Raw genomic sequence first — 72,089 nt, 5'->3', positions numbered from 1 at the left:
TGAAATTTTAGAGAGACCCTAGGAATCATATGTTTGTTGAAATTGTATGGATGTGCATGCTTAGCTCTTAAATTTGGTGTTGATCTTGCCTCTCACATGATATTGAGTATAGATGATAGTATGCTCATGTTTGCTTGATTCCTTTTCCTCATATATGGTGCTTCATTACGTGTATAATTTATTACCCATGTGCTCATGATTTCTTAAGATGGATGAAGTGCTTAACTTCCTCACAAACCCTCACACTCACACGCACCTTGTTTCTTGATAATGTTTACTTGCTTGGTGGGAGTATTAGTTTTGTATGGTTGAGATGCATGAGAACATGATTTTGATGTGTTAGATGATAACCTGGATAGTTGGCAGGGTATGGATCACCCTCACACTCTTGGGTTGGTCAGGAACATGAGGAGAGACAGTAGTCCCATCGGTAGCACTATGCTAGGGTTAGATCTGTGGGTTTGTGTGGGTGTGTTCGAGTTGCTGTGGTTCAACTACATGGGTCCCTTGTGCCTGATGTCACTCATCTCTCGCTCGTCTGACTCGTGCGGTCTAGCCTACTGTCTGAATAACCTTGTTTGTTAACCCTGTTGCTTACACATGTATGGAACCTGGGACATCTTACAACCGTAAGTGGCCCACTAATAACCAATTGCAACTGGTCCACAGCCTCGTGAGCTGACATGGTGGAATGAGACACTGTATCTAAGCTGTCGGCCTACGCTGGGGTGTCGCGCCTCCCCATAGTGACTGCGAGTGATCCTTTTCTCTCGGCACTCCTCATGTGCTTGAAGTAGGGGATGAGAAACTCGATGGGATCACGAACAGTGGGGTCTCGGCCCCACTCGTTGGGGGGTCTTAGCCTCGCAACCAGTTTAGGGCATTGATACGTAGGGTGTATCGGATTTTTTAACCTGCTGAATGAATGGACTTAACTAATAACTCGGCTAACATGATCACATTGCATCGCATTAGTTAGGGTGGCGACTCAGAAGTCGAGGTCGCTCTGAGGGAGTGTGGTCATATGCGATTATTAGATGGAGTTGCTCGAGGGTACGTTGTGGTGAGGGCATGTATCATATCACCCCGCATGGATGCATTTTAATAAGTATCACTAGGTGTTGATGATTGGCTGCTTTTTATTAAGTTCATATTATAATTGATGCCTGTTATAACTTGAGATTAATAGCACCCACTGAGTTGATCACTCACTCCCACTATAGGACGATGTTTTAAAACACCAACCAGACCCGTTCATAAATGCAGGTGACTCAGGGCTTGAGGAGCCTGTTGAGGCGAGCTTCAAGGAGGAGGACGAGCTATCCTACTTTCAGTTGATGGACGGTTCTCCGCTAGCTTGAGAGGAGGGATTGGATCGCTGAGCAGGGGGCTCAGTTCTATTCTTTTTGGACTTACTATTCTTTTACAATTTTGTTGGGTAGCGTCACGTGCGACCCATTCATTCTTTTAGACATATATATATATATATATATATATATATATATTTGTATTTAGTCTCTTTCATTTCAGTAGACTTGTGTGGACGTACTTCATGTTCCAGGAGATTCCAGGCTGCGCATTTAGACTGGATTGCATATTAATGAAAACCAGCTATAAGTGACCTCGGGAACTCGGGAGTTGAGTATATACATGACCTCCAATTTTCAGGGTGCTACACTAGCTAAAGTAGCTTGTCCTACCCCAAAATCATATATGGTACGTCGAGTAACTCATTCCAGTTTGCGAGATATGCCTCTTTTAAGGTTCTGATGGTCTTGATGACTTCTGCCTTCAATCGGGCATTCTCTGATCCATCTTGGACATGAAAGCGTTTACAACCCGCTCTACATCAGTGAGTGTGTGAGTAAGGAAAATCTTGATGCTTGTAGGGTTGGTATTTCTTCAACCAAACTGTTGGCTACTACCAAACCTCCACCAAATTCACCCATGCCAAGAATCGGAGGTAAGAATTATATATTACTCTTCAATTAAGCAACCTAGTGTAGATTTCTAGTCATTAATGATGTTTTTCTTGATTTTGATTTAGGGATTGGTGATTTTACCCAAATTCTCAATCCTAGGGTTTCAAAGATTGGAAATCTCTTTTTAATGTGTGGACTATTATGCCTAGGTTTCCATTTATCAACCATTGAGGGTTTCAGTTAATGATGTCTTATGTTAAATGGGTTGTAATAGCTAGCATGTTTATATTTCATGTTTGATTGTATTATGTGTCATTGGTTGTTTATGGATGCCAACATGTTTGATAAAATGTCTATGTGATTAAAAGTATTATTCTAATGATGCTCACATGTTTGATTAAATGCTCGATTGAATATGTTGATTTTTTGATGTTCACATGTTTGATTAAATGCTCTAGTGAATGTATTACTCTATTGAGGCTCACACGTTTGATAAAATGCCTAAGTGATTATGTTATTGAATCTATGTTATGACTGCATGACGAATTTGTAATGACCCAGAATTTTGGTACACGTACATGTATGTACAATTGCCTTCATTAGAGTATACACACATAGACCCATGCATACATCCACGCACCCATGCACACATGCATCTTCGGCTCATGTAAATTGTGACCGTTGATGTGTGATCGTTTTGCTTAGTGTGAACTATTAATTAATGTCATTAATTATTACATGATTTTGGTAGAATATATATAAGTTTATTTATAATGCACTCTCTCAACTCATATTAACTAATCCAAATCTAGCCAACATCAACTATTGACTGTGCACTGAGATTAATCTGATCTTAACCGCTAGATTGTTGTTAAAAAATAAAATAAAAATCAAGAACAACCCATTTTTTGTGGGAACCAACCCCACCATCCGCTTGTGTGTGGCTCACCTGAGTTTCGGATCAGCCTCATTTTTTGCCTTATATCTTCTCTTGGCCAGGCCGAGATGATGGACGGAGTAGATTTAAATTATTGTTAGTGGGACCCACCATATCTAAAAAAATAAAAATAAAATAAAAAAAATAAAAGTTATATCTTCCGCACGACTAAACCACTTTCTCCACTTTCCTTCATTTTTGTACGGTAATGGCCGCCGAACCTCACACTAAATGAAACCGTTCCATAATTCCCACTCCTCCATTCCATTACGCATCCATTTATTACAAAAAAAAAAAAGAAGGAAAAAGAATCGAATCAATCAATCAAATTTAAAAAAAATAAATAAATAAAATTAGAGTGAGGGAAAGAGAGAGTTTTATAAATCAAGAGAGAGATTAAAGTGGGGCCGGATCATTAGACTTTAAGGTAGGTGATCTTAACCTTAAGTTTATCATTTTCAGTTATTATTATGCTTATTTAATCTAAATTTTCGTAGAAATATTATTGTTAGTTGAATTTCTTTTTTATGTAGGGAATCTACTCATTTAGGAATTTTTATTTTATTCTTTTTTAAATATTTAATACTGAAATAATTTATAGATAAATAAAATAGAATAAATTTACAGAATAAAATAAATAGTTTATTTAAGATTATTTTATTAATTCTTAAATGTTTTGTTAAGAAAAAAAATTATTAAATTAAATTACAAATAAATTATAATATCCTACAATATTTTACAGTACAAACAGAATATATAATTAATTATTAAAAGTATTGATGATTCATTATGCAGAATTGTGAAAATAAGTGATGTAAGATTGATAAGTAAATATAAGCAAATATGATTATGAAAATAAAATTAAAATATATAATCATAATAACAAATTATAAATTATATAATTATAATATGTAATTAGTATTAATATGATATATAATAAGATATATAATAAAATAAAATAAAATAAAATAAAATAAAAAAGTTTATAAGATCATTAAGGTATAGTAAAATATAAATATTATGTTTCATAATAATATAGTAGTAATACAATATAATTTTAGGTTACAAAAAAAATAATGACAAAATATATAACATAATAAAAGTAAACTTGTGTAAGATAACATTATATTGCATAATTAATATATAAGTATTTAATATTATTTATATGATTATGTTATAAGTAACAAAATAGAAAAATTTTATTTGATAATATATAAAAGTTGTAATAAATATAATTTATTACTTAAAAAAATTTATATAAATGATGATATTAACAATTTAACATAAAAGTAATATAATAATTATATTAAATGTATCAAACAAAAGTAAATTTATTAATTTAGATAGTCAATTATAAAACAAGGTTAATCATACTGACATAATGTTGTAACAAATAATTTATATAATAATAATAGTATCTAAAGTTCAAATTAATATCTTCATTAACCTTATTCAATTTAGATTTAAAAATAAATAATAATAAAATTCTGAATTTAGATTTAAATAGTTAGATAAAAATAATAAATTTTAAATTATCAAATAATAATTTAATTACATTATTAATGTTATATTATATAAATCAATGTTATAATTTTTGTTCTGTAAAGATTAAAATCCAAATTTTAATTCTAAAATTTGAAGAGTTAATTAAATTAAATTTAAATGAACTTAAGTTTAAGAAAAATTTCAAAATTTTGGAATTGAAACTAAATTGATTTGATTTCTATATTTTGGAATTCTAGTGATTAATGTATATTTAAAACTTTATTAAATTAAAATTTTAATAAAGTATAATATTAGATTTTTAATATAAAAAAAAAAAATCTTTTCTTTGTAGTTCAAAATTTTTGTTTAAATTAAAATTTAAATAATTTATCGATTAAACTTAAATATACATTCTCAATGAATTATCAAAGAGAAATTAAAATTTATTATAAAATAATCAAGTTATTTCAATATATATGTGTGTGCGTGTGCGCGTGTATTTGTTAAGTTTATGTGATAAATAAAATAGAAATTTTACTTTGAGAATTTAGTGAATAAAAATAATAAATATTTTTATGCTAATATTTAACATTATTTAAGTAAAAAATTTAATTTAATTAAAGTTAGAATTTAAATAAAATTTCTTGTACATTATTTCATTGTAATTCCTAAACTAAATAATAGTAAAAATAATATTTTATTTAAGTATTTGAATTATTAAAGTTTTAACAAAATGATATCTAGAATTATTAATTCGAAATAAAAATTTATATTATTGATATTTTCGATTGTAAAACAGTGATTTATATTATATACCATATCATCCCAACAACACGAACAGTAGAAAAACTTGATTGAAAACAGCCATGGTTAAATAAACTAACCTGAAATCCAAACCATTCATTAAATAGACCACTTAGGTGTTATTTTCTTTTGGTAGATGGTGTCCTGAAACTCAACTTCTCACGCATCCAGCGAGTGTAGACAACAAGTTATGCTATGTGTTGCGTCAGTGGGAGAAACTCGTTGAGAACGTAAGCGTGGGTCAGGTCTAGCATGCGACGCTAAGTAGGTCGTGGGCGTATGGTTTAGTCTAGAAATCGACGGTCCAAATATCAGGTGGGTGATTCTCCTCCATTTATGAACTTTCTGATTTTATGTATTTTAGAAAATTTATTTATTTGACATAATGACTTTAAATTAATATTGTCAAATTCCTTTATACCTAATATCTACTCTTCTAAATTTTAGCATTTACTGAATCTGATTAACTGGTAGAGTTAGATTTTAATCTAACTTTTAATTCTAAAATTTAGTGTTAAGATTTAGACCTTAAATCTGTGTTAAAGTAATTGATTTAAAATAATATTAATTAATTTGATTCTAAATTTTGGTTTTCTTTTAAAAAAAAGGGCAAAGAAGATAGCTTGATGTTTCAGTAAATTCGGGAATTGAATTTTTACGGCATCGAATTTCTGCACATTTGTATAGAATTTGCATTGTTGTATCGGGATTTCAATAATTAAATTATTTCGCTACTGATTTTGGAATAATTCATGATATGCATTCATCTATACTGATTACGGAATTGTGGAAAAAGAAAGAAAAATGAGAAAATGATTGTGGTATTAGCAAGTAGGGCAATCGTGTCCCTTGGGTGAAAGACCCTAAAGCCAGCAAGTAGGGCAATAGTGTCCCTTTGGTGAGAGACCCTAAAGTTAGCAAGTAAGGCAATCGTGTCCTTTGGGTGAAAGACCCTAGAACCTGTTGGATCCTTCGGAGTCTCCTTTGTGTACAGCGTATGAGTACAATTGTGTGCGCGGACATACGTCAGAGGTACAACTGGAGCAGTAGTCTGACCAGCTAATGTATAAATGGGTTCCTCACCACGAGGTACCAGTGTGTGGGCATTAATGCAACGTAACCATACACTTAAGTACGGTGTTGTAAGATGTGATGATTATTTAATTTTATTATTGAATTCATGATAGTGTAGCATTCAGTACGTCTTTATGATTCCAACATCGCATTCATGTCATATTTAATATTCAATATTTTGATTCATGTTTTGAATTTTAAGAAAGTAATTTTATTATTTATTTGTTTAATATAAATCTAGAAATTTCAGATTTGGTTGGATAAGATCCCACGAGCGGTTGTGCTCATACCCAAAATAACAGTGTTTCAAGGCATCCGAGTTTAGTCAAGGGCAAAGTGGAGTGAAGATCCGATCATCAATTTACTTATCTTTTATTTGTACCAATCGAAAAAAAAAATGTATAATAAGAATTTAGAAGTGAGTTTAGGCTGTAATAGTTAAAGGTTGTATTTGATGAACGTTGTTATTGTAATGAGATTGATTAAGTGTAGTTGTGAATATTTAATATTAAATCATGACCTGGGATTCGGACCTGGGTCTGGCCAACTCGGGTACCAAATTTCAGGGCGTGACAGAATTGCTAAGTTTGTAGTATTATTTAGGATTGCTTATGATGTGAGGTCAGTTGGATAACCGCTCGAATTAAAAGGGTGGCTCAAGTTAGGGTGGCCACCCTAGGCTTGTTTGATTGACCCAGGTTGAATACAGACGAATGACAGTAGATGGATTACACGGGTTGCTTGCATCCAATGCCGGTTGTGTCAAGGTTCTCCCACGTCAATCAAATTAGTCCACTAGTTGTCTGATCATATATATTCATAATGTATGACATGACTAAATTGAATTTAGGATACCCCATTCCCAATGGATGGTCCATTTATAACCGTTAGTGTGATACGATCCCCTTAAGACTCACGAACTGGGCATGGTGGTATTGGACACTGTGTCCGAGCTGTCAGCCTACGCTGGGGTGACAAGTCTCCCCGTAATGACCAGTGAACACTAATGGAGGTGATAGATCATTGTACGAACGACCCTCGCCATATTACCCGGCCGATGGTTCCATATCAGAGTACCGTTCAAACGACTCGGACATGAATGGAATTGAGTGACGAGTCATTTCCTTTATGTGTTTTGATTTTATGTGACAAGTCTGCACCTCCGAACTGAGTGATCATACCTGGTATTGAGTGACGACTCATACCAAGTTAATCCTCATACATTTATGTATCATGCTGTTCATTTGAAATTATTGATTCGTGATATAAATGAGTGATACCTAAATTTAGATTAAGGGACACTGGTAAGGAACCACTACGTGCCGCAACGAGCCACGTGATTCAGATAAAGACTAGTGATATGATGTCAGTATCCTAGCTTCGCCAATATACTAGATGAATGAAACTTAATAATTACTCGGTTAATATATGCATTAATCACATTATATTAGATAGGATGCGGCGATTTGGCGTTGGAGTCGTGTTATGACGGAGTGTTGGCATTTACGAAATACGTGTTATAGTCGCTTATGAGGGAGTATTGGATTATGAGGTGCATGCATCACTACATAATCTGATTCGTGCATTTAACAAGAGTATTTAGAAAATGTTTGATTTATTGTTTTATCATTACCTGAGCTAATTGGGTTGATAACATGTGTAACTTAGAACTAATAGAACTACTGAGTTAGCTACTCACTCCCACATGGGATTGTGTTTTAAAACACCAACCAGGCATTGTTATTGATGTAAGTCCTATCGAGGCCTCCTGCAGGTATACTTGGATTGGCTTACGCTTTTCGCCATGATGCCTTAGGAGCATTGGGAAAAGATAGAAGACTTCGCTTTTATTTTTTTTGTGCATGTATATGTTAGAGTCCATGATCAAGCATGCTTTATGTATAAATTTTGTTGTATGTTTGTTGTGACTTGTATAATCCCTATTTTGGACGATCACCACCATTGGAATTGTATTTTTTACTGTTAGCCCTGCATTTTTAGATTTTTCGTTATCTCTACCTTGCTCTGTATCTGCTAAGTTAACTTGCGTTACTCTGATTATTTTTATGTGAATCTGAATGAAGACTCATGCGCATTTTATTAAGTTAACACCTAGAAACTCGGGATAAGAGTATATGTACTCTGGTGTCGATTTTCGAGGCGTTACACCCTTTTTTTAAATCATGAATAAACTATTCCAAATATACAGCATGATACCCGAATGTATGAGGATCAACTCGGTATAAGTTGTCACCTAATAACGGGTATGATTACTCAGTTCTGAGGTGAGGGCTTATCAAATAAAACCAAAATACATAACGGAAAGGGCTCGTCACCCAATTCCATTCACGCTCAGGTCATTCAAATAGAAATCTAGCACAGAACCATCGGCCGGGTAATTTGACGGGGGCTATTCGTACAATGATATATCACCTCCATTAGTATTCACTTGTCACTACGAGGAGACTCGTTACCTTAGTGTAGGCTTATGGCTCTGACACGGTGTCCCATACCACCATACTCGGCTCATGAGTTTAGTGGGATCATATCGTACTAACGGTTATGAATGGACTCATCTATTGGGAACGGGGTATCCTAGATTCGATTCGGTCGTGTCATACATTGTGAGCATACATGATCAGATGACTAGTGAACTAATTTGATTAACCTAGGAGAACCTCGACGTAACTGGCAGTGGGTGCAAGCAACCTGTGTAGTCCGACTACTGTCGATCGTCCGTGTTTAGCCCGGGTCGATTAAACAAGCCTAGGGCGGTCACCCTAACTCAGGCCACCATTTTAGTTGGGGCAGTTAGCCAACTGACCCCATATCATAAGTAATCCTAAATAACACTACGGATTTAGCAATTCGATATGCCGTCATAACATAGATTCAACAACACAATCACTTAGGCATTTTATCAAACATGTGAGACTTAATAGAGTAATACATTCATTAGAGCATTTAATCAAACATGTGAATATCAACGAATCAACACATTCAATCGAGCATTCAATCAAATATGTGAGCATTATTGGAATAATACTTTTAATCATATAGGTATTTTATTAAACATGTAGGCATCCATAAACAATTAATGACATATAATACAATCAAACATGAAATATGAACATGCTACCTATTACAACCCATTCAACATAAGACGTCATTAATTGAGACCATCAAGGGTTGATAAATAGAAACCTAGGCATAATGGTTCGCACTTTTGCAATGATTCGCCAGACTCAAAGCGCTCTTACGATTATGGATTTGGGGAAAATTATAAATTCCTATACAAACACCAAGAACGATGTGAGATTCATGCAATTCATCCTAGAAAAACTTAGGTTGGGAAGTAGAATTTGTTTCTTACCTCTAAATCACGAGTGAAGTGGATTCGGTAAAGGAAAATGATCAAGGTTAGCGCTTTGATTGAAAGAAACAGATGAAGGGAAACACCAAAACCTCCCCACTCATACTCTTAATCTTCTTCTCTTCTTCTTTCTCTTTCTCTCTCTCTTTTGGTAAAAGCGAATTCGTATGGGGAGAGGGGGTGTGAAATGAAATGGCATTTATAGTGTTAAATGTTGCACAAATGGCCCCAATGACCCTTTATTCATTATACTAATCCTAAAGGGGATTGTTTCCAATTAATGAGACCTGTTGGGAGTTGTATGGTTCAATATAAGCCATGGGATAAGTGTCCCAATGGGAGATCTATATTTGGACACAACCATCTGATGATCGGACGTGCCGATTAACTAGGAAGGCCCTAACTTAAATCGACAATCACTGATGACCAATCGGAGCCGTGACTATACGGATATGTGTGAAAAAATATATTTAGTCATTACCTCGACTTTGTCTATGAATTAACGGTCCGAAAGTTACAACTCCGCGAAAGAGTGGAATGTATATTTCACTTAAGTTTTAGGCTTCAGCATAAGGCATTCGCGTATTTCAAGCTCTCGGCATCTGGCCCAAGTTGAACTGTTCTGGACACTTTCTTGATTTGTCACCCGTGATGGACGTCAAGCCCACTACGACGAATGTCTTTCTATAGCCTCAAGTTTAGTGACCCACTAATGAGCGATTTAAGGCTTATTCCGATAATAAGAGCATTTTTGGAATGAATTGGGTAGGGAAATTTCTTATGCGCAATGATTGGGGTCTGGATTAGGTAAGTCCATAGTGTGTCATATTCATAATTAGCAAAAATAATGATAATCACTCTAAGCCGTTAGTTTGTAGGCTAAAGGTGTAGTTGTGTTGATTTTATTTGCTAATTAAGATTCGACCCCTAGTTTTCTTGGCTTTAGGTAGGTCTTTATTTAGTTACGCTTGTCTCGATTAGTCAGTAATAGGTCGGCTAGATTTGAGCCCTAGATGAATAAATCACGAGGCTAAGCTCGATATTTAAGTGATCGGGAGAATTTGTTGGCTTTCTATGGTCAATTAATCAAATTTGTGTAGTTCTTTATTGGTACCGCACACGTATAGGCTCACCTCAAGCGTCAAGGGTCAGTAAGTGACAACATAAGCTAGTTATATCGAAAATTTTCAAGAACTTTTTAAAAATTCAGAATAGTGAAAATATGGACGTTTCATTGGGTCCAACCATCCTAAATAGAAATAGGCCATTAAAATTGTCTAAAGTTACAACGAGTTAAAACTTACCCTTAGATGAGGTGTACTAGTGTCTAAAAGTTTTGCTTGGCTTGCAACGATGGTGTGTAAGTGTTTTATTTAAATAATTGATCATTCTTCATGCCTGTATGCGTGCACTCACACATACCACACATAATATAATTATTATACACTAGTTAGGTAGATACTTAATACTAGTCGATACCTCAATAGATACTTGACTCTACTATATTTTAAAATAAGAATAAAAGAATCCACCCCAACGGCTTGATATTAAGCAAGTCAAGAAAACTAAATTCAAAGCTATTTAAATTGTGTAATCTCTACGGATATGGGTACCTGTTAACGACACTATTATGAATTTTCATTTCTTAGTTCCATGACCAAATGTCTTTAAAAAAAGAAAAAGAAAAAAGAAAAAAAAAAAACAATTTAACTTGAGGGCTCAATAAAATCCTTGAAAAACATAATTAAGAAATGGATTTTTATTTCCAAGTGATTCTATGATTTTGATAAAGTATTTTATAAAAAGGAAAGATGAAAGGAAGCTTTCGTGAAAAGGAAATGGAAATGAAAATTCATTTTTATTATTTAAAAACAGGAAATGAAAATTCATTTCTGAAGTGAGTTAGTTGAGAATCGATCTTGTCCAAACCTTAGTTTTATAATACATGAAAACCACCTCAAAACGAGAAAAACTTCAGTACGTGGGCGGACTTAATGGTTAATATGCATGCACTTGGAGCCTCTGCACATCGATTACATCTATTTTTGTTTCAACCATCCAAATCGTGGGCCCCACTTTAGATGGATGATAAACAAAACTTACACTGAATTAATTTCATTACTGTCTGACTGATGAATGTCTAATGAACGGTTAGCATGCAATGGGGGATAACCCAAATCGTTCACTGATCAAAAGTCCGTTGATGGTCCAATTTGGGATATGACCTATCAAGGATGGCTCCAATGATTTGAAAATTTTAATATGAGTTAGGTTAAGCCACGTATGCAACTTATATATGCAAGCGTATGGCTGACATACTCCTCCAGAGTATCAAACAAATACTCAGCTGAAAGGGCTTTTTGGGGCGCGGATTGGGTTCTATACCCCCACCTTTCATGAGATCAACATCCCCGGTAACAGCTTAGTGTGTGTTACCCTTACCGTGGGGCCCACCTTGATCATGTATTATATATCTACACTGTCCATCCGTTTTTTACAGCCCATTTTAATACTTGGTTTCAAAAATTAATCAAATCCAAATCTCAGGTGGACCACACCACAGGAAACAATGGTGATTAAATGTCCCACCATTAAAAACTCCTAGGCCCAGCATAAGGGTTTTGTAATGTTTATTTTCCATCCAACCCGTTGATAATGTCAATCAGACCTGGATAAAGGGAAAATACAAATCTCAGCTCGATCCACAACTTTCGTAGCCTATAAAAAGTTTTTAATGATTATTTATAACTATTTCCAATGGTGTGGTCCAACCGAGATTTGGATATACTTAAAGTTTGGGATTGCATCCAGAAAGAGATGCAAAATAGATGAACGGTGGATATACAACAAATTCATCAACGTGGACCCCACGCAGTGTTACCCAGGTATCACCTAATCCACTCCGGCATAGGGTGGGCTGTGAGGGCCCACCACAATGTTTTCTTTTTATTGATACTGTCCATTTATTTTCTTTTTTCACCCTAGAAAGCATAGGCGATAATGACTTCGAAGAAAACAAACTATAAGTTTGATCCAAAACTTATTTTTTTAATCCTTATTTTGTGGTCACCTGAGCCTTAGATCTGCTAAATTTTTTGGACTTATATTCTAAATTGATATGGAAAAATGGATGGACGGCGTGGATAATACCCGTACATCACGGTGGCCCCTCAGAGCCTTTGCCTGGGAAACGGATTGGCTACTGACCCTGCCACTGGCGAATGGCTAGTGGTCGGTGCTTTGTGGGACCCACCATGATGTATGTGTTTCATCCATGCCGTCCACCCATTCGTCCAGATCATTTTATGGTATGAGCCCAAAAATTAGGTTGATCCAAGTCTCAAGTGGACCGCACGGTGTTGATTGAACGCTCACCATTAAAAACTTCACGGGTGCTACAAAAGTTTTGCATCAAGATGATATATATTTTTCCCTTGATCCAAGTATTTATGACATAATCAACAGGTTAGATGTCAAATAACCATTACAGTGGGCCCTAGGATGTTTTTAATGGTGCACATTCAATCACTATTGTTTTACCATGGTGTGGTCCACCTGAGATTTATATATACGTCATTTTTTGGATCAAGCATGAAAATTATTTTTCAAAATGGATGAACGGCATGGATAGAACACATACATTATGGTGGGGTCCACATAGCACCGACCACTAGCCACCTGGCTGATGGCAGCGCCACTTCCCAAACCGCGTCCACAGCACAGAGGGATCAATTGCCGACTCGTCTGAGTCGACTCAGACCCGATCCAAGTCGGTACAACGAGTAGTGTAAAATGGTGGGTGGGGTCCAAACTCCAACAGGTGGGTCTCACCTGCTAGACCAGACATATGTAAAGTGGGACCCATTTGCCACGTATGGAATTCCAAATAATAATTGGGTGCCAGCGCATCATCCATCACACTTTGCCAGAGTATTAATGCTTTTCTCTTCTGGTGATGTATCAGGACCCAAGGATTCCTGAGTCTGACACATCTTGTGCCTTTCTCTAGGCAAATCTGCTCTGTTGCTCCCTGTAACCATCTCTCCTAGTAAACTGAACCGTCTATTTCCGAGAAACAAATTGGATGGTTAGTATGAAACGGATTGCGTACTGAGTAAACTCTGTGGGGCCCAATGTGATTTATGTACGTTATCCACTCCGTCCATCCATTTTATTAGATAATTTTAGAGTTTGAGACCCAAAAACAAAGCACATCCAAAGCTAAAGTGGACCACACCACAAGTCACATTGCGAAATGAATGTCTATCGATTGAAAAATTGTTGGGCACCACAGAAGTTTTGGATCAAGTTTATATTTGTGGTTTCCCTTCATCCACGTCTGTGTGATTTTATGAAGAGTTTGGATGAGAAATAGATATCACTGTGGGCCCTTGGAAGGTTTCAACGGTGGAAATCATTATTCCCACTGTTTCCTTTGGTGTGGTCCACTTGAAGATTATATAAGCTTCAATTTAAGAATGAACCACTGAAATGAGCTCAAAAAACGGATGTACGGCATGGATTAACCATATACATTCATTCACAGTAGGCCCAACAGATTTTACTCAGCAAGATAAAGGTATACTGAGTTAGTCAGCACTCAGCACGCAATCCGATTTTAGTCAGCATTGTCCAATTATGGGAGGTTTTATTTTGATGCAGGTCCAGAGATCAATGGTCCAGATCACTGAATGAGGAACCCTGCCCGTGTAATGGAAGCCGTATTATACTTTGCACGGATGCAATGATTCCTCCATCAATGAAGGGAGTGGATTAGTGCGGACTTTACTGTGTGGCCCACTATATCCATCCATTCGTTTTTTTAGATCATTTTAGGGCATGAGCCCAAAAATGAATTAGATAGCAATCTCAGGTGGACCATATTACACGAAACAGTGGTGATTGAACACTCTACCATTAAAAACTTACTAGGGCCCAACGTAATGTTTATTTGACATCCAACCTGTTTATAAGGTCACACAATCCTGGATGAAAGGAAAAAACAAATATCATCTTGATCCAAAAATTCAGTGGTCCACAAATGTTTTTAATGGTTAATGACATCTTTTTCCTATGGTATGGTTCATTTGAGATTTGGATCTACTTCATTTTTGGGGTCATAAAATAAAATGATCTGGCCAAACGGATGTGCGGCATGGATATAAAATACATATATCAAGATGGGCCCCATGGTAAGAGTCGCACTGTCTTGGGTGAGGCCCGGCCGCACCTAATCCGTTCCCATAAATGAATGGCCAAAAGAGAAATTATACGATAGCTGCAATTGGAATTTTTGCACAGCGTACATGAGTTCTTATTTCCGGAAGGTGGTCACGTGATTCCGTAATCCAGACCATTGGCCAGTTATCTTCCACCCTAGATGGTTAAGATATATATGTCGTCAATCAATGAGATTTTGACAATATGGCCCATAAAATGTCCTCTTCACATAACGGACGGTCAGGATTTATCGATTAATCTGTCGAAGTATCCCAATACAACTAGGAACACTATAACTCAAAGTGCTCGAGTGCACTGTATCATTTCTCTATAATTTCTCGCGCTAAAATGCAGAGATATTACCCGAGTAATCACGATACGATATGATGGAGGGAGAATTTCCAAGAACAGAGGTTTCTTGCGACCGTTCATTTGTCGGATGAGTTACATACATAATAGGAGCAACGGTGGCATTCTGGAGGTCGCGGATTGCCTGCAGCGCGCTATTACAGGAAGATTCTTGCAGCCCTACGCTCTGTGGGGTCCACAATCAAGTATGTGTTATATCTAAGCCGTCCATCTGTTTTTTTTGCTAGTTTTAATAAAAATAACTAAATATGAGGTAGTTGAAAATTACAAGTGGTCCACACCACAGGAAATAGTGGGGATATTGATATCCTATTGTTGAAGCCTTTCTAGGGCCCACTGTGATGTTGATTTTCCATCCAAACCGTTCATAAGGTGAATCCTAGATGGATGAAAGGAAAACATAAATATCAGCTTATCCGAAATTTCTGCTGCCTGCAGAAAAGTTTTTAATGGTGAGCATTCAATATCCACTTTTTTTTCTATGTTGTGGTCCAGTTGAGCTTTGGTTCTACTTCATGTTTTTTCTAGTATTCTAAATTGGGATGAAGAAAAGGATCAACGGAATAGATATAATACAGATAATAATGTGGACCCCACAGAGCTCTGAGCTGCAAGAATCCCTAAAGTAGTCTGCACGCAATCCGCGTGTACCGTGAGAATAATGAATTTAGAATTGTATATTACTCTAGCAGTGTTATAGTTAATAAATAGGCACTCCTAGATTGTTAATATAGCATATTATGACTTCATCCAAACCATCTAAATTAGGTAATCCATTCTAGATAGGCTAAATTACAAAAAATCCATAGATTTAACTATTCTATCTTCCAATTAGTGAGATTTTGTATGTTGAATTCAAATAATTTGTTTAGTGTACAAGAATCAACCATAGGAGATCCAGCCATTGTGTGTTTTGTTTTTTGTTTTTCATGAACCATCTAAACTGGACCCACTTTTATATCTGTTTAATTTAATTTAATAATATTCAAAGGTTGCAAGTTCTCAGTGCATGTGTATCGATTACACAACGCTGTCAGAGTATTAAAAGTCTCCTCGTATTTAGAAATAAAGAACTAGGCACAAAAGCTATTGCAAGACGGCCTAGTTTCACGGGACCGGAATCACCTACAACACCTGTTTTACGCAGCGCTTGAAAAGCCCAAGTTTGTGGGGGTTCTACAACGTTGTATATATAAAATCCACTCCGTCCATCAGGTTCCATCCTTGATTCTAAAATAACAGAAAATATTAAGAAATATATGCCAATCTGGTGGGCCACACCATAGGGAGCAATAACAATAGTATGTCAATCATAGATTTGAGTGTGGATAACTATTATGTTTGTCTTTCATCAAACCCGTTAATCATGTGTAAGTCATGAGGATGAAGTTAAAATTAAAAAATTTCATCTGACCCAAGTAACAGACAGGCTATAAAGTCTGAACTTAAAGGTTTTAAGTGTAGTTTTACATTGTTTTCATTAGTGTGACCCATAAAGAGTTTTTTATCAAAATACATTTGGATTTACGGTTAACATAATGATTTAAAGATGATGGACGGAGTTGATTTACATATGATATATGGTGAACTGCAAAGAGAATTGGGTGCTTTACAAGATGCGTGAAACAGGTGGTATAGACGATTCCGGAATTTTTTTCACGGGTGTGAAAGCGTGTGAAATGGGGAGTTCCATCTCCTCAGCTTCGGTTTTCCCAGCGACCCACTTCCCGCTCTCTCTCTCTCTCTCTCTCTCTCTCTCTCTCTCTCTCTCTTATAAATACACACACACATCATGTGATGAGTATTCAGTTTGAAGGGAGATTGTTTTCCTCATACTCAGTTTGAAGGGAGATTGTTTTCCTCTCTCTCTCTCTCTCTCTCTCTGTCATGAAGGGAATGTTTGCTTTGGTTGTGGTTGTTTTGGGACTCCTAAGCTGTTTTAGAGTGAGTGAGGGGATTAGTAGGAGAGACTTCCCAAATGGGTTTGTTTTTGGAACAGCTTCTTCAGCCTACCAGGTGGGCCTCTCTCTCTCTCTCTCTCTCTCTCTCTCTCTCTCTCTCTCTCTCTATGTCTGTCTGTCTGTTTCTCATGATCATATGGAGTGGTTGGCTAGAGATATTTGAGAAATTCTTTGAATTTAACGGTTTGTTGTGTTCTGAAGAGAATCTTTATCATTTCTTGTTGATCGAGACCGTTGGTTTGATGAGTACTCCATCTCATTTCGTCCAATGCTTATTACACACTGTTTTCAAAGGCCTACAAACAGATGGTTAAGGATCAAAAGGTTACAACCTTTCAATCTTTAAGTGGCCCATCAGATCAATGGTCTGGATCACTAAACAAAAAACCTGGCACGTGCCTGATCCGTGTCTAAGAGATTTCAGTGTTCGATATTGCATACTCTTTTCTTTTCATTATTTGTTGGATCGAAATGCTAAGGAGGCTCACCCCTTAAGCTCGCCCATGCTGTCAGACCTCTGCCCCACTACGTGATGATCCATACCGTTCATTTAGTGGTTCAGGCAATTGATGGGCGACATGAAGAAAGCCATCACTGATCAGTGATTTCATCGTTCATTCCAGATATGGATCTCTATCAATACACCACGTAGGCCATGAATAGTAGGACTCAGATGAACGGTCCTGATCATCACTTGGTGGGCCAGAAAGGGCGAGTCTCCGTGGCACTTATTAGTTTAGAAAACCATTTAAACGGTGGATTGGGACCATCGAACTAGCTGGCCACATTGTGGATGGCTCATTTTTCGGGGTCCCACCGATCACAGCCCATCTTAGCCGTCCGAGCAACATCCTTCAAATGGGTGTTAAAGTATTGAAAATGGCTGTGGCCCACATTCACAGGAGAAGTGGGAAAAAGGTTGTGACCACTAGATGGATGGATCTGTTCCACAGGCCCATGACACGTGTACGGTAGAGTGTAGCTTACCATATATTGTAACTTTAAGAAATCTCTATCTTTTTCTTGACATGAATGGCACCAAAGTTATACCCATCTGTCATTCTATTATGAGTGCTTTCCACTTCTTCTTTTTTATTATATATAATTATATATCTGATTAGGCCTGATCCTATTAACAACACACGTGCCAATCTATCACACGTGTCTAAGATCTGAGCTTTCCATCAATTGTTAGATCTTTTTCGGTCCAGTTTAGATTGAGGTTGAGCAAATTTGGGTCGGTTAGGTCAGGTTGAAAATAATCACATGTAATGAGATTGGGTTTGATCAAGTGGGCCACTGTGTATGAATGGAGTGGACGGCCAGAAACATAAATTTGATATCCATTAAAAAGTATATCCTCTCTAAACACTAATTCCCTAAAAATAAAATAAGGTTCAAGTGGACCACCGTGTAGGAATGGAATGGACAGCCAGAAACAGAATTTTGTTATCTATTTAAAGTATATCCTTTCTAAACACTTCATATTATGTAGCTTAAATCAATCACATGTAACATTTATAGAAGTAGCTCACCAAACAAAAAATCCTAATTACGGAGACATACCACATGAGCATGAGAGCAGATATCCAGGCCGTCCATCCGTTTTTTCAGGTCATTTATGACATTATCCGAAAAATGAAATAGATGTAATCAACAGGTGGACCATATCATAGAAAACAGTGTTGATCGACCATTAATGGACCATAAAAGTTTTGGATCAAGCTAATATTTGTTTTTTGCCTTCATCTAAGCTTACACGACCTTGTCAACCGATTGGATGGTAAATAAACACTAAGTTGAGCCCTAAGAAAATTATAATGATAGGACAGTTAATCACTACTATTTCTTATAATATAGTCCCTGATAATTGGATCTGCTTCATTTTTTGGATAATGCCCTAAATTGATTTGAAAAAACAGGTGGATAACATATATAGATAAGTAATACATATATCAAGTTGGGCCCCACAGTAATCCCCGGTAAGAGCTACACCGTCTTAAGTGAGGCCGGGGTCCCACCTACTTTGCTCTCAATGAGCACTCAAACTCACGACCTCATTGTTGAGTGACACTCTATCTAGTTGGAACCCATATATGTCAAAGTTATTGACATGTTTACATGTGAAAACTTGTTCACTTGCATCTAAATGTTATTCAACTATTTGTGTGGGGTCCATCTTGTTGTGTGTGCATTATCCAACTAGCGTATCAAGGGATCCAATGATGATGATTGGATGCTTAAAATAAATTAAAATCATTAGGTGGGTTATACTATGGAAAATAATAAAAATATGTTACCATCTCATGGGTTTAATAACTTTGTTTGACATGTTCCTTCTGTCTGAAGCTTTTGCTATATCGGTTAGATTCTTAATAATTACTATTATACTCAACACCATGCCATTTGTGTACCCATACAGGAACAACAAGATTATAGGGATGAATGTTACTATCACAGTTGTTTAAAGAGCCTAGCTTGGCGTGTTTGGAATACCATAAAAAAAAATAGCTTTTTTAACTTGTCTAACTAAATAAGTTGTTCTTTTAAATTAAGTTATTTTGGTAATCACCATTGTTTGAAGTAACTAATTTCTTAGAAGTCCTAATTTATCCAATAGCTTAAAAAAATAATAATAATAATAAATAAAATTACAAAATCTTTTGGAGAGAAGCATTACTATAAACGGTCACCATTTAAAACTTTTATTGGCCGCGGTAGGTTGGGAAAGCAATTGATGCAACGGCATCTATGACACCCGAGAGAAGTATGGATGGAGGTGGCTTGTTTTCTGTCTAATTAAAATAGGCTCTTTTATATTCATTGCTTGCATACTGAAAACTCATCCATACCACTTGATCTGCTGACCGATTGCTAAAACAAACAACGGCAGATGGTTGAAATTATCATTGCTCAGATGATGCTTGTGCATGCATGTCTATCTTAACAGTCCAAAATTATGACCACCATGTGGAATGTAGAGGGAATAACTTAATCACGCTCGTTGAATTATCCTCGCACGCTCGTTGAATTATCCTCGCCATACGGTTACTCGTAACTATATGCATGGTCTTGACGGTTTTTAGCTGTCGTTTTTTCATTGTTTTTTTGGTGTCATATGATACAAATAGGTCTAGTGGAATAGAGGAGGTATAGTTCCACCATGTCGTTACCACATACATAGCATACATAGACTAGATCTGAACCGTTAATGCAGTACATTCTATAGTAAAGTGGCCCTAGACGAAAATGGATGATGGATGGTCTGGATCTAAAGAAGCCAAGTTTACAGATGGCCACATGAGGTCTATCAATGAGAATTTCAAGTACAAGCAATGTTAAAAACTCTACTTTTTTTTATTGATGAGTATGGTATCTGCCAAACATATACCTACGTATTGAACAAGTAAACGTACAGTTGGATCTTCTTTAATTTAAATAGTTGGAATTCCATGGTGGGCAACCCTCATGGATGGCTGTATTATGTACAATAACCATAGTGGGTCCACAAGCACAATCAAAACCATCCACAAGGTGGGGCCCATCTTGAGGATGCACTGGCCTAAATATCGGGCCCAGGTAGTTTTAAAGTGAAAAAAAAAAAGGTTGTTAGAAAGTGAAAAAGAATTTTAAAAACGAATGGATAGATCTGAAGACCTGGTTGGACATTTTCACATTCAACTGTCCACCAATTGATTGGTTTTATAATCAAATCGTTGTGATGTATTGTTTATACTCCACCCAAGTTGTGGCCCACATTAGGGTGGTTTTATTTGAGTAACTTAAAGCCTATTTGGGAGCGTGGATTTGGAACCCCCTGGATTTGCAATCCTCCTAGTGTGTTTGGCACCATGGATTGTGAATCAACTTTAATTAAAAGTACCTATCCATGGTATATTTACAGGGGTTTGAATTTAATTACTAAATCAACTTTAATATCTCTATTTAGTGAGATATGTAATTTTTGACACAATGGTTCTGATAAGCCCGCTGAAATATATGCTTTGCTCAAAAAGGATGAAATTCCAAGTCTTGGATGGGCCACAAGCACAAGATCATGTCTAAGTGACTAGCCAACGATTTTTAATCGTTGATTTACATGGACAATGTTTGGATAATGCTGGACAATGTTTGGATGGTGCTGATTTACATGAACAATGTTTGGACGGTGCTGATCATCATTAGTGGGCCATGTGCCCAATAGAATGATAGTATACAGTGACACACATGTTACACCTACAACTATTGAAATGATTTTAGGTGTAATCCAAGCTCTCACCCTCATCGTGGATTACAAACCCCCTTCAAGAGAGGATTGGATACCCCCTGGGTTACTTATGCTGCCAAACAACACGGGATTTGAAACCCCCTCCAATCCACGGAACCAAACGAGCCCTTATAGTTCAGGTATACAATTTTTTTTTATAGTAACTGCCTATCCCTATCAAGCATCGCGCTCTACCAGAGTATCACATTTATCTTTGAATGGACAAATACACATGCACCTCATGTTTTGTGTACGTGGTTTGGCTAGTTAGGCTGCCACCAGCCAGGTGGCTAGTGGTCGGTGCTATGTGGACCCCACCATGATGTATGTGTTTTATCTACCCTGTCCATCCATTTTGAAATATAATGTTAGGGCTTGATACGAGAAATGAGGTAGATTTAAATCTCAGGTGTACGTGGTTTGGCTAGTTAGGCTGCCACTAGCTAGGTGGCTAGTGGTCGGTGCTATGTGGACCCCCACCATGATGTATGTGTTTTATCCACGCCATCCATCCATTTTGAATTATAATGTTAGGGCTTGATACGAGAAATGAGGTAGATATAAATCTAAGATAGACCACCCCATGGGAAAACAGTAGTGATTGAACGTCCAACATTAAAAACCTCTTAGGGCCCACTGTAATGTTATTTGACATCTAACCTGTTGATTAGGTCATACAGACTTGGATGAAGGGATATATATATATATATATCAGGTTGATCCAAAACTTTTGTGCCCCGATGAAGTTTTTAATGGTAGGCGTTCAATCAACACTGTGCGGTCCACTTGAGATTTGGATCAACCTCATTTTTGGGCTGATAGCATAAAATGATCTGGAAGAATGGGTGGACGGCATGGATGAAACACATACATCATGGTGGGGCCCGCAGAGCACTGACCACTAGCCATTGGCTATGGCAGGGGGAGTAGCCAATCCCTTTCCATGTTTTGTACACGCGAATTGCACGTGGACATGCCAACATGAAGTTCCTGTACGCTGAGGTCATGTGGGGCCCACCATGGTGTCCTTGAGAAATCCATTCCGTCCATCAGTTTCGGAAGCCCAACTCAACATGCCCCACGAAAGGAAATAATGAGAATGGAAACCTACACCGTTGAAACATGGAGCCCACCATGACGTTTATAAGCCATCCAAACCATTCATAAGGTTATTCCCATTGGGATGAACTGAAAACACAAATATCAGCATGATTTGAAATTTTGTGGCCCCACAAAAGTTTCAACGGTGAGCGTTTAATCCCCAGTGTGTCCTATCGAGGCCCACTTGAGTTTTTGGATGTTTCTAATTATTGAGTTGCTGTTGTGAGCTTCTGAACCTGATAGATGAGTGGTTTCCTGGCAGACCTCACGGTGGGCCCTACATAGCTTCAGCCTACACGAACATCCTCTTGCCAAGACGTCCTCGTGTTTTACAAACAATCTTTGTCGTTTGCTTCTGTCGGTTTCTGCAGGAAATGATCGGACGCCCATTATGTATTACTTACCCCTGTTCATAGCTCGGAACTGTTGGGCCTCTGAGGACCCCCACCGTGATTGACCGGTTTATCAACACCGTCCATCCATTTTTTTCCATATAATTTTAATATATGAGCCAAAAAATAATGCAGATCCAAAGGTCAAATGGATCACACCATAGGAAGCAGCCGTGATAATAATAACCACTTTTGAAACCTTTCTACGGCTCATCGTGATGCTTAGTTCCCATCCAACCTGTTCATAAGGTCACATGGATACGTGGCCCAGATCATTCGTAAGGTAGATGATCTTCATGGTGGATCCACCTTTTGAACGGTTCAGATGTTGACAATAGACCATATGCTGGATGGACGGTTCATATTTCTTGTGACTGAGTGTTTGTATTTCTTTTCCCTGTGTTGTACAGTACGAAGGAGCGGTAAAAGAGGATGGAAGGGGAAGCACAGTTTGGGACGGTTTTGCCCATTCATTTGGTAAGTTATTACTTCGAGGCCCTTTTGCTAGTACCGTTTATTTCTCGCTACAGGAATTGTACCCTGAATCGGTGGATAGAATCTTCTAAAAGGGGTGTTTCTTGAGGCATGGTCCATCCACAGTATTATGCGACAGATCAACGGCCTGGATTACTCAAACGTGGGCCTCTCCTGTCGTAACTGAAAAGCCGAGTATAGCGTACAAGGCCTGTGGTCGAGGATCATTTTTCTAAACTCTAGTCAAAATGGAAACGGATTGGCTACTCCCCCTTCCACCAGCCAATGGCTGGTGTTCGGTGGTCTGTGGGCCCCAGAATGATTTATGTGTTTCATCCATGCTGTCCATCTATTTTTATATATCATTTTATGATATTATTAAAAAAATTAGATATATCCCATTCTCAAGTCGATCACATTACAGGAAACAGTGTTAAATGAACGTTGACCATTAAAAACTTTTTGGGGGCCATAAAAGCATTGGATCAAGCTGATATTTGTTTTTTCCATTAATCTGTGTCTTTATGACCTAATCAACAGATTGGATGTCATATAAACAGTACAGTGGGCCTTAGGAGGATTTAAATGATGGATATCCAATCACTTGTTTTTCCAGTGGTGTGGTCCACTAAAGATTTATATCCATATTATTTTTATGATGAAACACTAAAATGATCTTTAAAAATTGATGAACGGAATGGATGAAACACATACTTCATTGTGGGGTCCACAGACCACCGAACATCAGCCACAGGACTGGTGTCAGGGGGAGTAGCCAATCCGCTCCCAGTCAAAATTGCTTGTGCCATGGGTTTCACCTACACGTGTGTGAGACCCAAGCTGTGCATTAGGTGGACCCCACCGGGTACAGGGCAGATCAACCCATCAAGGTCATCTGAAAGGTGGGGCCCACCTGCAGGGATCAGACGTCACACAAATATTGCTGGTTGACAGGAGTAGCTGCAGGTGGAACATGTGGTCCTTCCAAGCAGGGGCCATCATTCCAGCGGTCCACATTGGTGATTTGATGTGGCCCACCATAAATGGACCAGACCCTCAAAATCGCTCCAGATGGACAATCCGAGCCCTTTGATCACTGCTATGCAAATAGATGGTTCGAAAAGAAAAATTAATCAATGGTCCACATTGAATATAATGGAGAACAACATTTGGATTAATGTGCATGATACATCCACAGATGTGGCCCACCAAATCAACGGTATGGATAAATTGAACCATCGATCCCACTGAGGAGGATTGAAGTAGTAGTCATTTAGGCTCAGATCGTATGTAGCGTTGGTTAAACACCATGGGCCACGGTGGCATGTTATCAAACGTCTGATTGAAATTTCTTGTGCAGGAAAGGTGATTGATTTTAGTAATGCTGATGTGGCCGTTGATCAGTACCACCGTTACACGGTAACCCTTCATTTTCCTTTACTCAAAAGGATGCATTGGGTCTTGAGTGGGCCCATTGGTTTGATCGGTCGATCCCTACTAAGCTGGGTCGGATATCCTGCAGATCAAACGGTCCTAAGCCCTCAAGACCCGACTTCGAAAATGATCACATGCGTACTAACGCATTGTAATTACCATATGTTGAATCCAAACCGTTCATCGGGTGAGAATCCCTATAAATTCCGAGAATCACTCCTATCAAAACTCAAGCGGGACACCCCACAGGGAGTGATGTATAATCATGTCTACAGCCTACATCTTCAGTTTATGTGGCTCACTTAAATTTTGGAATATTTTGAATTTCAGGTGGTCCTTTAGTCCTGGTGGGACCCACCTGATGAATGGTTTGGATGACATATTTTAAACAACACGGTGGACCCAACGTTCCATCTGGAAGAGTGTATGGTGGGCATCTCCTCGCGAACGTCCCCCATTATTCCCTTTGGTGTGGCCCACATAAGTTATTGATCAGGCTGTCCTAACATTGGTGGGTCTAAATGACGGTTGGGATCGCACTTGCACATTACGGTGGGGCCCACACAGCTCCAACGTATGGTAATCAGCATGCATTACGACGCATGTGATCATTCCCTCGTACAATACTTTGAACAGTATACAATAGTTTTAAATTCTGACAAATGGGCCTCTTCTTTGGCAATCCCCACCATTGAAATATCATAAGAATTTTTAGTTGAACGGAGGACTTTTATTGTGTTATTTCTCTTTTTAACCGTCTATCTGCAGGCCACTAGTTGAAAGGTCAAGATTATTCTATCTAGGAGATTTTCGACGGATAGCCCATCCACAGTAGAAAACAACAGTCCAATGGTCTGGATTGCCAAACCGTGGGCCCCATACTGTTGAAATATGTGGGCCAGGTATCATAGAGATGAACTGAAGTATTATAATTTGGGTGTATTGTAACAGGAAGATATACAGCTTATGAAAGACATGGGAATGGATGCTTATCGATTTTCCATTGCTTGGTCTCGAATTTTTCCGAGTAAGAACTCAAATTACCTATATGCCCTTCTGATAAGTTAAAATTTACATACTTGCCATTCTTTTATTTTTATTTTTATTAATTTTTAATTTTAGATTTTAATATAATATTTTCTTTATTGTTATTTTAGATGGCACTGGACAGATTAACCAGGCAGGAGTGGACCACTATAACAATCTCATTAATGCCTTAATTGCCAAAGGTTAACAAAAATCTCATCAGGGGCAAAATGGTCAATTTTTATAATATTTTTATTTCTTTACTATTTATTTATTTTTTTGTTTTTCCAGGAATTGAGCCGTATGTGACCCTTTATCATTGGGACCTTCCTCAAGCCCTTGCGGACAAATACAATGGATGGGTCAACCACCAAATCATGTAATGCTTTCTACCTATTTTTCATATTATGCTTGTACAAGTGGGGCCCATGATTAATTGATCCCAACCGTTGATATGGACTGGCAAACATACCTTATATTGAAGGATTCTAGCTATATAATACTTAAATGTGAATCATTGCTCTATCAGGAGAGGGAACGCGTCCATTTGAATATGGACTGTTTTTTTTTCTTCCGTTAGCTTGTTATTACACCCCACTGTCAGTTCACACATCCCTGTTAGCCACCTCCATTAAGGAATCAATATCAAGACTTCAATGTTGAAACGAGGCATCTTTCACTCAGTCTACCACTTGAGCAATGGATCAGAGTGTTTTGAATATGGCCTGTTTCACTACTGTTATCCTTAGCCATTTACTTGTGGACCACTGATCAGATTATAGGAGAATCTAGTTAGAACTGTCTCTTAGCCAGTGGCCAATCTAAGTGCGGCCCATTAGGTGAACTAAAAGTTTCATATGAGTTCCTAATATTCATTTCTAATTATGGGCCATTCAAATTGTGGGTCACATTGTAAATGGAACATAACCTAACCCTACTCCATTAGGTTCCTAAGATTATTTTAGCTTAAACTGGCTATGGTGCTGCCAGTAATCTGTTGTCAGTGAAATGACAAAAATGCCCTTTGCCTTTTGTAGAAAGGACTTTGCGAACTACGCCGAGACGTGCTTTCAGAAATTTGGCGACCGCGTGAAACACTGGATAACCTTCAATGAGCCACACACATTCGCCATCCAAGGATATGATGTCGGGCTTCAAGCTCCGGGTCGCTGCTCTATTCTCCTTCGCCTTTTCTGTAGTGCTGGAAATTCTGCGACGGAACCTTACTTGGTCGGCCACAATGTTCTCCTTTCTCATGGCACCGTCGTGGAAATTTACCGAACAAAATACAAGGTATGGTAGTTTCCAATACTTATCTTTCATGCATGGCTCATTTGGATGTGCCTTAAATTGCAATTACATGCAATTTAGCCAAATTATAACACATATAACCTGAGCAGCTTTTGAACGTTTTCTTTTCAACAGTAAGTTTCATAGGATAGAAAATTTTTTACAACCAAATTATATGGAAAGACATTTGAAATGAAATTAAGGATGGTTTGGGAACTAAAAGAGTTGATGTTACTCGTGCATATTATGGAGAATTCATCCTCAAAATACCTACGACGGCTTCAATTTTACCCGCATGTTGCGCATACTTTTTTCTTCCGAAGACCTTACAGCAAAGGCTATATAAACCCCATTGTGATGACTATGTAAAATTCATACTATACATTAGCTGTGCTGCCTCATGTTTGGCCATAAAAAAATAAAAATAAAAATTACAGGTCTAAAACTTAAGTCGGCTACAAAATAGGAAATTGTGGAAAGGGTTGTCCACCATGGAGACCTTAAGCACCTTTCTCTCTCTCTTCCAGTCTTTTTCTCCCTTTACTTTCAATTTTTCTATTATATTTCCTTTTTTTTTTCTCTCCCATTTCTCAGAAGTATTATTTCATGTAAATTGCATTTGAAAAGTTACTTTGTTTGGATGTCACAAAACCATTAACCCAAAATACCATTTAAGGACTTTAACATCAGATTTGCATGTTTCTACTCCAATTTGAAAGACAGATTTGAATGTTTCTATTCCAATTTAAAAGCGTGGACAAGATTTTCATGTTGTTGGATCATCAAATCAAAATAATCCTTTTGAGTCATGAATAATCAAACATGGCCCACTTGAGGAATAGTTTAATATATATATATATATATATATATATATATATATATATATATGTGTGTGTGTGTGTGTGTGTGTGTGTGTGTGTGTGTGTGTATTTTCTAATTCTAACTTAATTTAATTGGAACTCAACCCAAATTCCCCGGTACTCAACCCCATACAATCGGACTCAAATACTTGAACCCAACTCAATTTTAAACTGGTTTTGTCATTTTCCTGCCAAACCTGTCTAGAGTTGGACATCGAGTCGAACCGAGCCGAGCTGGATCAGCTGCCACCCCAGCTCAAGTTTGGCTCGGCTCGATGACCGAGCCCATTTGGCCAGCTCAACTCAGCTCGGTCAGCAGCTCAAGTCAGATCGAGCTGAGTTCGACCTCGAACTTACAAGCTGAATTCGAGTTCGAGTTAAAATTTTGAGATGAGTTCAACCACGAGGTCGAAAGTATTCGTGTGTACATGCACATGTTTCGTAACCATGCACGTATGTATCATAACTAGTCCGAGTCTTCGAGTGATGGTTGTGGTGTCCCACCAGATCGGGTCCTACCGAGTAGGAGTTGACTCGGACGTGTTGCACCGGGTTCATCTGAGTATTAAAACCATGGTATTTATGGATGTGCATGTCTTATACTTATGTGTGCCTGACCTCAATGAATTGCTATTTGCAGCCAAAACAGAAAGGGACGCTTGGGATTTCGTTGGATGTAATGTGGTTCGAGCCAATGACTAACACACCTGCGGACATAGATGCAGCACAGAGAGCTCAAGATTTCCAATTTGGATGGTAAACCTATTTTACAAATTGCAATCTTATTATTATTATTTTATGGAGTTTTGCTAACTCCATACGAGCGTGCAGCCACATGTGCTAATATGGGACACGTGTGAAAGATCCAAGCTTTCCACTTGGTTCGAAACACTTATTAAAATCTTCTACCTCAAAAGTCAGGCAGTTTTACTAAGGTGGGCCACAATGCAAAAAGTAAACTGAGGGTGGCAACTAGTATTTCAATCATTTATTTATATGTTATGGTGTGGCCCAGGTAGCATTTGAAATGGCCAGATTTTCAAGCTAGAAGATCTAAAGAATGTAGACCACCTGATGAAGAGCTTAGATCTCACACATGCTTCCTTATTGGCGTGTGTGACTGAATGGGCATTAGGTCTGTCAACATGCTGGCCTGGACCTAGCAAAGTCCAAATTTTTTATGGGGCCCCACCTGATTGGCCCAGCCTGACCTGTTCAAAAATCTGAGCTAAAGCCAATGTGGGGTCCAGCTCATTGACAGGCCTTGTGCTTGCAATCTTGATTTTATTTTATTTTTTTTGGTCAGTCAAGAGGAATTAGTGGTCCATGATTATCATATGTCTTTACGATTGCGCACAAGTGGGGCCCATGAATCATAATCCAGACCGTTCTTTGATGATGATGATCCCCCCCTTGAATGTTTGCTTCTCTGAAGATCCTAACCACTCATATATACAAAAAAAAGATACAAATGGGATCGAGGAAGGGGCCAAAGAGTGGATGAATAGATCTTCCAATCTGGATAAGTAGGGCCCTCAACTGGTAGGGCTGTCAATGGGCTGGGTCTGGACCTAACCAATGCACAATTTTGAATGGGCCCATCCAAAACTTTTGAAAATCTGGACCTAAGACAACCCTAGGCCGGTCCATTGATAGTTCTATCATACGGACAGGATTTTCCCATTGGCAGAAACGGGACATCCATGGAAGATTATCTAGATGGACACCAAGAGTGGGCCCCACACATGATGGACACCACCATGAACTGCAATTTCCGATCATCCCGTCGACTATAAACATGTCCACTTGCACTGTTTCTACTGATTTTTATTTTTATTTTTCATGATCAGAGCTAATGCTGTTTCACCTTTCATGCCAATAAACAAAACACAGGTTTATGGATCCCTTGTTCTTCGGAGATTATCCCACCTCGATGAGAAATAGGGTCGGAAATCGACTGCCGAGATTCTCCGCAGCTGAGGCCGCTCTGATTAAGGGTTCATTAGATTTCGTCGGCGTAAATCACTATACAACGTACTATGCAAAGCAAAATTCAACTGACATAATTGGTGTTCTACTCAACGATACGCTTGCAGATTCCGGCGCCGTTACCCTTCGTAAGATACCATCAATCTCACCATTGGTTTATCTCCGTTGTTTAATGAAATGCATGATCTTGGAGTTACGGCCATGGGGCCACTACGGCTATCAATGGGCTGGGATGGCCCATTGGTGTTTCAGTTCTGGTCCATTTTGGGTTAGACTTAGGTTGTGGGCTGGTCCCAGTGGGCCTGTTTCAAATGGCCCATCACAGACCAGGGCTAGTATTAATGAGACTGGGTTTTAATTTGTGGGCCAGGATTGGATGGGCCTCAGCCCGCCCATCGGCAGCACTAGGGGCCACTAGGGCTGAAAGTCAGGTTAGGTCGGGTTGTTGCTCAACCCTAGCCCGACCCAAAGTTCCTATACCTCAACCCTCAACTCAGCCCAACCTTGCGTTGGAAATTCTCAACCCAAGCCCAACCTAAGCCAGCTTGGTCGGGTTAGTCAGGTGGATACATGCTAATATTTTCATTATTACATTGGTCTATTATATTCTCAATACAGGTCTTATTTTTTGTACCTATGATTTTATTAATTATATATATATAGTCATTTACCCTAAAGAACTTCATTTAAAAAAAAAAAAAAAAAACAAACAAGCTAGGGTATAGGACACCTACTCCTTTAAACGTTGTGTTGTGTAGCACCCAATCTATTTGGGAGAGAGAAATCCTATGTATCTTGTTAGCTCAAGTCATGGGAAATGATGTAGACCAATGAAACCCGAGGGCACTGAAATTTCTTGTGCCTTCAACACAAACAATGCACTCAATTATAGTTTATAAGTAACTTATACATCTATCAGTTTGGGTTGGGTTGGGTCAGGCAACCTAAGACCTCAACTCGGGCCCAACTCAAGTTTTTTCGGTTGGTGTTTGTATAGTCTAGGCCTGAGACCAAACCTGATGCATCCTGCCCGAGCCCAACCCAATGTCGGGTCGTTTAGGTTGAACTTGACCGACGGACTTTCAGAGCTAGGGGCCACCAGGATTTATTTTGAACACACCCATTTTTCATTTTGAGAATTAAGGTAGTACAAATGCATACTATCTCTATTCCTGAATGAAAATTGGTTTGTATGCAAATCAATACAATGGGTGTAGATGTCAGAACAGTGTCTTTTGGCTCTTAAAAATGGTTTTTCATTCTCAACCAAGTACTAACATTTTTTTTTTCTTACTGTTTGCAGCCTTCAAAGGAACAAATGCTATCGGAGACAGGGTACTACACATACATCTATTTGCATCATGACATGCTGAGTTTTTTATACTCAGGAAGCGTATGATGCTTGATACGCAGGAGCTTAGAAATTGTGCATGTAGCATACATTAACTCAAATTAAACTGACTAAATTATGGAATCAACGGTTATTATGTCACGGTCAAAAAAATAAAAAATTTTGAGCAATTCTAACCTTTGATTTATGGACACTTGCTTGTTGAAATAGGACCATGGATGTTTTTCATTCTATCTGTCCAATAAATGCCCACCAATCCGATGGTCGTATTGCACCAAAGTTTTTATTCATGACATTTCTAAGCTGGGAAACATAATTTGGACAGTTTAATTTGACTTACTTTAATGTCACATGTGCCATTTCTAAGTAATTTTTAAGTGCCTGCGTATCATCCACCACACTCTACCAGAGTATCAAAGTTTTTCCCTTATACCACACATGACATGCCATCATCTGGTGGGCCCCATAATGGGATTGGCTACCCTTAACATCTCCCTTATCAATTGATCCTATCCATCCCATGGATGACCCGAGAATAGACCATTAAAATCAATTATCTACATTTACATTGCGTTTGGCTCAGGCCATGAGAAAAATAATTTTGGATTATCGGGATTTCTCTCGTGGTATACCTTCCAAAAATCATGAAGAGTTCCTTTTAAATGTAGCCATTTCAAGAATTACAAAAATTCAATTGAGAGTAGAAATTCCAAAATCATAAATTATTTTTCTCTACTCCTGAAATAGCCATGGACTGAATCATTCCATGGTCGACGATTTGTATATCTCCTATTTATGATGTGGTCACTCATATGAATGACTTGGATTGTACAGCATAATCTCCTCAAGAATGCATTTTCTACGATTATATTTTCTTCAATGTAATTTAATGGGATTATGTTTGAATTTCAGGCATCTTCGATATGGTTGTACATTGTGCCTCGAGGGATTAGAAGCTTAATGAATTACATCAAGAACAAATATGGAAATCCACCCGTCTTCATCACAGAAAATGGTAATCTATGGTTTTTTCTGTGCAAAAATATGCTCAATCTTACATTTCTTTTGGCCTCAATAAAATAATTCACCATTTTGAGATTTCTACACTTGGTAGGATTTCCAAAAATTGCGAATCGAATATGGAGGAGCCGCCGCTCCCTTCCAAAACAACACAACGAATGGGTCTGATTTCGACCATTCATGGGGTCAGGCAATTAGTTAACCATGGACATAATATCTCATTACCTAGGGTTTTGGCCTTGCTCAAAAAGAAGAAGAAAAAACTCATCTAGGGTTTTATGGAGACTAGTAAAAGACCTAGACCTAGAAGGAGAAATGTATAACCCTCTGCCTATTGAAGAATGAGCCAGCAACTCAAAGGTGGGTTAATTAATGGAACCTGCCAGAGCCATGGCTACTATATTTATGGACCTGAACTTAGGTGATCCATCCACGATCAGAATGAAGCGTGGGTGAAACTAATTGGGGAGCTTTGTTTTGTGATTTTTGGATATCCTATCAAGCATGGAAATTCCAAAATCATAAACATTTTTCTCTGCTCTTGATATGGTCATTATCATGAGCTAAACTTAGACTTAACAAATATACAATTTTACTTTTTAAATTGCATAAGCTAGTATCACAAGCTTAAGGTGGGAAATTTGTTTGATTTTGCAGGCATGGATGATTCAAACAACCCATTTATCTCAATCAAGGATGCTTTAAAGGATGAGAAGAGGATCAAATACCATAATGACTATCTTTCAAACTTGTCCGCTTCTATAAGGTGATCTTCTAAAATTTTGTTTTGATTGTAGTTTGAAAATTGACGAACTACATCCCAACACAAGGTTGCATTGGGATGAGTTGACTCATAAAGTTGTTAAGGTCCCTTAATATACATTGATATACCATCATCTAACGCCTATAGCTTTTAGAACAAATTATTATTTGACATAATATTAGAGCAGAATATCATGTATTTGAATTCTGATAGTAGCAAATATGCCTCTATAATATATTCTCTCACAAGAAGCCATTTACAGTGTAAGATGCGGAGACTTGGTCGCATAGTGTAAGATGCGGAGACCTGGTCGGATAGTCCCGTTTCGAGTCTTAAAGCCATGGTTGGTAGTCGCTTGTAAGGAATTTTGGGAGAAGAAGCTGACACCCCTTCATTTTCATGAATGCAGGACTGACGGTTGTGATGTGAAAGGGTATTTTGTGTGGTCCCTTTTAGATAATTGGGAGTGGGCCGCTGGATACACTTCTAGATTTGGACTCTATTTCGTGGACTACAAAGACAAGCTTAAGAGATACCCAAAGGATTCTGTTCAATGGTTTAAAACTCTCCTCAATTCTACTGCTTGAACTTGTAAGACATTGATGTAAGCACGAAAAACCATGCCTGTTTCATTCCTTTTATCAAAGGTCATTATTGTTCATCCATGTGTACATCAAGTACACGTGCACACATGTTACCAATAAAAGGGTCCCTTGTATTAATTCTGATTAAAGAAATCATGGGTGCTTGAGATTCATGCAGCCTTTGGCCTTGAGCTCAAAATGTAGCCTGATATAAGACTTAGGTGGGTGATGTAGAGTGGGTTACGAACACTTTCATGGCCAAGATGGACTAAAGAAGGCCCGATCGGAGGTGGAAGTGATCAGGACCGTCAAAACCTTGAAACAATCATATCTCGTAAACTAGACTGAGTTTTTTTACATATCATATATGATTTTGGAGTGGGGGGATTTGCGAGATTCCATCATATCGGACGGTTGAAAGTCTATTTTCATTTCGTTTTTTTGCTATTTATAGTAAATTTTAGTTTGATCATGACTTTTGATCCTTTGAGTTTTAGTAGTCGTGCCCAACATGAAAAGGGCTTAGAAAAATTAGGAGAATAACATGGTTAGGACAAATTGGACTTATATTTTTGACAGAAAACTATGAAGTCTAGTAGAAATTATGATCGTCTGTAAATAATAAGTTTACCATTTATAGTAAGTCACATTTTTTAGTGAGTCGGAGTTTTGAGTATGAAATTTCTTCCTAGGTTCCAAATTTCTTAAAATTTACTTTTATTTTAAAGTTTTTTCTCATGAATTCAAGGAATCTCTAAGGAGTTAAGAGAGGCTCCGTAGATTCAGAGTAATCATCCCACGAGGAAGACGGTGATCGACCTCATCACGTCCATCCCTGCGTAAATGGGCTACATCAAAAAGAAGGGATGGGGATGACCACCATTTAAACCTTCCATATTGTGTGAACCAAAAGGAGGTCTGTATGCCATCCAATTCATTAGGATGAGTTGGTCCACCAAGTGTTGTAAACATGAAAAATAAAACATGAAATTCATTTCTTTCACCTTCAATTATTAAAGCACAGCTAAAGCCATGTACACACATCTTCAGCACTCACACATGAACACATGCATACATGTTTCTTTAAAACTGCTTGCCCTCATAGGTCTGCCCGAATTGCCAGTTAGACGGTGCAACACCGTCGGACTCCACCATCCGGCGGTCGCTAGTGGTCACCTGGAAAGACAATCCTTGCCCTTGCAACGGAGTCATGATCTGCCAATTTTGGCCCCAGTTTCGCGACATTTGTAACCAATCCGTGTTTGATCCCTTAATCCGAACGTTTGTAATGTCACCGACGCCTGCTACATTGTACACTAGTACAAGTATCCACCATGGGTTGCCCTTGATCTCGAACTTCATGCCGCCCATCTTGATGCATGGGACACGGCGGAATTGGACTGGTACGATACCAGCCTGATACTTTGCGATCTTCACGAACATGGGCATGGACAGGTCGAAGTGCTTCTGTGGGGGGTTGCACCAGTTATCTGTAGGCTTGGTGTAATTTGGTGGGCAGAAGTTTGTAGCGGTCACGGTGACCGTACCAGGTAAGCACCATTGCGGATCATTGACGCACATGACTTGGAAGCATGCACCACATGTTGCGCCGCCATTGAAGAGGGCCGTGCTGAGGGCTGTCGTCTCAAGGCCATATCCTTGCTTAAACAAATCTCCGTAGCCACATGCGCCCTCTATGTAGCATAAGTTAGTATTTTCTTAGTCGATAAATAACACTAGTTCACAAATGAAAAATGTATTTTGTTTAATATAATACTAGAGCAGAGTATTATACGTTTGAATGATAAAAATAACAAAAATAGTAGTTTGAGCTTTTATAAAAAGTGATATTTACACATGAAGATGCCATCTAATGATTAGATGGGTTCAAACGTATGGTTTTGTCATGTGTGTGCGGCATATTATGATTTGTGATTTCCATTCAACTTGTAAGTTGGATGTGCCCATGTTAGGCTTAGATCTCAAAATCTAGTCCAAACTCATGTGAACAAACTAGGGGGGAGACGCATATAATACAATTTTATCGATGGAACGTAGTATCCACCATCATGTGTATATGTCATCCAACCCATTGATCAGGTGCCACTAGAATGAAGGGTATCAAACAACCATTTACTCCAAAGGCTTAAGCTATTAGAGTGTGGTGTATCAATGTATATCAAGGGACTTTATCACTTTAACACCCCCCGCACGTGAGGGGTTTGGGGTAGGAACTCCTCATGGGAACATACTGAGAAGGGTGGAGGGACACTTACACCATAAATAGGTTGGGCTTGATTTCCCGGTCCCTGGGCTGGACCTAATTTTTCCTAACCCCCTGTGGGAGAATAAAATATTAGCGAGGCATATTTGCTGCTCTCGAGATTTGAACATATGACCTTCTGCTCTGATACCGTGTCAAACAACCATTTATTGTAAAAACTTAAGCTGTTAGAGTGTTGTGTATTAATGTATATCAAGGGACTTTATCACTTCAACAAAGGGACATACCAAAACTCGGGCCACACAAAAATTTGGCCACACCACACCACTTGAATATATAGATTTTAGGTGTGAATGTATATTGCTCCCTACAACGCGTCCCATATGATGTTTGATCAGGATTATTCTTGGGATGTACGGTGAACATGAGAGAGTGTACCAGATGCCCCACGCAACTGGGATAAATGGTAAAATTACCATACGTTAGGACGGCTGTGATCACTCCCCTACTATTTGATGACCAAACTAGAGAATCAGGCCTATCCACACATCATGAGGACGACCTGTTCATATACTGTATAGTCCCATTTTAACAAACCAAAGAGTAGAATTTTCATAAGATCAACCCTATCAATTTGCTTGATGTTAACCGTTAAAAAAGAAATCATGATGATTAAATGCTCAAATGGCCACATCATAGGAAATGGTTGGGATGGGACACACATCATTTCCACCGTAGTGTTTATATGCCACGATCAATAGTATTCCAAACTGGGAACGAGTAAGAGCTTTGAGTGGCCACCGTTATGTATGGGTATTATCTACACCGTCAATCCATTTTTATCATATCATTTTAGAATACAAGCCCAAAAATTAGGCAGATCCAAGACTCAAGTGGACCACACCACAGGAAGCAGCAGTGATAATGATTCTCACCGTTGAAACTTTTCTAGGGCCAACCGTAATGTTTATTTTCCATCCAACCTATTCATAAAATTACACAGACCTGGATGAAGATAAAACACAAATATCAGCTCCATCCAAAACTTTTGTGGCCCCCAAGAAGTTTTCAACGGTAAGAGTTTAATCCCCATTGTGTAGTCACTTGAGCCTTGGATCTGACTCAATTTTTGGCTTACAACGTAAAATGATGAAAAAAAAAGGATGGACGGTGTGGATAAGACCTACATATACGTCACGGTGGCCACTCAAAGCTCCTGCCTGTTCCCAGCTGGAGATGCGGGGGTAGATCCAAAATCTAAGCCTGATTATAACACAGGTGGGCCACACTAACCAAAGAGAACAAATAGAGGACAGTGAGTAATGGGGAGCCCACCAAAGAGACTTTCAAGATGGAATGTGGGTCAACCATGCATGTTGTATATATGTCATCCAACCGTTCATCGGGTGCACCCCACTAAGATGAAGGGACACAACGCAAGCTCAGACCATTCAAAAAACTAAGGGCCAAAAAGTTGAATATATACAGGTTTTAGCCATGATCATACATTACTCCAAATTGAAAATAATGTGCCACCAGATGAACAGTTTAGATTCCACACACACTTCATGAGTGGGCCCCATACAGCTCAAATGCAACGTATGTGATCATTTGCTGGTGAAAAAAAAAAGGACACTAGAACTCACGCATGGTATCTTTGCCACTCATGTCGCCATAGAATGTTGCATGTGCTTCGAGCCACAGGCCAGAACTGTCGTCGCCAGTGGTCACACCAAAGGCTACAAGGAAGAGAACCATGGTCATGACCATAACCACATTCAAATAACAACCCATCTCAGCTCCCTCACTAGCCATTTTATGTCGAAACAAGCTCAAGTAAAATGGTTTTTATAGACCAAAGAAAAGATTCGATTGTGATTTTCATTTAATGGGTAACAATAAATTATCTGCACGTTAATGTACTAATTATTTTTCATTAAATGTCTAAGTTTTTATTAGTGGAATCCAACCTATGTTTTCTCCTACTAATAGCTAATCGGTTATCGGAGGAAATCTGATTCGGTAGTGACACCTCTAGTGCCCGAGGTCGGTTATGGTTGGTGTTATGGGCTCCACATAATGATGCGTGTATTTCATCCATGCTGTTCATCCATTTTTACATATCATTTTAGTGCATTATAGAAAAAAAGAATGAGGAAGATCTAAATTTCATGTGGACCACGTAACATGAAACAGTGGTGAGTGAACACTAACCATTAAAACTTCTCGGGGGCCACAAAAGCTTTGGATGAAGCTGATATTTGTTTTTTCCTTCATCCAGGTCCATGTGACCTAATCAACAGGTTGGATGGGATATAAACAATACAGTGGCCCCTAGGAACTTTTTAGTGATGGGTGTTCAACCACCCACTGTTTTCCTGTGGTCTGGTCCACCTTAGATTTGGGTCTGCCTATAAACAATACAGTGGCCCCTAGGAACTTTTTAGTGATGGGTGTTCAACCATCCACTGTTTTCCTGTGGTCTGGTCCACCTTAAATTTGGGTCTGCCTTATTTTTTGGGATGATGACTTAAAATGAGTTGAAAAAGTGAATGGACGGTGTGGATAAAACAAATACATTATGGAGGATCCTACGGAGCTTTTACTGCACCAGTACTGAGGGGGTCTCTCACGAATCTGACTCCTCGGAGGAACGGGGTTTCAGGAACGCGGATTGCATACCGCACGGGCTGCATGCCTAAGCTATCTTAGACCCAAAAGGATGTATATGTTATATCCACTCCGTTCATATTTTTCTTCATCTAAATTTACGGTATTGGCCCAAATATGAGTCAGATACATGCCTCATGTGGGCCACACCAGAGAAAATAGCGGGGATTGAACGCCCACCATTAGAAACTTCTTGGGAACCACAATTTTTGGATAGATGAAATTTTCTTCTTTCTCCCAGGTCGATCGGATTCACCTTATGAACGGTTTGGATTGGAGATAGACATCACAGTCGACCCAAGGAAGGTTTCAACGGTGGACATCATTTTTTTCCAACGCGGTGAAATGTAGTCCATTTGCGATTTGGATCTGCCTCGTTGGTTAGCTCCTGAGCTAGAGAAACAGATTAACGGCATAGATATAACACATACATCACGGTGGCCCCACAGATCTTAGTGCTGCAGGAATCTTTGTGCAGCTCTGGCGCTTCAGACAATCCGCGTCGGGCGCGACTTGGCTATGCCCCCAGATGCGGGCGCGGTTTGGGTGGATCCCCGGATCAAACGAGGTCGGTGGACCCTACTGTGGGCCCCACTTTGATGTATGTGACTTACATCCACACCGTCCATCCATTTTGAAAGCTCATTTTAGCGTATGATCCAAAAAATAAAGCAGATCCAAATCTTAGGTGCATTATACCACAGGAAACAGTCATGATTGAATCCTCATCATCAAAAAATTCTTGGGGGCCACAAGAATGTTTATTTTCCATCTAACCTTATCATACAAAGACATTGATGAAGAGACAACACAAATACCACACCCTGATCCATAGCTCAAGTGGTAGACTGAGTGAAAGATATTCCTAGTGGGGGTGGCTAACAATGATGTGTGAACTGACAGTGGGGTGTACTAACAAGCTAATAATAAATAAATAAATAAAAGACTACACAGTTGGAATGTATGAAGAGAGTGGCCCACTTATGATCACCACCTTTGTATTAAAAAATAACTTTTCATAGTTCACACATTTTCATATTTTAGGGGTGTTTCTCTACATTCAAAGGATGACTTTTCACGTTCTAAAGAGTGACTTTTTCGTTTCATCTCTTGAAATTATTTAATGACATTGAATATTCTAATTAATTGGAGAAGATAGAGAGTCATGTAATTACTTGGTTCCTTTAATGGGTTGGAACCAAATCATCTATAAATTCAAGGCTCTTGGTCTCTCTTTCCAACTCAACATTTGCAGTTGATCTCCTATCTCCATTCACGCATCAAAGAGAGTTGAGGAGAGAGAAGATCAGAGTTAGTTGATTTTAGTCGTTGTGCCAAGTTGAGAAGACCTAAACCGTTGAAAGTGATGGCTCATCAACATCAAGTTTTTTCATCATCTAATTCAATGGTGCAAGGTATACTCTCTAATTTGTACAACCCTTTGGTTTTCATTTTGTCAAATGCATCAAGTCAAGAACCTATGGATTTTATGTTATTGTTAAACCATATGTAGATGTTAACATGTGGTATCAGAGCTTAGGTTCAGACTGGTGTCTTTGACAAACAATCTTTATTAGCTATCCATGTGATGATCTGATTGTCATCTAACATAAGATTGCCTTCTTGTATATCAAGTGCATATTTTCTTGAACCATAATGATAGATATCCAATTTTCAAGATTAATGCAATTGTGTGGTTTATTAGTAGAATCATGCCATATGGGATTCACCAACCGACAATGCAAGATATTCGAATGACTTAAATATGATGGTTCACCAGTTAAAAAGAATCGATGGGCTCACATTCAATGACTTAATCTTGCACTTTTGATATGCATATGCATATATATGATAGTCATCATATTATCACATGAAATCATGTTTTTGACCTTATTCATATTATGATTGTCATCTTATTAGGCCCATCATGTATGTTTTTGGCTCACGAGCTAACATGTAGTAATTTGCTCAAATCATTGTTATTTGGCTAAAACAGATTTAGTGGGCCTTTAATGGCACAATAATCAAACAATCGCTTAGGTTTCTCTTAGGCCACTTTTGTAGATGCTATTGACTCTAATTAGAAATCCATAACTTGGAATAGTTTGGTAGTCACTAAAGTGATCCAACTAGAAAGATTTATGGATATCCAATTGAAATTATTTCGAGAATAATAGCATCGCAATTGCGGTTTTGCTATTTGGATAACATGGATCGGTAGCCCAAAAGTACGATCATCTTTAAGTAATTGCAAAACCGGTATAGGATAATGAAATAAATCATTCTGATTGGATTTGAGTTGAAATATCCAAAGGTATAAACCCATCTCCATTGTAGCATGATTGATTAGTTAGCCCTAAGGGTGACGTTGCTCATCCTTGAGTGTACCAATATCAAGTTGTAGTCTCGACCCAAAGGAAGGATTATAATGATGTAATGAGTCGCTCTTTAGAGTAAGTCTACAAATGCTTTTTAGAATTACTCTGAATTACTGAATTAGCGTGAATCTCAAAGCATTTTAAATAATAAGTGAGCATGTTAATCTTTTCAAATAGGTCTCACCTCAACTTCAATTCCTTATAATATTCTTATGCTTATTGGACCTAATTACTCGGATTGGCATGAGCAATTTTTTTTTGCATTAGGCTCTATGGATTTGGACTTAGCCTTGCGCATTGATGAGCCAACTCAACCCACAACTGAAAGTTCTCTTGAAGTTAAAATTTTATATGAAAAGTGGGAGCGATCAAATCGATTGAATCTTATGTACATAAAAATGTTGATCGCTACACATATCTATGGATCCATACTATCGTCCATGAAGGCACAAGAATATCTTACATCTGTGAAAAAACGTTTTGTGTCAACGTACAAATCGTTGGCTGGAACACTCATGATAAAGCTAACAACTATGAAGTACGATAGGCTGAGTGGTGTGCAACATCACATTCTTGAAATGGCGCACATAGCAGCGCAACTTGAAGTCTTAGATATGAAAGTTGACGAGCCTTTCCTCGTACAGTTTATTCTAAGCTCGCTTCCTCAGCAGTTTGGACCGTTTAAGATTCATTATAATACTAATAAAGATAAATGGAATCTTAATGACTGCAAAGCATGTGTGTGCAAGAGGAATCGTGACTTAGATAAGAGGGAGGACATATCATCCACTTTGTATCACAAGAGAATAAAGTAAAAAGAGGAAAATTTAAAAAGGGAAAGAGGGGTCCACCAAAGAAGAAGAATAACCCCACACTTGATGCAGCCAAGGATAACAACGACCCTGACAAAGTGAGATGTTTCTTCTGTAAAAAGAAGGGACACCTCCAGAAAGATTGTCAAAAGCGAAAGAATTGGTTCGAATCAAGAAGTAATAATTTAACCTCCGTATGTTTTCATACCAATCTTGTCGATGTTCCTTTAAATAGTTGATGGATTGACTCAGGTGCATCTGTCCATGTTTCAAATTCAATGCAGGGATTTCTTTCAAGCCAGAATCCAAGTGATGGAGAGAAGAATATTTATATGGGAAACCGGTTGGAGTCTGAAGTACGAGCAATCGGCACCTGCAGACTCATTTTGAAAACTGACTTTCAATTGGACCTAAAAAATATTTTATTCGTACCATCTATATAAAGAAATCTTATCTCTTTATCTAGATTGGACAAACAAGGCTTTAACTTTCATTTTGCAAACAATCATCTTCATTTATATAAGGATAATATTTTAGTTGGTACTGGATTTTTGAATGGTGGTCTTTATCAATTAAACTTAGATTCTATATTTAAGCAATCTCTCCTTACTCTACATGTGAATATTGGATCGAAACGTGGCCCGGTTAATGATACTTCCTTGTTGTTGTGGCACCGACGTTTGGGTCACACATCTAAAGACAAAATTATGACGTTAGTGAGGGAAGGGGTGCTGACCACTCTTGACTTCATGGACTTCGGCATCTATATAGATTGTATAAAAGGAAAACAACCTAAAATTAATAAGAAAGGTGCCACACGCAGTAAAGAACTCCTTAAATTGATACATATTGATATTTGTGGACAATTTCCACCTTTTATTACTGGAGATAAATATTTTATCACCTTTATCGATGACTATTCACGATACAGTTGTCTATTTACAAAAAGAAAAGTCAGAGGCCATAAACACTTTCACGAAATTTTGAGCCGAAGTGACAAATCAACTAAACAGAAATAATAAAGTTGTGAGGTCAAATAGAGGTGGTGAGTATTATGGTAGACATACTGACTTGGGTCAAAGAGAAGGCCCATTTACCAGTTTCCTCAAATCGAAAGTATAGTTCCTCAATATACGACACCGGGTATGCCTCAACAAAATGGTGTTGCTGAGAGGCGTAATCGGACACTCATGGATATGGTGCATAGTATGATTAGTAATTTCTCTTTGCCTGAATCCATGTGGAGTGAAGCTCTAAAAACAGCAGTGTATATCTTAAATCGAGTTCCTAGTAAGGTTGTCCCTAAGACTCCTTTCGAGTTATGGATAGGAAGGAAACTTAGTTTGAGATACCTACACGTTTGGGGTTGTCTTGCAGAGGCTAAATTGTACAATCCACAAGAAAATAAACTTGATCTCAAAACCGTGAGTTATTTTTTCATCGGATATTATAAGAGATTAAAAGGCTACAGGTTTTACTGTCATAACCATAGCACTAGGATCGTTGAAACTCGAACTGTTAGATTCTTGGAAGATGGAGATGATAGTGGGAGTGATAAACCACGCAATATGGTATTAGAAGAAAAACGGGTATCAATTTCATTACCCGTACCTTATAACGATATTGTTATTCCCCAGGACATTGTTTATAATAATGAGGAACAACAACTCGAGAATGGACCACTCCATGAAGAAAATGTCGAAGAACCGGTAAATGAAATGTCTCAACCGGAAGTACAGAGAAGATCTCATAGAGTAAGGAGATCAACAATTTCGGATGATTATATTGTTTACATCTAGGAATCTGAATTTGATATAGGAGTCGCAAATGATTCACTAACATTTTCACAAGTCATAAATGATAAGGATTCTGATAAGTGGCTAGACACAATGAAAGATGAGTTGAAATCTATGAACGACAACAAAGTTTGGAATCTCGTTCAATTACCCATAGGTTTTAAGGCAATTGGTTGTAAATGGATATATAAAATCAAGCACGATTCAAAGGATAAGGTTGAATGATATAAAGCCAGATTAGTTACCAAGGGATTCACTCAAAGAGAAGGTATTGATTATCACAAAACTTCTCTCCAGTATCTAAAGAGGATTCACTCAGAATCATTTTGGCACTAGTGGCTCATTATGATCTCGAGTTACATCAGATGGATGTGGAAACGACATTTTTAAAAGGGAACCTAGATGAGGAAGTCTACATGAATCAACCAGAAGGCTTTATTGAACAAGGTAATAAACAACTAGTATGTAAATTAAAGAAATCCATATATGGACTTAAACAAGTTGTATCTCAAGTTTAACCACATAATAGTTACCTTTAGTTTTGAAGAAAACACTGTAGATCAGTGCATATATTTGAAGGTCAGTGGGAGTAAGTTTATCTTTTTGGTCCTATATTAAGTTTATCTTTTTGGTCCTATATGTAGATGATATTTTGCTTGCTAGCAATGATCTACGCATGTTGTGTGAAACTAAAAATTTTCTCTCCGAGAATTTCGAAATGAAAGATATGGGTGCGGCTACTTTCGTAATCGACATTGAGATATATCGAGATAGATCACGTCGACTGCTTGGACTATCTCAGAGAGCCTACATTGATAGAATTCTCGAAAGATATAGTATGAAGAATTGTATAGCTGGTGATGCACCTATTGTTAAAGGAGACAAATTCAATCAGGACCAATGCCCAAAGAACGATGTAAAATGAGCATAGATGAAAGATATACCCTATGCTTTTAGTGTAGGGAGCCTTATGTGTGCGCAAACATGCACTCGGTTCGATATCAGCTTTGTTGTTGGAATGTTAGGCAGATATCAAAGTGACCCTGGAATGGATCACTGGAAAGCTACAAAGAAAGTCATGCACTACTTATAGGGAACCAAGGATTATATGCTCACATATAAAGGATCCGATCAGTTAGAAGTGATTGGATATTCTGACTCCGATTATGCTGGATGCATTGATAGCAGAAAGTCCACATTTGGTTATGTCTTTCTGCTTGCTAACGGGGCTATTTCGTAGAAAAGTGTTAAGCAGACTTGTGTTTCTACTTCTATGATGGAAGTGGAGTTTGTGGCGTGCTTTAAGACCACTACCCAAGCAATTTGGTTGCGGAACTTCATCTTAGGGCTTCGGGTTGTCGATACCATTTCGAAGCCACTGAGAATTTATTGTGATAATACTGCAGCAGTTTGTTACTCCAAAAATGATAAGCATTCTAGTCGAGCAAAGCATATTGGAGTTAAATATATTTTGTCAAAGAAAATGTTCAAAATCATTTAGTGTCTATCGAACATGTAAGGACAAACCAGGTGATTGCAGATCCAATGACCAAACGATTACCGCCAAATACCTATAAGGGTCATGTAGCTGAAATGGGGCTAGTTAGGATATGATGTACCTTGGTCATTAACTTGATGTAATAGACACTATCTATATGAAGTCACATTTTTATGCATTCTTATTTATCCTTACGTATATACATTTATGGTGGATGTAAGTAAGATATAATCGTTGGACCATTATGTTTAACCGGCCTTATGCTTAGCTTGTTAATCTTCTCATTTAGCACTGGATTAGATGTAAATTTTTAGTGGTGTAATACATGTAAGGAAGTATGTCGCTAAATGATGTATGACCGTCATGACTCATATTAGTAGTTTCATTTAATCAAGGTATTATGTCTTTTCTAGTGTGGCACCATTGGAAGTATCTTTTCAAATGTCTAAATTCAAGAGAAGTCAATTTTTATAAAATCAATAATATATATATATATATATATATATATATATATATATATATATATATATGTATGTATATTTAAAAAAATTCAAATTTAGGGAAAAGTCCTCATGATGTGGTCATATAGGCAAAGTGAGAGAATGTTGGAATGTATAAAGAGAATGGCCCACTTATGACCACAACCTTTGTATTAAAAAATAAATTTTCATATTCCACACCTTATCATATTTTAGGGGTGTCTCTCCACATTCCAAGAATGACTTTTCACATTCTAAGGAGTGACTTTTCCCATTCCATCTCTTAGAATTATGTAATGGCATTGAATATTCTGATTAATTGGAGAAGATAAAGAGTCATGTAATTACTTGGTTCCTTTGATGGGTTGGGACTAAATCATCTAGAAATTCAAGGCTCCTAGTCCCTCTCTCTAACTCAACATTTGCAGTTGATTTCCCATCTCCATTCACGCATCAAAGAGAGTTGAGGAGAGAGAAGATTAGAGTTAGTTGATCTTAGCCGTTGTGCCAAGTTAAGAAGACCTAAACCGTTGAAAGCGATGGCTCATCAACATCAAGTTTCTTCATCGTCTAATTCAATGGTGCAAGGTACACTCTCTAATTTATACAACTCTTTAGTTTTCATTTTGTCAAATGCATCAAGTCAAGATCCTATGGATTTTATGTTATTGTTAAACCATATGTAGATGTTAACATGTATTGGTCCAATGTTAACATACACAAATATCTACATTATGGTCCACCTAAGATTTGAATTTGCTTCATTTTTTAAATCATTCCTAAAATGAGTTTAAAAAATGGATGGACGGTGTGCATATAAGGCAAAAATATTAAAGTGGGCCCCACGGCCATCAGGATTCCATCCACCTTGGTGGATTTGGGGATCCACTGAAGCCGCGCCTCAAGAACCAGGAATGTGAGTGGGACATTGACCGTAGGTCCCACATCTATGTATACATTGTCTATCCACACTGTCCATATATATATTTTTTCAGTTTATTTTAAACTATTATAAAAAATGGAGATACAAATCTCAGGTGGATCACACCATATGTAACAGTGGTTATTGAACATTAAAAACCTTTCTTGGGCCACAAAATTTTTAGGTCAAGCTGTATTTGTTTTTTTCCTTTCATCCAGATCTGTGGCCTTATCAACAGGTTGTATGGCCAACAAACGTTACGGTAGACCCTAGCAAGTTCTTTTATGGTGGCCATTCGAAGGCCATGTTTTCTATAGTGCGGTCCACCTGAAATTTGTCTCTTATTTATTTGGTATCAGTGGACATTAGATCCTAAGGTGCGGAGTTGATTCCTGCTTATGCGGATGCCTTTTTCAAAGGGCTTCGTACTGGATTGAAAGATTAATTATGTTTGAGAGGAGTAGCCACTAGCTAGATTTCTCATCCCTACAGTTGGCTATATCTTATAGAAATGCTAGGAGAGAGTATCTGATTCTCAATCCTAAGCTGATCTTTGAGCATGTGATCTTTCGAATAAAGGACCATGGTTATAGAGAGGAAAGGAGTCACGCACCCACCTTTGTAACGTCTCAGAAAAATTTGTACAAAGACCCGAGTACCACCTCATGCAGAAATCACTCAGGACCAAATCCTCTAGAAATTAGACGAAATTAACTAAGTGTTAAACTAGATTAGCTGTGAAATTAGCTTGAACCACTTTAAATATGAATTGCAAGACCCAAAACTTGTAGAATCATTAATGCTACATTACCCTGAAATCTAGGATCAATCTCTAAACCCGGTTGCTCTCGGGAGCACACTGAAACTCCGTATCGGACTTAGACCAAAGTCCGATTACTGCGAAACCATATGGTTAGGACCATCTTACTGGACTTGACAACCATCTCAGAAATCAAATCCAGATAGTATCTAGAAGCGCACAACTTGAGCCCGGAGCGAAGTGTGTGAGAAACGCGAATACCTTTAGGAACTGAACTCAGATTTAAGTGAATTGGGTCATTCGCTTGTAGGCCAAATTTAAGCTTTCAAACCGTCAGAATATGACCCAAATACACCCTCGGATCAGGAAAATTTCCCAGCACAGGTCCATGTACTCGTGGCCCTGATCGAGCGACGATGACAGTTGAACTGAAACTGGTCCGCCACGGTCGATCCACAAATCCGATCGGACTGAAAACTTAGCCTGGCACAGATCCAATGTTAGGGAACTTACCCCTAACCATAGGCAGAAAAGGGGCCTCCAGATGTGCTCCGTTGGATCGAAACAGCCACTATTTGGCTATAACCCAAGTATACCATGGCCATGGGGCCATTCCCATCAGTTCTGGGCCTATATAAGCCCCTTAAACCCTCTATCTCTCATTCCATACGAATTTGAAAAACCCTAAGAGAGAGGAGAAAAGAGAAGGAAAGAGAGAGAAAGTGAGAGAGAGAGTTGGCATTTGTTTCTGGGATTCAATCCCGCCACTCCACGTGCTTAACCACCACTTCTATATCGCTATTCCGGTGATTCTGATTCCGTTCTTAGGTAAGAAAACCTAACCCTAATCTATTTTAGGGTTTCAAATAGTGTAAGTGATGAAATAGCTAACCTATTTCATGCTATAGGTGGCCATCGTGCCGTAGACAATGACTTGGCATACAAACTGAGTTCGATACTTGTTTATCGGTGAAAGGTGCGGATTATAAATGTTTAGGCTATGGGTTTCAAGGCCTTCAATGTCAGTTAATGATTTATGACTGACTTGATTGCTATCACATATGCTTAGATTCGATGTTTTCCTGTATATTACGTATGTATATAAACTATGTTGATTTTAATACATTCCAAATATTTGATATAATGTTTGAATGAATATGGAATTATTGTAAGACCCGTGTCCTAGTCCGTACCGTTCTGTTGGCCTCTGCGGTCCTTCCGGTCAAATTTCGGCAACCTAAACTGCGTCTCGCACACCGATGTCGGCTCGATCCAAAACGTGTATCATAGCAACCGCGTCGTTGCCGCGGTTCCAACGCCGTGACTCCCACACCGAACCGATGCCCAGGTCAGGAGATGTGGGCCAGCGTTCTTTCCGAAGAAAACATCGCACATTGTGAATATCGAGGAAATCTCTACGATATGTCCCATCAATCAATCAATCAATCAATGTCAAGCACAACCATACCTTAAGTAAAACACCCATCCCTCCTTTTCCATAAGTCAACTCTCTCTCTATGGCCCACCTACATATATATACATATAATATATATCTCATATTATATATATACAATACATATTATATTATATATATTATATATATTATATAAAATATAATATATAGAAAGAAGGATGTATTTGGTCCATCCAAACAGTGGATGGTGTGGATCATCACCTGCAATAGGGTGGGCCACATCGTCTGATGTAGATGGACGGGGTAGATATAACACATATTAGTGGGATCCACACCATCACAAAGAAAGAGAGAGAGAGAAATATACGGTGAGATAGAGGGACCCCGCCACTATAAGGCCCTCTTGATTAAATCACATACATCAAAATGAGTCGCCTCGACAATCGAGATCGATCGATAATTAGAATCGACAAATCGGTCACGTCAATCGGATTCGGCAATCAGCCATAATCGGGATCGATCGATAATCAGAATCGGTAAATCGGTCACGACAATCGGGATTGATCGATAATCAAAGTCGGTAAATCGATCACGTCAATCAAAATCGGCAATCGACTACGATAATTGGAATTGATCGATAATCAGAATCGGTAAATTGGTCACGTCAATCGGAATCAGCATTCGGCCATGACAATCGGGTCGATCGATAATCAGAGTCGACAAATCGGTCACGTCAATTGGAATCGGAAATCGGCAACGACAATTGGAATCAATCGATAATCAGAATCGGCAAATCGGTCACGTCAATCAGAATCGGCAATTGGCCACGACAATCGGGATTGATTAATAATTAGAATCGACAAATCGGTCATGACAATTAGATCGATCGATAATCAGAATATGTAAATCGATCACGACAATCGAAATCGATCGATAATCAAAGTCGGCAAATCGGTCACGTTAATCGGAATAGGCAATCGGCACGACAATCAGGATCGATCGATAATCAGAATCAGCAAATCGGTCATGACAATTGGATCGATTGATAATTAGAATCGACAAATCGGTCATGACAATCGGGATCGATCGATAATCAAAGTCGGCAAATCAGTCACGACAATCGGATCGATCGATAATTAGAATCGGCAAATCGGTCACGACAATCGGAATCGGTAACGACAATCGGAATCAGCCTTAATAATCGGCCTTGACGATCGGCCGAACAAGGCCTAAGGGAAGGTCACAATATGGACATCTAACCATCACCGCCTATCAATGTGGACATTTAACCAACATTGCTCCCAAGGAGTGGCCCACATAGAGCCAAACATCATAGTGGGCTCATGGCCTCACACAAAGGCCTAATATACATCGCAATAGGCCTCACTCAAGGGCCACAAACACATTATAACGGGTCACATACGTGGGCCTATATACATCTTATGGGTCGCATACATCAAGTCGGTCACATCACATGGGTCGCACCAATGGGCTTTATATATATAATAGGTGGGCCCCACATACGTAGCAAATGGGCCTCATATACATCAAATGGGCTACATAACTGGGCCTTAAATACATCAAAAGGGCCACGCGTCATGGGCCTAATTCATATCACAATGGGCCCTGCCCATAGGCCACGAATATATCACAATGGGCCACTCATACGGGCCTAATATACATCACCATCGGCCACGACTCATGGACCCCAAATACATCACAATGGGCTATGACCCATGGGCCTCGTTACACATCATAATGGGCCTCGGCACATGCGCCATAAATTCATCTCATCGAGCGTTGCCCATGGCCCTTGAATACAACACAATGGGCCTCGCCCATGGGTCTCATGTACATCACAATGGGCCTATATACATAAGATGGGCCACGTCCTATGGGCCCCGAAATTGTCGCAATGGGCCACTACCCATGGGCATTAAATATATCGCAACGGGCCTCAACCCATGGGCCCCAAATACGTCATATTGGGCCTTAACGAGTGGGCTACAAATACATCATATTGGGCCTCATACAAGGGCCTCATATACATCACATTGGGCCCTTCCAAATGGGCCCGAAATACGTCACATCGGACCTCATCAAATGAGCCACAACAACTACACCATTCATCCATCTATAAAGAGCATTATCCAAATAAATCAATCATATCAAAAGATCATCTGGACCATACCACAAGCAATAGTGGTGATAATGATTTCCACCGTTAAAATCCTACAGGGCCCACCATCACGTTTATTTTCCATCCCATCCGTTCTTACGGTCACAAAGACTTGAGGAAAAATAAATATCATATTGATCAAAACTTCTATGCTCTCAAAAGAATTTCAATGGTGGACGATCAATCCTTCACTAGTTTTTACTGCGTGGTCCACCTGATAAACGGTTGGGTATAACATATACATCATGAAATGGCCCACTGTCCCGCCATCTGGACGGTGGGATCATCACATATATCATGGTGCGCCCCACACCAGCCATCCATATGGACGTTGTGGATATGAAACATGTACCGTCCCACACGTGTAGCACATGTGGGGTGGCCCACACGGCTGCAGATGGTTAGACAGTGTGTATAAAACACATTCACTAAGTGGTGGGGTCCATATCTCCAAACGGATGGATGATTTGGATATAACCCAACCTCGTGATCAATCCATCGTCCCAGTCCAATGGACAATGGGGATGTAGGGTACGTACATCAAGGTGGGTACCATCCCACACCGTAGCATGTGTGGGGTGGGCCCCACACCTCAAACAAATGGTTGGACGGTATAGATGAAACACATACATCGGGTAGGCTCCACAGGACTCGCTGACGTGCAGCTGCGTGGGACTCACCTTCCAAGATCTGGACAGTGTGGATCACCAAAAGATGGACGGTTTGGATGAAATACATCCATCAGTGGTGGCCCCATCTGCCACCATCCAGATGGACTGATGGATAGAACACATACATCAGGCCTTATGGCATGATCACCAAATGAATGAACGGTTAGGATGTATCACATACATCATTGTTGGGGCCACGTCCCAACTGGACGGTGGGGAATGTAAACGTCGTGGTGGGGTGGGTCCCACCTACTTGGTGACGTCAATCCATCAGCTATATAGCCGGTGTATGGACGGCCAGCAATCCACTTCAACGTGGATGATTACCATGTGGGGGCCACAACAATGTATATTATATTATATTATATTATATTATATATATATATAGAGAGAGAGAGAGAGAGAGAGATGAACAAATCGCTTATGATAAAGGTGGGTCCCACGTGAGAGGGTGGCCCACCGTAACAGGTATCAATCATGACAATAATAATATAATATTAAATGATGTAATATCATATATGCATTTGTGTATGTATGAGAGGGAATGAGGTGCCAGCGTCCAGGCTCTCTTGACGCTGGATGGATGGCTGCAGACGGGAGTGGTTGCACCGTTGTGGGCTATCTCCACACGTGCAGCACGTGTGGAGTAGTCCCCACCCCCTGTTATCATATGATGGAGACGTACATCAAGGTGGGGTCCACACATGTGGCCCACATTGGATCCAGATCAAACTGATACTTGTGTTTTCTTTCGTTTGGGGCCCATTCAAACAGACTGCCATGTGGGCCACCCGATGGACGGCATAGATAAAATACATACTTCATGGTGGGCCACACACACACACCATCTATATAAGAGAGAGAGAGAGAAAAAAGAAGAAGGAGAGAAACGGTGAGATAGAGGGACACCGCCACTATGGGCCCCTCTCTACATTGTATACATCAAGATGGGTCCCACATATGTGGGCCCTCAAATCACAAAATCAACAAATAAAAACACTCACCTTTGATCTTCTCTTCTTTCTTCCGCCTATAGCCTTTAGAGCTCCATGGAAATTATTTCAACGGTCTATATGATCTTTGGATGGTGGAGATGGGAGATAGAAAGTAGAGGTGGGCATCGGTCCTGATCGGAGCGGATTGGGTTCAACCCGATCAGATCCGAAATGGCCATGAATGGACCCGGACTCGATCAGATCCGGAATCAAATCCGGGTCACTTGACCCGAACAGATCCGATACATAATTCGTCTGACCCGAACAGAGTCCAACTCGGTCAGAGAAACCGAGTCTGATCGAGTTGGGTACGATTCGGATTCGTATGAATTTAATTTAATTTTTCATATAATGTGGCCCACTTCAACCTTTAATATATGTTATTTTTTTTTCTCAATGCCTTAATTGATATGTCAAAATGGATAAACGGTTTAGATAAAACATATACATCAAGGTGGGCCCCACATAGCTACACAAAAACTATCCGTTTTTGTGTTTATGTTTTTACCGAACGTATAAAATAACGTGCACTGCACGAAAGCACCCAGCTTCTTTTTTATATATGTACAGTGAGTGGGACTTGCTGTAATGAACTTAGCAAGTTATGTGGGTCTTATCATGGGGTATGTGTTATATCTAAACCGTTCATCTATTTGGTAAGCTCGTTATAAGGCTTACAATGAAAAATAAGACATATATAACTATCAAGTGGACCACACGAAATATTTAATGGTGAAAATCATTTGAGGCTGTTACTTGTGGTGTGGTCCACATGATCTTTGGATATTAATAATTTTTTAAATAATATACTAAGATGATCTCTAAAAACATATGAACGGTGTAGATATAATAAATACATCACTGTGAGGCCCATATACCTTTAATCTCCTTTGAACCGTTCGTACAACTCGGAGCACGAGGAGCGCCGGTCTCGTCCTTGCACAGAAACGGACTGGCTTACTCCCGCCTGTTGACGTGCCGTGCAAGTAACCCATTTTCATATCTGAGTGAACTCTGTTGGGGCCCACCATGAATGCATGTGGTGTATCCATGCCGTCCATTTGTTTTTTCAGATTATTTTAGCTGTTGAACCTAAAATTGATGAATATTCAAAGCTCAAGTGGACCACACCATAAGAAAAAGTAAAAATATTATTTTTTACTCCGGATCTGGCCGGATCGGAACGGTCCGGATCTATTCGGATCGGGTTTTCGGATCGGAACGGTCCGGATTAACCACTATCCGATCTCGATCCGAAAACTAGTCGGATCTAAATGATCTTACCCGATCCAGGCCGTCGGTTCTGTTCGGAACGGGTCTGATCGGGTCTAATCGGGTCGGATTCACCGGATCGGTTAAAAAATGCCCACCTCTAATAGAAAGTGGGCGACACAAAGCTCTCTCCCATGGAGCTTACTTGGATGTGGGTTGCTCCCATGGGAGTTACTTGGAATGAGAGAGAAATGAGAGAGAGAGGAGTGGTGAGGTGGAGTGATGGGATGAGAGTGAGTGATGGAGTTATGGGAAGTGATGAATGGGTGTACTTGTGTAACGGAGAGAGTTGACTTTAGGTAAGGTTGTATAAGAGAGGGATGGGTTGGGTTGCTTGCACTTGATTGATGGATTGATGTGACATTTTGTAGAGATTCTCTCAAAATTGCAACGCGCGGTGTTTCCCTCGAACTGAACGCGGGCCCACATCTCCTGGCCCAAATATCGGATTGGTGTGCGAGTCGCGGCGTTGGAACTGCGACAACGGCGCAGTCGCACTGGTACAAGTCTGGGGTTGAGCCGACTCTACAATACGGGATATGACGCAGGATCACGCGCAATTGCCGATTATAGATCGCAAGTTGGTGAAATTCGACTGGGAGGACCGCGGAAGCCTAAGGAATAGTACGAGCTTGGATATGGGCCTCACACAATGCGCCACAAGTTCTGATTTTCCCGGACGTGTGATGGTGCGAAATGTATTGGAATGAGATGCTCTGTGGGCCCCATAGTTATGTTTTCGGAGAGATATACCTTGTTCATTGGATTCTTGGTGCGATTTTAGTCAGAAAGGAGTGGTTTTGGTCAAGTTTTAGTGCGACACACTATATCAAATCGCCCCACCATTCATCCTGCGTTTGACGGTAATATGCATGTGTACGTGTGCATGAGGCCAAAAGGTCACCATGGGTATGATCGAAATTCTCTCATGGGAGCAATAGACGGTTCAGATCGGGCATTTGGATCATGATGGTGGCCCACTGATATCGTTCGTGTGGACCACGTGCGTTGCCTGTTTGAATTCGAGCTGGATTTGAAGAAGGGTTGGGTCAGTGACCTTTGATCGGATTTTCGGATCCGGTGCGGCGCGTGTGGATCGGACTGTGCTCATGCACATCCCCAGGTGGGGCCCATTGTGATGTTTACGCAAAATCTTCTCCTTCCATCCATTTTATCACCTCATTTAAGGTGTTGAGACCAAGATTGAAGCATATCCAGATATCAGGTGGGCCCTAGATCGATGATTCATGGCCTGATCTGACCATTGGGCCACTTCCACAGGGATCCAAGGGCTGAAATTTGACATGTAAAGTTAATTTAGGGTCCTCAGGCCAGATATAAAGTTTCGAGCTGAACGGATGGTGGGAACCCTATGATCTTGCATTAAGGATGACTTTCAGGCCTCTTGGATTTCAATTGCTTGATTTTCTCGAATCTTTGGCATGTAATTTCTTCGATCTCAGTCCCCTGGGATCCGTCCCTTACTTTAGTGGTTTTGAGCATTAAATCCATGCCAAAGTAAATGATCAGTCAATATAAAATTCTGATGGGTAGGATCTGACTAAATTAGTAAGCCACAGAGCATACGTTTATACTAACCGGGTGCAAGATGTAATGTAATGCTTAAATGGTGTGGTAGATTATCAAGAAGGTTGAGAAGTGAGTAAATGTTACATGATGCTATTTTTGAGAATTAGGTGATACAGATTGAAAGGGGAATGGGAATACTTCTATCACCATTCTCGCATCCTGTTAAGGGTTGAATATTGCATATTAGACCTCAGTTATTACCTGATTTTATGAACATGATACTGTTTAACGGTCTATTTTAATCGTGTTTGTGTTGCAAGGTATATTTAGGGGCCGGGACTAAAAAGGGTACTAAAAGCATGTATTTAACGCTTATAAATCACCAAGGCAAGGGACGGACCCCATGGGATCGAGATCGAAGAATTTACACGCTAGAGATCCGAGAAAATCAAGCCACTCATATTAAACGGGCCCAGAAATCATCCAGAATGCAAGATCATAGAGTTCCACCATTCATGGCTTGAAGCTTGATATATGGCCTGAGGACCATAAATTAACCGTACACGTCAAATTTCAGCCATTGGATCTTTGTGGAATTGGCCCAACGAACAGATAAGCCCCTTAAATCCTGATTTGGGGCCCGCCAGATATCTGGATATGCTTCAATTTTGGTCTCAACCCCTTAAAGTATATGGAAAACAGGTTGGATGGAGCAGATTTCTCGAATACATCACAATAGACCCCATACCGTGGTGCGTGTGCACCGTGTATAAGAGATCCCGCCGTGCACTAAAAAATTCAAGTCGGTCAGCGTTGCGCTGACTGACAAATTCCAGAAAAATCAAAGATGCAACAACGTCTTGACGTCCGTTCGCTGGTTCGTGATTATGGGTGTCACCCATCATCCCTTTTCATGATCTGGACTGTCCAATGTGTCCAGAGGGGGGGTGTTACCCTCGCCTAGGTGGCCGTTTGGCCCCATGCATGTGTACACACGTGGATCACTAAAAAATGCAGGATGGATGACGAGTTGGTTTGATACAGTGGACGGCACCAAAACCCAAGAAAAACCACTCCTTCCCAACTGGTTTTTCACCAGGAATCTAATGAATAGGTCGGATTTCCCTGAAAACACCACTATGGGGCCCACCGACCTTCGTAGCATAAGAAAACCCAAGAAACAGTGTCTGCACGTCCGGTCCTCCATGGGCCGTTGTGTGATCTTGATCACGGTCAGATGAGTGATCCAGACCGTTTAAACTCTTCCTCAGGGGCGCAAAACCCTCACCATAGAGTCAGATTCCAATCTTGGGACGATTTGTTGTCTCAAATCATTTTCAAACACGACTTTTCCATGTTTCACATGCACGTTGCTACGAAAGCTGTCTTCTTACGCATGCACAACACCGACCTCTCTTCCAGCAGTCACCACCTCACATAGGCTATAAAAGAAAAGGAGAAACAGAGGTGAGATCCATCTTACACACGTGGAGCACGAGATAAAGAGAAGGAGCATGGGCTTCTTCATAGAGTTTTCCTTCTTCCCTTTTAGTTTTTCTTCTTCTTTTAATGTTTTTTTAGAGATATTAGCCTCATCATGTCTATGTCAGGCTAAGCCTCTTAGCTAGGGCTAAGAGGTGAAGCTTGTAGTGAGATGGGAGACTTTCCTTTATGCCTTTGATTTAAATTTGATTTATGAACTCTATCTAATTCTAGTTTGTTTATATGGAATGCCTTTAGTTTTTAATGGTTTGTTGTGACTCAAATTACAATGGATCTGTAATATCTTCTGGTATTTTTCCATGCATGTTTGAAGGTTATAATCATAGGAACCTTGTTGTTCATCATCGTCTTAAGGGCATGGATTGATAATGGAATCCTTCCCTATGTTCATGACTCTCTCAGATTGGATGTGGATTGGTTAAATTCTGTTGTTTACTTTGTCTCATGGGCATGGTCTTGTGATGGAATCAAGTCTAATTCCCATACCTCTCATCTCTTGAAAACTAGATCAAAAGAAGTTCATAGTTGATTTTAATATTATATCTTCCATCTGGATGAAGATAGGACTCTGAGTCCAAATGTGTTCTTGAATAAAGCATAGATCTCCCTGTTCTCTACAAGTGGGTCCTCTGAAACCCTAGTTTCCCACCTTTAAATTCTACAAGTTTTAGTTTAAGATTTCACAATCATTCCCTTAAATCTTTCCTGATTTAGATTACATTTTTGCCTAGTTCTAGTTCAAGTTACTTTCAGATTACGTACAAGGTATAGTCCCTGTGGATTTGACCTCAGTCTTAGCGAGATTATTACACACATCCGGTAGGCCTTCCTTCCACTATTGGTTGTACTCGGGAGGCCTGATGTGGCCACCAAGTGGAGATCATCCCATCTCTTATTCTGACTTTGACTTGTTCCCTGGCATGGATGACTTGGGTAAAGTTGGCATACAGATACAAGATAAGGTATCTAGAGATACTCAGGTTTTACGAGTGGATAATCATGGAGATTTTCTCATCATTGTCAATGGGTGTCTTCATTCTGGTGGCCATGGCCCGCCACCATTCAATGTAAGTTAACAATGATTCATCATTCCACTGCCTTAAGGCAACAAATTTGCTCTTATAGGCGCTAAGTTAAGACTGTACACAAAATGATCAATGAATGTAGGGAAAAGTTGTTCCCATGTTTTGATTCGACGGTAGTCTAGTGACGTGTACCAATCTAACACATTGCCTTTCAGGGAATTCTAAAATAAACGGATCAACTCTCCATTATTGCTTGCCAAGGCATTGAGCTTGCCACATAATGTTCTTAAGTTGGCCATAGGGTATCCTGTATTATCATATCTTTTAAATTTTGGTATCTCAAAGTCTTGAGGTATTATTACATTATGAAAGGGTTGAGATCCCTAAATTTAGCATATGAGAGATCCACCCCATATTGCTTCTGTAGCTTCCTCTTCATCTCTTGTATTTGCTCTCAGATTTGTTCAATTTTGGATGGACCAAATGGAAGGGATTTTGCTCGTTGCCCAGTTTAAATTGCCCCTATCTCAGAATAAGCCTCATTGGTGCCCCTAGGACTCAGACTTAGAGGAGATTGGACTCGGTGATTACTCACGTTATAGAAAGTTTGTTGAACCAGAACTGAAAAAGGAGACTATAAAGAAGCTTTGGTTGTAGGATGATGTTGAAATTGGTTGGAAATCTCATTATGGATAAGATGTTAGAATTGACTGGGAGTCCAGGGTGTGGGATGATGGAACTGACTCACGTTCGTAAGAGGATATTGGAATAAATGCCCTGAGGTAGGTGGTTGTGCTAGATGAATGTCTCCATTAAGAGGGTATCGGAAGTCCTGCGTGAACCATGACGCTCGCAGTTGGACCGAACTGGAGACTGGAAGAAGTGAAAAATTTGATGGTTGTTGTCGTTGTATTGGTCCATCTAGGAGGTTTTGTGCGCTTTTGTCTTGCAAAAATTGGACAAGTATTTTTTAAATGATCTTTGTATTTCGAGCTAGCTCCTAGATGTGGGAAACTATCACTGGTTCTGCCCGATGTAGCTGTAGAGGCGAGCCTTCGGGCATTCCAAGGGCAGCTGACAAGATTTTGACTTGAACTTGTAAGATGGCTTCCATTTCACTAGTTAGCTTATAAAGAGTTTCATCAGCAGTTGTGTACGGATGTCCGGTTGGCCCAAGGTGCATATGGAAGTAGTACAATGTCTTCTAATTTTGAGCTTCTCAAGGAACACCTGGATTTATAAAGGGCGTCCCATTGCCAATGATGATGGCACGTGAGATCCCTCAGTGGCTGATGATGATATCTTTCATGAGCATTGTTCTATGAGATGTAGGATGCTACCTTTACCCACTTTGTGAAGTAGTTGACTGTCATGAGTACATACTCATGACAGTTAGATGTTGTTGGGCTGACTTTTCCTTTGATGTCAATATCCCACATAGAGAATGGCTAGGGCATTGTCAATTTGTAGAGTTTTGAAGTACACACACGGATCTGATGTGTGTGCTCCTGACACTTGAAGTACTTTCTGACATGCCAGTGGCAATCTGTCTCCATCGTTGATGATAATAACCGATCTGTAGGATCTCTTTCATTGTTGTATTCATTCATGTGCAAGCCATATACTCTAACATGGAATGTGGGCATGGTCTTGACAATTTCTACTTAACATGCTTGATTTTAGGCTTTGTGGACAAGTTTTTGATCGAGTTTGAACAAGTCTTCATAGGATGCAAGATTAGGCAGTCATGGCTTCATGAATTCGATCATTCTATGCTTAATTTTCAAGGTCAAGGGTTCTCAATGCACACTTCCCTAAGGGTTTCGAGAGATCATGAGTTTACAATTTTAAAAGTCTTTGAGATGACAATGGCTTTTGTTTTCGATCTTCCTAAGGAGATCCTATAGTTTGAGAGTCGATTCATCATCTTTCACATTGATGGCTTCGTCCAAACCCTTGAGTTCAAAGTCTAATTCTAGATCGAAATCATACGATTTGACTTAGTATTCAAGTGCTTTGACTGAAAGACTTGGCACTTTATTGCTTGAAATTTTTTAAAAGTAATTCTGAACTTTCTTCTCTTTTAAAAAAATTCTGGTCTTTAAAATTTGAAAATATAAGGATTTTTAATAATCTTGAAATACATGGATTTTTTTTTTTTTAAATTGAGATATTTGGATTTAAATTTTTTTGAAATATCTTATATTTTGAGTTTTATAGATTCTCTGATTAAGGAGTTATTGGGATCCCGAGTAAGATAGCATTGAGGGGTTACTTTATTCAGCTCAAGGAGCTAAGCATTATCTACTTCGGCTTTTATTGTGCCGTCATAGGGGCTATGAAGTTGTTACTACCCTACACTCCCTTCCCTTAGGAGGCAGGGTCAGAAGGATCAATAGGTGGGCCCTTGTCGTTATGTCCAAGTATTATGATAAATCTGGATCTGGACTCTAAGCCTATGTTGGATACGGTTTCTCCTGGTTCATCCCCGGTGCATTGCAACTCCTCAGGTTCATCCAGGTTGGGTTGGGCTAGGATTGTGGTCCGATCAATCAAGGGCCCTTCTTAGCCCTTGTCCAAGTCCTTTGCAGACCACTCATTCAGGCTCAATCTGCTCGTTAGATCCTTAAAGGTGAAATTCGGCATGTCATTGGGATAGATAACCACTGCACTGATAAATCGGGTTAGTGTGCAAATGATGGGATTGCCCTCCTCTTGATGACCTCATCTTCTCCTGACGCCTTTGTGCTTTGGTTTCTTACATGGAGGAGGTTGATATCATAGTCCTCCTATGCCTTCTTTCTCTCAGGCCTTAACGACTCGGGTTTATTCTTGTTATTTGAGCCAATAGTAAAAAACTTGACTCTTGACAAGAATGAAGACATAGTTTGATCTGATGGACAGGATAGAGAGATGCAATTTGTAATCTCGAACTTAAGACTATAGTGTGGGATGTCGTCATTAGAACATTGTACTGTAAGTGCACCCAATGTTGCACTCTTGTTTGTCAATCACGTGACTAGTTGTGTCTTATAGTCGGATGAGTTCTTGGCAAATGAAGACTAGCGATGCAAATGGATCAGAAGCATTGAGCCACATTGAAGACAAAGAATTGCTTCTATGATCTTAACCTTGTAAATAGATGATCCCAACCCAAATAAGAAAACCTACTTAAGCCATTTATTCAAAGCCAATTCCAAGTTCATAGTTTTTATCTTTTAGTCTTGGCTTTAACAAGTCTTAAGTTGGTGAATGATTTATTGGACAAAACAGGAAAAACTATCCACTGTCGATAGGACGAAGGTGCCATTGAATAGCACATTCGATACCACCGAAGTGTTACCGAAGGGGCTTAAAACAGTCTAGAAAGCATACAACGTTAATTTAGTGTCACCGACTAGATATTTCGGTGACACTGACTACTACCGATGAACAAATTTTGGTGCTACCAAAAGGGACTATTTTCAGTCAACAACTTGGGGAATTAATTCAATACTACTGAAAGATATTTCGGTACCACCGAAGCAAGTTCGGTGATACCGAAATTGGCTTCGGTAGCACCGCAAACTAGTCATTTTCTATCCGTTGGAACTTTTTATATATAAAAGCGACTTGTAAAATTAGTGAAAGTAGGTACCATAGAGTCTTTAATGTATTCCAAGCTTATCCTAGCCCATTTAGACTCTATCAATATGAGTTTCATGTTCTCTTCATTGTGATCTTTCACTCCTATGAGCATTCAAAGCTCCTACTAATGAAGAACATGAACTCGTGCCTTCTCTAGAGTACAAAAGCTAAACCAATAGGAAAACCCTTTTCCTTTTGATACTCTAGAGCATCTATAGGTTGAATCCCTTAGAAAATTCACTCGTTATCCTAGATAGGAGATTCAACTAACCTCATTACCTTGGTCACCTTTATAGGTACATCTTATGCAAGGTTCTTGATCGTGAAGCCAAACTAAATAGGTAAATCCAAGCGACGCGATCGGGGGAGCATTCGGGAAGCTGATTCAAGCACGAAAGCATGAAGATTAAGCATCTCAAGACAAGCTACAAAAGAGAACTTTATCCGACAAGTGTCATAGTTAAGAGTTCAAAGTTTAGTCTCTTTCCTCATGTAGGATTGAGGCTATGAGTTTGCTATCAACAAACTCGTTTAGACTTCTTGTGTGGGACTTTGGCCGGTGGGCTTAAAATGTAGGTGCCTTGTGTGAGACCTTGGCCGGTGGGCCTAAACGGAGGTGCCTTGTATGGGACATTTGTCGGTGAGCCTAAACGTAGGTGCCTAGTGTGGGAACTTGGACGGTGGGCCTAAACGTGGGTTTTTAGTGTAGGACCTTTGCTCTTGTGGAGAGCATAAATTGGTGTCCTTAGTTTAAGACTGTAAAAGTTATTGGTGAACCTATTTTAAAACCATTAATAGTAAAATCTGGTGCACTCTGGGATTAAGTGTAGCTGTTGGAAGTGGAGTAGGCAAGTAACCGAACCACTATATATGCTTGTGTTTGGAATTGACATTTGCGCATCTATTTAATCATGTTTATTTAAGTTTGAATGCTTAATTGTTTATGCATGATTAGATGAATGCTTAAGAATGATAAAAAATACACTCCACACACACGCTTACAAAACTAGGCTAGTTTCTTTCTTTGTATATCTTAAATAGCCTTTGTGATTGGATCCTCTATTGGCTTGGAAGCCTTTAAAGTTATATTGCCTAACTTGCTTTAAATTCAATGATTAATTAAGTTAGGCAATCAGGACTTTAAATAGGTAAAATAATTGAAAATTCCTATTCATCCCTTTTAAGACATTGCCTCATATTTATTCTTCAGTATCAGCGGTATAAACAACAATTTCAATTGGTATCAAAGCGAGGTTTCTCTGAAAATGGTTTAACAACCTAGAGGAAGATCTTGACTGAAGAAAGAATTATTGGCAAAGGAGAGTGACCATCCATCTCATGACCACCCATCTTTAATGGTACAAACTATGCATACTGGAAGGCTAGAATGACATATTTTCTCTAGGCCTTAGATGATGATGTTTGAGAGATTGTCGAAAATGGAAATATCACACCAATGCAACAAATTGTTCTTGAGGATGACATAAAAATCACCGAACCAAAACCAAAGGCCAAATGGACCCAGTATGATAAAGAGATGAGGATGTGTGAAGCCAAAGCTATGAATGCAATCTGCTGCGGAGTTTCACAAGAAGTATTTCATCAGATAAGTATGTGTGCAAACTTTAAGGCAGTGTGTGAGTTATTGGAAACTACCCATGAAGAAACGAATACAGTAAAAATGTAAGGCTTCAATTCCTTACATCTTAATTCAAACAAATAAAGATGGAAAAAGATGAGACGTTCATGGAGTTTTTCACAAGATTAAATGGTATATGTAACTTCATGGGTGGACTTGGAGAAAGAATTCTGGTACCCAAAATATGTAGGAAAATTCTGAGATCCTTACCAGAATGTTTTAACTCCAAGGTTACCATCATTGAACAGTGTAAGAATATAGAAGAAATGAAAGTAGAAGAACTAGTAGGTTCCCTACAGACTTTTGAACTATACTTCAAACCATTAACAAAATCTAAAAATATTGTTCTCAAAACCTCTAACATCATGAATACAATAGAGGAAGAAGATAGTGTGAATGAAGATGGAGATGAGGAAGTTGCCCTCTTAGCTAAAAAATTTAAAAGATTCCTTAATAGGAATTGTGGAAGTCCATACAACAACAATGGAGCTTAACCGGACCACAAGCGCCAAACTGGAAAATTCAACAAGTCCAAAGAGCTTCAATGTTACAACTGTAAAAAGTTTGGTCACATCTCCACGGAATGTCCTACAAAGAAGTCTGAAGGAAAAGCTATGACAACCACTTGGGATGACACTGACGACTCAAATTCAGATTCAGATGAGTCAACTAGTAATGGAGACACAAAATCATTGAAGATTCTCATGGCCTCCACCACTACAGTCATTCCTAAAAATTTGGATGGGGAAGATGAACTTGATCTTGAGGAAATTAAAAAGGGGAGAGGAACTAGAGTTAGAAGCATAACTTTTGATAATCTGATCAAGAAAATTAAACTTCTAAAATTAAAAGTTGAAAAATTAAAAAGAAAAAATAAGAAACTAAAAATGGAAGTAAAAAATTCTGATCAAACAACAGAACTAACCAGAAAATTTACTCAAAGTAATGAAAATTTTGAGAAACTTCTAGGCATGGGAAGAAAATCCAAAAATATGACAGGCATAGGATATGAATCGGAATCCTCCTCTACCTCATCAATGATGATAAATTCAACTACTCCAAATTAGAAAGATTCAATTGAATGCCATCACTATGGAAAGATAGGACACTACAAATGGGAATGTCCTATGGTTAAGAAATCTGATGTTACTTCTAAGACAAATTACAAAATCACATCTAAATCGTTTGGAATTCACTCAAAGAAATTGTCATGCCCCAAACTCGGAAACCGGGCTCACGAAATTCCCGATCACAGAATCCGGTGCCGACAGCCTCCGTAGAACCCCATTCTCGGCTCCCGGCACCCATTTACCAGGTTCTGATCCTGGAATCCTACAAGAAATATTTCTAATATCAATTTGATTCATAATGAGTATAATCATAAGCATAACCCACGAACAATAACCACAAGAACACCATCACAAAATCCACTATGATAAAAAACTTTGAGTACAATGCATTAAAAAAAGGAAAATACAAGATGATGATAATAATAGAAACTCAAAAGCTCGACTGCACACTCCAACTCTGATGAGGCTACAGCTGCGTCCTAGCGTCACCTGCACGCATCGATCATGCATAAGCTTATAAAAAGCTTAGAGGGTGGTGTAAGTGTGTGCGCAATATAAGCGTGCTCAGAATGCAAGGTCAGAGTAATGTGGAATCATGGTAATGAGTACATGAATGCAATCAGCCGTACCATGACTATGCGGTGCGAGATATGAATGCTATCGGCCGTAACACAGCCATGTGATGCGAGATGCAACTCAAGCATGTCAATCCTCATCATATATCAGTATAGTTCTCATTCTAGATAATCACTAGGGTTCAATACACTTCAAATGGCACTGTCGCTCTCCTAGCCGCATAGTCCAAGTGAGCGTAAAAAACCTCATTATCCGCCTAGCCAATAGTCTGCCAATATCTATCCGGCACGTCAATAACGGACCCATTCATGAGTTGGTCAAACTTAGCCTAGTATTGCCCCCTACTCTAGGGCGAGTAAGGCCACATCCCTTTCCAATCGACCATGACACAGTGGGAGACGCGGCCTCCTGGTATTCGGCCCTCGTGTGCTCATATATCCACTCAGTCTCGATGTTGGAGTAATCCTCTGGTACCATCGGGTTTTGAGATTTTCACCCAGGGACATCTATGACATCCGATGCTTAGTAATAATATTTTTGGTATCCAATCCAGCCACCCACAATGTGTCTGTGGAGGCTATAGCCCTGATGTCGCTAGGGCATACAATAATCACAATCACACAAATGTAAGTGTATGAATCATACTATCAGACATGCAACAATCCTGCGTGTACCCAGCGCTTGTGTGGAGTAATTCCGCCTCTAAGGGAGCCCATAAACAATCTGCCCAGAGACATGCTGTAATCAATTACTCCTCATATCAGGCATACATATGATACGTATGATCATGAATCATGGATCTATACTAAACAAGTTATCTGGTGATGGGCTCTGTCATAATAAAGATGGGCCTAGACGGCATACGAGCTATAAGTATGGGCCTATCAATGGGCCCTAGGGAGAGTCATAATGCGGACATTTAACCAACATTATCCTTACAATGTGGACATCAAACCATCATTGCTCCCAAGGCATAGACCATTTTAAAGGTCAACACATACACCATGGTGGAATCATACTACAATGGGCCTTACGCGTCCTATTGGGCCTTGACCCATGGGCCTCCAGTACATCAACTGGGCCTCAGACCATGGGTCTCATATATATCAAAGTGGGCCTCAACATCGGGCCACAAATACATCAAGATAGGCCTAATCACATGGGCCTCATATGTATCAAAGTGGGCCTCATCAATGGGCCACAAATACATCATATGGGCTACACCAATGGGCCATATGTATATCAAATGGGCCACACCCAAATATAAGTGGTGATAAGGTTTTCCACCATTAAAATTTCTAAGGGTTTAATGGTGGACGTTCAAATCCACTACGTTCTATAATGTGGTCCACCTGATCCTAGATCGGTCTTATTTTTAGTCCCAGGCCTTAAAATTTTATTTCAAAATGTTGGATAGTTTGGATGCAACACATGCATCATGGTGGGTCCATAGGGATGGACGACATAGATGAAATACGTACCTCATGGTGGGGTCCACACTAATGGAAGATGTGGATTACATACATCAGTGGGTCCCACGAGGGGCCCATCATAATGTTTATTTTCTACCCAGCCTGCTGGTAAGGTCACATAGACCTGGGTCCACCGTAATGTGTATTTTCCACCTAACATGTGGATAAGGTCACGCAGACTTGGGCCCACCATAATGTGTATTTTCCATCCAATCTGTTGATAGGGTCACATGTGCCTAGATGAAAAGTAAAAACAAATTTCATATCTGATCCAAAACTTCAGCAACCCAAAAGGGTTTCAATGGTAGACGTTCAATCCACACTGTTCCTTGTGATGTGGGCCACCTGAGCCGCATAAACGGCTGATTTTTGGGGTGGCCCGCTGCCCTGAGGGGGGGGGGGGGGCCACCAAATGCACCGTGTTGATGTTCAACACACGTCACAGTGGGGCCCATAGCTGGGGCCGTGGGTCCCTGGCCACCGTCACTGGTGGCGCAGCAGCAGCAGCGTCTGATGCAGTTTCTTTTTAAAAAAAATCATGTTTTTCTGCTGTTTTTCCTAGGTGGGGCCCGCATCAGACGAATCTGCTCCAGCCATTGGATCGTACAGCTTAAGATCGACCAAATGAGTCTAATATGCGGCCTGTTTTGGTGAGTAAAAAGATCCAGGTGATTTTCAACGGTAAACACCACTATTTCCTATGGTATGGCCCGCCAGATAGTTGGATCAACCTCATTTTTCGGCCTAACGTCCAAAATAAAATGGGGAATGGAATGGACGGTGTGGATTAGACCCATATATCAAGGTGGGGCTTGCATGAGCAGCCCACCCCAAAAGCTAATTTTTTTTAAGCTTGTTAGTACGCACCCATGTCTGTACACGCACTCCATGTTAGCCGCTCCCTGTCCAGCGTCTCCTGGATGCTGGACAGCATGGATATAATACAATCATCATGGTGGGTCTCACATGTAGGTGGCCCACGTGTCATCAAGGTGGGTCCCACATGAACGTGGCCCACCTAATGGGTCCAATATTTGTGTTTTCTCATCATCCAGGCCCACTGGATGGCTTAGATAAAACAAATGGACGACATCGATAAAAATACATCCATCATGGTGGGTCCACGATCGGTGTCGATCTAGTGGCCACGCCCATTACAAAAGAGAGAGAGAGAAGATCGGTGAGAAGGGGAGGGACCCCGCCACTATGGGCCCTCCCTAAATACAAAGCATACATCATGTGGGTCCCACAACAAGTGACCCTTAAAATCGAAAACAACGGTAAATCACCTACCTATCTTCCTTCTTCTTGATCCCTTGGACTCCTATGCTCCTTGCCTTCGATTTTAATGGAGGTTGATGAAAGATGAATGGTTGAGATGGGAGATGAGAGAGTGAGAAAGTGGGCCACATTGTTATTGTGGAAGGGAGCTTGGACGTATGAAATTCTTGCTTGGGAGAGTGTTTAAGAAAATGAAAGAAAGAGAATAATAAGAGGGATGGATGGAGTGGTGGTTGTAATGAAGAGGTATGGGTGAGTTTGAATTTTAGAAAAAGAGGAATGGGTAGGGAGAGAGGGTTGACTTGTGGAAAAAGAGGGATGGGTTGTAGTACTTGAGGTATGGTTGTACTTGACATTGATTGATTGATTGATTGATGAGACATGTTGAAGAGATTCCCTCAAAATTCACAACACGCGACATTTCTTCGGAATGAACGTAGGCCCACATCTCCTGGCTTGGGTATCGGATCGGTGCGCGAGTTGCGGCGTTGGAACCGCGGCGACAGCGCAGTCGCTATGATATAAGTTCTGGTTCGAACCGACTTCGGTATGCGGGACCCAGCTTAGGATCGTGCGTAAATGTCGGATACGGGTCAAGAATTGCCGAAATTCGATTGGAAGGACCGCGGAAGCCAACGAAACAATACGGACTAGGATACGGGCCTTACAGAAATACTCTTATGGCTTAAAGAAAATGGTTACCAAATGGGTAACATAAAACAAACACAAGTGCCCTTGAAATGACTCGGGCCCTTGTAACATCTGGTCCATGTAAATCAACAAGTTTCCTTGACCCATCTTTTGATATATTTGTCAATGGGTCAGGAACTTTAAAAAGGGGAGATGTTGATATATATATATATATATATATATATATATATATAAAATTTCAAATCAAGAATTAAATCACAATTATGTAAAATTGATTCTAGAATTATTTTTGAATCAATTTACAAATAAATTCTTGATGATCCATGAAGTTTGATAAAAAGTACATTCTTGATAAACAACTCCATATAAAACAAGTATCATGCATATCTTTTGAAATGTCATGAATAATATGATACTTACCTTGAACTAGAAAAGGTTAATACACATATTACAATACTTATAGCCTATTGATCAACCATTTTTAACAAATGATTATTGGTTTATTTGAACTAAATTGGTATATCTGATGATCATGCCTCCTATATAAGCATTAGAGTCAAACCAAAGCATTAAGCCTGATGCTTGGTGTAATTGTTAAATCTGAGGATTCTTGGCCTCTAAACACTTTGATAATTTCATGCTGAATTTTCACTCTCAATCATACCATGTAATCCTATTTTAGAATTGTGCATAGTAGGAAAATCAGTCCTTAAAGATCTTTTGAGTTCTAAGAACACTTCAGTAACGCCGAACTTACCTTCAGTGCTACCGAAATCGAGCCGTGTCAAGTTATTTAAATCCTTCATTGCCCAGTTCTATTAGACTATTTCTTATTTCTTCCAAAGTTCGGTTGAAGGGCTGTACAACCAAAATAAGCAAAAACCAAGGTAACTCCTAATGCTTTCTCTATACATCTCAAAACTAGGATTATTTTCCTTAAGTCTATCTTCTCTTGATAGGTCATTTATCATTTCACTTCATTTTGCATAATGGAGTTATCTCCATCTAGAGAAAAGCCAATCTAAGAAGAAACATGACATTAAAGAATCAACCGAAACTAGGCATAAACCCTAATCCTTCTAGGCCCATTACTGTAAAATTTTGACAAAAGGTTGTGTGTTAAAAAATGTCCATGAAAACTTGACTCGATTAACCTTGTCCCATTACACACTATCTAGGGGTTTGATGTTGATTGCAATGGTAAAATAGCTAAACCACTCCATACTGCATATCAACTCATATAGGGATACCATTGTTCTCCAAAACAACCTACTAAATTACAAATACACAAAATCAAAAGAGGTTGTTTTGAAAAGAACTCATTATATGATCTATATGTGTGTATTTACTTATATGATATATAAACGTCATTTCAGATTAATTATTATTTTACATGTACTTATTGTTTTATCCTATGATTTTAGTGTTGAGGGTCAAATATTGCATATTAGACCCCAGTTATTGCCCGATTTTATGAATATGATAATGTTTAACGCTCTATTTTAATCGTGTTTATGTTACAAGGTGAATTTAAGAGCTTGGACTGAAAAAGGGTACTAAAAGCATGGATTTGATGCTCAAGAATTACCAAGGGAAGGGACGAATCTTAGGGGACCGAGATCGAAGAATGCATACGCCAAAGATCCGAGAAAATCAAGTGATTGAAGATGAAGAGGCCTGAAAATCGTCCTGAATGCAAGATCACAGGATTCCCACCATCTGTTTAGGTTAAAACTTAATATCTGACCTGAGGATCATAAAGTAACCGTACACGTCGAAATTCAGCCCTTGGAACTTTATGGAAGTGGCCCAACGGATAGATTAGCCATTAAATCATTGATTTGGGGTCCACCTGAGATTTGGATATGCTTCAAAGTTGGGCTCAACTATTTAAAGTGGCTGGCAAACCGGAAGAACGGAGCGGATTTCTCAAAACATCAAGATGGGACCCACTTTACATGATGTGAGTGTGCACAGCACACGTGCATAAGAGGTGCACTGGACCGACAAAATCGGTCAAAGGTCACTGACCTGACCTTTCCCGAATCCAGGGCGGTTTCAAATTTTCGCCGCATGCTGTCCGTCTGGGATCTTGTTGTGGGCCATCATGTTCTTCGATTTGGACGATTTAAACCGTCCATTCGCTCTAGGGAGTGGCCACGACCCTAGCCATGTTGACCTTCTACATCCATGCATGTGGACATACGAAGATCACCATCAAACACAGGATGAACGGTGGGACGATTTGATACAGTGGGTCACACTAAACTCGACCAAAACCACCCCTTCCCGACTGGTTTTTCGCTATGAATTCAATGGAGGGGGGTGGATTTCACCGAAAACATCATTGTGGGGCCCACTGAGAGCTCGGCATAGCTCCCGTGTGTAAGGTTATGCACGCCCATGAAAATTGGCTATTGTGGGCCGTTCTATGATCTCGATCATGGTCGGATCGATGATCCGGACCGTCCAAAGTCTCGAGAAGGGGGTCACACCTATTCCTATGGAGTCAGAATGAGTGGATTAGATGATCATTGCCCCCAAACTTACGTCAAATGCAACTCATCTCACGTTTTCGCTGCGAAAGGAGAAAGTTGCGTAAAAATTTTTAGGAATCGACTCCAGCCACTGACCTTCTTCATTATTATAAAAGGAGAGAGAGAGAGAGAGAGAGAGAGAGAGAGAGAGAGAGAGAGAGAGAGAGAGAGAGAGAGAGAATGTGGAGGGGCATCCACATGGAGGCATCATTCTAGAGACGTGACGAGGAGAACAAAGAAGAGAGAGAATCGGCTGGCATCTTCATAGAGTTTTCCTTTCCTTTCTTTAATTTATTTTATGTTTTCTTTTAAGAGATCTTTAGCTTGATCATGTCTGGCTAAACCTCTTAGCTAGGGCTAAGAGGTGAAGCTTGTGGTGTGATTGAGATGTTTTCTTTGTTTTGATTCATGCTTTATTGAACTCTCTTGGATTCTAATTTGATTATGAAGGAATGTTTTTAGTTTTTAATCGTTTGTTGTGACTCAAATTACAATAGATCTGTGATAGCTTGAGATATCTTCTTTTCATGTTTTGGGATTGTGAAATTAGGCAATCCCATTGTTCACCATCGTCTCATGGGCATGGTTGGGTGATGGAATCTTCCTAATCTTCTTAATTCTCTTATGATTAGTTGTGGGTTTGGTAAATTATTGTTGTTTGCCTTGTCTCCTGGGCATGGTTAGGTGACGGAATCACTTCCAAATCTTCATCACTCTCATCTATTGATGATTAGCTCCATGAGAATTTTAGAGATCTGACAAATCTCTTCTTACCAATTAGATATGATAAGACTCTAATTCTAGTTGTGTCCTTGAATCAATGCAAGGTAACTTCCCGATTGCTACAAGTGGATTCTTGGCACCCTAGTTTCCCACCTTTAAATTTTTTAATTTTTAATTAATTTATTCACAATTACTGTCTTAATTTTTCTGGTTTAGATTACATCTTCTTCTAGTTCTGATTCTAGTTACTTTTAGAATACGTACAAGGTTCAGTCCCTGTGGATTTGACCTCGGTCTTATCGAGATTATTACTACATCACAACCCTATACTTGGGGTGTGAACATTCAGCACCACATGGTCAAGAATAAAGGAAAGGAAGATGCAAAAGGAGAAACCTCATCTAGAAAAATCAGACCCTATACTCCTTATCCATACTTTAATGCTAAGGGAAAAGAATTTACCTTTGATCGATTTATTAGACCTAGTCTCATATAGTCATTCAGGATAAATATCTATCTAAGATCAATGGGGTGGGACGACATCCTTTATTTAGGAGGAGAAATGCAATATGACCTTGTTTATCAATTTATGAATTTTTATCATAATACTCAAGATGATCCTCTGTCGATCAACATCAATTACATGAACCAAACCAAGGAGATCACTCCTTTGATGCTAGGACAACTTC

General features: G+C 39.3%; 2 protein-coding genes and 1 long non-coding RNA gene across 3 annotated transcripts; 2 read left to right on the top strand and 1 right to left on the bottom strand.

The window, feature by feature from the left end:
• The first annotated feature begins 17,023 nt into the window (after window positions 1-17,023).
• Window positions 17,024-34,062, top strand: LOC131219302 (beta-glucosidase 6). Its single transcript, XM_058214366.1, has 13 exons — window positions 17,024-17,200; window positions 23,316-23,382; window positions 24,740-24,798; window positions 25,765-25,840; window positions 25,971-26,042; window positions 26,131-26,218; window positions 26,877-27,132; window positions 28,630-28,745; window positions 29,883-30,106; window positions 31,282-31,313; window positions 32,242-32,344; window positions 33,007-33,115; window positions 33,522-34,062. The coding sequence occupies exons 1-13, from the start codon at window positions 17,072-17,074 to the stop codon at window positions 33,697-33,699; spliced, it is 1,509 nt and encodes a 502-aa protein (XP_058070349.1). The 5' UTR covers window positions 17,024-17,071; the 3' UTR covers window positions 33,700-34,062.
• A 717-nt stretch (window positions 34,063-34,779) lies between these two features.
• LOC131219300 (expansin-A22-like) lies at window positions 34,780-35,397 on the bottom strand. Its single transcript, XM_058214365.1, has one exon. It carries the CDS (start codon window positions 35,275-35,277, stop codon window positions 34,780-34,782), a length of 498 nt encoding a protein of 165 aa, XP_058070348.1. The 5' UTR covers window positions 35,278-35,397.
• Window positions 35,398-41,700: 6,303 nt separating this feature from the next.
• LOC131219301 (uncharacterized) lies at window positions 41,701-42,323 on the top strand. Its single transcript, XR_009158097.1, has 2 exons — window positions 41,701-42,032; window positions 42,101-42,323. It is a non-coding gene; the product is annotated as an uncharacterized LOC131219301 (long non-coding RNA).
• Window positions 42,324-72,089: the final 29,766 nt, after the last annotated feature.

The sequence above is a fragment of the Magnolia sinica genome, chromosome 11, assembly GCF_029962835.1.
Source record: "Magnolia sinica isolate HGM2019 chromosome 11, MsV1, whole genome shotgun sequence".
Taxonomy (NCBI): Eukaryota; Viridiplantae; Streptophyta; class Magnoliopsida; order Magnoliales; family Magnoliaceae; genus Magnolia; species Magnolia sinica.
This window is presented reverse-complemented; position numbering and strand designations above follow the sequence as displayed.

Coding starts and splice junctions, on each gene's coding strand:
- LOC131219300 (XM_058214365.1), bottom strand. CDS start 35,277: ATGTGCGTCAATGATCCGCAATGGTGCTTACCTGGTACGGTCACCGTG.
- LOC131219302 (XM_058214366.1), top strand. CDS start 17,072: ATGAAGGGAATGTTTGCTTTGGTTGTGGTTGTTTTGGGACTCCTAAGC. Junction 23,383..24,739: donor CGGTTTTGCCCATTCATTTG/GTAAGTTATTAC, acceptor TTTCTTGTGCAG/GAAAGGTGATTGATTTTAGT. Junction 30,107..31,281: donor TTCCGGCGCCGTTACCCTTC/GTAAGATACCAT, acceptor TACTGTTTGCAG/CCTTCAAAGGAACAAATGCT.